The sequence below is a fragment of the Diceros bicornis genome, chromosome 7 (genome assembly GCF_020826845.1).
Source record: "Diceros bicornis minor isolate mBicDic1 chromosome 7, mDicBic1.mat.cur, whole genome shotgun sequence".
NCBI lineage: Eukaryota > Metazoa > Chordata > Mammalia > Perissodactyla > Rhinocerotidae > Diceros > Diceros bicornis.
This window is the reverse complement of record NC_080746.1, coordinates 25,995,348-26,067,436: the sequence shown is the minus strand read 5'-3', so window position 1 is coordinate 26,067,436 and position 72,089 is coordinate 25,995,348. Positions and strand designations below refer to the sequence as shown.

General features: G+C 39.0%; 2 pseudogenes; both read left to right on the top strand.

The window, feature by feature from the left end:
• The first annotated feature begins 30,186 nt into the window (after window positions 1-30,186).
• On the top strand, window positions 30,187-31,823 carry LOC131408209 (elongation factor 1-alpha 1-like; annotated as a pseudogene).
• Window positions 31,824-54,291: 22,468 nt separating this feature from the next.
• On the top strand, window positions 54,292-54,871 carry LOC131408470 (mitochondrial inner membrane protease subunit 1-like; annotated as a pseudogene).
• Window positions 54,872-72,089: the final 17,218 nt, after the last annotated feature.

Here is a 72,089-nt window from a genome sequence, read left to right as displayed (position 1 = left end):
AGAACTGTCTCAAGGCTCTTTTTCTGTAGTACGCTCTTATCAAAAGTGTAAACATCTTGCACATCCTTTAATGGTATTTTAAATTTAAAATAAAGATTGTGGTAAAAAGCACGTTAAAGCAATGGTAATTTTAAAATGTACTTTATCAAACTACAATAAAAAAATGATAGTCACCTCTTTTCCTCCCCCTCCCCCTCCCTGGGCCACCACCTGGAAAGGCCACTCTAAGGAAACAAAGAGCCTTTACCGGATGGAGTGAATTCCAAAATATCACTTTTGATATCAAAATATCATATTTTGATATTTTGCTGATGTCATGGCCCCCCCCCGAATAGCATGACAACCTATGTAAAGTACCCAGTTTAGCAGCAATAGCAAACGTGTGAAACTTCTGAAGATGACTAAAAGGTATTTGAGGACAGGAAGCCTCTGGCCAAAGAAACCATTGTGAAACAGGACTTCAGGAGTCAGTAGGGAGTTTGGGGGCCTCATTCAAGTGCTAGAAGTCATGACTGTCACTGCCTCCCCTATACCCCAGCACAATCCAGAGTCAAGGATTCTAAGACATGAGCTGAGATGGGCTGAGCTGGGCTGTAATTACCCTAACCAATTTTAACTTCTTCCTGATGCTTGAAATCTAATGGCCTTTAATTCCACGTTTAGAGAGCGGGTCTTAGAATTTATTTCCACTGGGAAAAGGAATCTACTGACTTAATTTCACAGAAAAATATAAGAGTTTACTATTAGATCACAGATCTTGATGAAGGCAATAGCACTGAATTCTTAATGTGTACGTGATGGGCTGTGCTCGGGAGAACTGGGAGGTTTTACAGCACAGGATAAAGAAGTGTGGAAACGGAGGCTGGGCCATCAAGGGCAAACGAGCATCTTAACGGTTTTGCATCTGGTTAACTGTATACCAGTCATAACCTAGATCCTCTCGTGGTGCCTGCGGAGGCTGGCTTGTTTTATAAAGCTTGAAAATACATTCACGCAAGTCAGATGCTGCTAGCTATGGCCGGAACTAAGAAAAGGGTCTATTTTCTTTAGTCTTAATTTCAGAATTACAAGATGCACTTTTGCTTCATTCGGCAGCACAGGCTGTGACCACTAGAGGGAGCTGCTCCATCAGATGTATGATAAATGGACTATAGGCCCCAGGTTTTCGTGGCTGTGACGATGGAACATCGTTTTATACCAATTCCCTCAGAAGCATATATAGATTATTAGTCTGATTATCTCTCCTTCATGATTTGCAAAATACACTCTCCTGGCCTCAGAGTTGTAAGGATGGAAACATACCTGTTCACTCGGGTGAGTTCTGAGACCCGGCTTCCTTGCAGCAGCCTGTCTGGTGTCTGTCTCCCAGGCAATGGAGACCGTTCCCCTACTTAGCGTGAGGGGTAAACTGAGAGAGTCCTTAACGGTAATTCCATCAGTAAGCAGGTCAAATGTATAGTCCCCCCTTGACCCTAAAAATACTCATTTCCAAAAACTCACTGGGTGCTAGATTACATAAAACAGGAACCTGGGGAGAATATTAGCCCACTAATTTACAGTGAGGTCAAACGGCTGCTTGTGCTCTGTGCCAACTCAGAGCCAGATATCAAGTAAGTGCAAAGTAGGAAAAAACTCATGAAACTGGTATCCCCAATGAATAAGGAAGAGCAGAATTGAATAACATTTCTTTGGAAAAGTAAAAAATTTCCAACTGACTTCTGTGAGAAGCTTGCTTGTGCTCTCAAGAACATTCTGATTCCAAGAATCCTTCAAAGATCTGTCCACAAACTTAGAAGAATGAACCAGTATTATGAGGGAGAGGGAAAGAGACTTTAGAACATCTGTAGATAATGGAAGAGAAAGAGTTTCTATCTCTCCTGGAAGTTTTAAGATTTACGAATCTTAAATAAATATCAAATAATTTATGAATCATTCCCTTGTTTCAAATTCATGTTTTATTCATTCATTCAACAAAATTAAGTGGCTTCTGTCTGCCAGGAACTGTTGATGGTATTAGAAAAGGTATGTGAGGCACACAGGTACTAAATACAGAGTCACTGTTGCTTTTTCTTTTCTTTTTACTTGTTTTTAAATTAAACGTTTTATTTTGAGATGATTATAGATTCATATTCAGTTGTAAGAAATAATACAGAGATCATATGGACCCTTTATCCAGTTTCCCCCAGTGGTAACATCTTGCAGAACTATAGTACAATATCACAACCAGGGTATGGACATTGATACAGACAAGATACAGATATTTCCATCACCACTAGGATCTCTCCTGGTGCCTTTTTATAGCCACACTCATCTCTCTTTGCCACCTCCTATTCTCCCCCCACCTCCCTTAGCCCATGACAACTACTAATCTGTTCTCCATTTTTGTAATTTTGAAGTTGTTATATAAATGGAATCATACAGTATGCAACTTTCTGAGATTGGCTCTTTTCACTCAGCGTAAGTCTCTGGAGATTCATCCAAGTTGTTGTGTCAATCAAGACTTCATTCCTTTTTATTGCTGAGTAATATTCTATGGTATGGATGTACCATAGTTTGTTTAACCATTCATCCATTGAAGGACATCTGGATTGTTTCCAGTTTTTGTGTATTACAAATAAAGCTGCTATGAACATTCATGGATAGGATTTTGTGTGTACGTAAGTTTTAATTTCTCTGGAGTAAACATCTAGGAGAGCAATTGCTGGGTTGTATGGTAGTTGCATGTTTGTTTGGTTTTTTAAGAAAATGCCAAACAGTTTTCCAGAAAGCCTGCACCATTTTTATTGCCACCAGCAGTGTATAAGTGATCCAGTTTCTCTGCATCCTCGACACCTTTTGGTGCTGTCACTATTTTTTTCACTTTAGTCATTCTGAAAGGTACATGGTGATATCTCATTGTAGTTTTTTATTGCATTTCCCTGGTGGCTAATGATGTTGAACATCTTTTCATGTGCTTATTTGCCAGCTGTATATCTTCTTCAGTGAAATGTTTCTTCATTTCTTTTACCCATTTTCTAATTGAGTGGTTTGATTTTTTTTGTCATTGAGTTTTCAGAGTTCTTTAGTTCTTTGTATATTCTAGATAGGAGTACTTTGTCAGATATGTGGTTTGCAAATGTCTTCTCTCAACCTGTAGCTTGTCTTTTCATCCTCTTAACAGGGTGTTTCTCAGGGCAAAAGTTCTTAATTTCAATGATGTCCAATTTATCAAATTTTTTTTATAGATCTTGATTTTAGTGTCAAGTCTAAGAACTCTTTGCCCAGCTCTAGATCCTGAAGATTTTCTACCTTTTATTGTTGTTTGTTTGCTTGTTTTTACAGAAAGTCTTATAGCTTTGCATTTTTCCTTGACTACATGATCATTTTGAGTTAATTTTTGTATAAGGTGTGAGGTTTAGGTTGAGATCTTTTTTTTTTCTTTTTTTCCCTATGAATGTTCAATTGCTTCAGCACCATTTGTTAAAAGGCTGTCTTTCCTCCATTGAATTGTTTTTGCACTTATGTCAAAAATCAGTTGGACGTATTTGTGCGGGTCTGTTTTTAGGATCTCTAATCTCTTCTGTTGAGCCTATCTCTCCACAAATTCCATACAATTTTGAATATAATAAGTCTTGAAATCTGGTAGACCAATTCTTCCCATTTGTTCTTCCTTTTCAAAATTGTTTTGACTATTTTAATTTTTTTCCATATAAATTTTAGAATAATCATGTCATTAACTACAAAAAAATCTTCCTAGGATTTTTTATAGGAATTGTATTAAAACTGTCTACCAATTTGGGAAGAATTAACATCTCTACTATGTTGAGTCTTCCAACCCTTGAACATAATATGTCTCTCCATTTACTTAGTCATCTTTGATTTCTTTCATCAATGTTTTGTAGTTTTCAGCATATACCTCCTGTATATGTTTTGTTAGATTTACACCTAAGTACTTCATTGTGTTTCCATGTATTTACAATCATTGAGCAATTGTAAATGGTATTTTATTTTTAATTTTGGTATCCATGTGTTCATTAATAGTAAACATATAGTATACAATTGATTTCCTAAGATTAATTTATATTGTATGACCTTGCTGAATTCACTCATTAGTTCTATAGTGTAAATTTTTTTTAGATTCCTTGGGATTTTCTATATAGACAATCAGGTCATTTGCAAATCGGGACAGTTTTATTTGTCCATTCTGATCTATATGCCTTTTATTTCCTTTTCTTATCTTATTACACTGGCTAGCACTTCCAGTACAATGTTAAATAAGAGTGGTGAGAGAGGACATCCTTGCCTTGTTCCTGATCTTAAAGGGAAAGCATTTAGTCTTTCACCATTATAATGTTAGCTGTCGGTTTTTTGTATATGTTTTTTATCAAATCGAGAAAGTTCTCTCTCTATTCCTATTTCTCTAAGAATTTTTTAACATGAATAAAAGTTGAATTTTGTCACATGATTTTTCCGCATCAATTGGTACAACCGTGTGATTTTTCTTCCTTAGCCTGATAACACGTTTACATTGATGGATTTCTGAATATTGAACTAGACTTGCATCCCTGGAATAAACCCCATTTAGTCATGATATAGAATTCTTTTTTGTGTAGCTGAATTCTACTTTTTTATATCTTTAGAGAATTTCTGCATCTATATTCATGAGCAATACTGGTCTGTAGTTTTCTTTTTTGTACTATCTTTGTCAGTTTGGGTATCAGGATAATAGTAGCTTCACAAAATGAATAGGAAGTTTTTTCTCCTCTTCTATATTCTGGAAGAAATTGTGTAAAATTGGTGTTAATTCTTCTTTAAATGTAGAAAACGTTATGAACAACTCTACACACATAAATTTGAAAATTTAGATGAAATAGATCAATTCCTCAAATAGCTCAAACTACACAACGCACCTAATATAAACTAGATAATTTAAATAGCCCTATAAATATTAAAGGATTTGAATTCATAATTTTAAAACTTCCAAAACATGTCTTCAGGTCTAGATGGTTTCATAGGAGAATTCTACCAAATGTTTAAAGAAGAATTAAGCCAATTCTACACAATCTCTTCAAGAAAAGAGGAGAGAAAACTTCCCAATTCATTTCATGAAGCTAGTATTACCTTGATACCAATTTTATTGATCTTTTCATCTACTCTTTGTTTCATTGATTTTTTTCTATTGATTTTCTATTTCCTTTTTTTTATTTTAATTAATTAATTTATTTCTTTTGTGAGGAAGATCAGCCCTGAGCTAACATCCATGCTAATACTCTTCTTTTTGCTGAGGAAGACCGGCTCTGAGCTAACATCTATTGCCCATCCTCCTCCTTTTTTTCCCCAAAGCCCCAGTAGATAGTTGTATGTTATAGTTGCACATCCATCTAGTTGCTTTAATGTGGGATGCCGCCTCAGCATGGCCGGAGAAGCGGTGCATCAGTGCGCGCCCGGGATCCGAACCAGGGCCGCCAGTAGCGGAGCGCATGCACATAACCGCTAAGCCATGGGGCTGGCCCCTCTATTTCCTTGATTTCTGCTCTTACCTTTATTTCTTTCCTTCTTGATTGGATTTATTTTGCTCTTCTCTTACTAAGTTCTTAAGATGAGAACTTACATTATTTATCTGCAATTTCTCTTCTAACATGTTCATGGTGCTATAAATTTCACTCTCAGCATTGCTTTAGCTATGTTCCACACATTTTGATGTGTTGTATTTTATTTTCATCCAGTTCATTATATTCTCTTAAAATTTTTCCTTAAGACATCCTCTTTGACCCAGGGATTATTTAGAAGTGTATTAATTAATGTCCAAATGTTTAGGGTTTTACCTGTTATTTTTTTCTGTCATTGATTTCTAGTTTGATTCTATTGTGTTCAGAGAACACACTTTGTATAATCTCAACTATTTTAAATTTGTTAAGATTTGGCTTAGGATACAGGGCATGATCTATCTTGGTATATGTTCTGTGGGCACTTGAAAAGAAGATGTATTCACTGTTGTCGAGTAGAGTATTCCGTGAAAATCAATTAGATACTGTTGATCAATGGTTCTGTTGAGTTCTTCTCTATCCTTGATGATTTTATGTCCATTGCTGAGATAGGGGTGTTGAAGTCTCCAACCATAATTGTGGTCTTATCTATTTCTCATTTCAGTTCTATCAGATTTTCCATGATACATTTTGCAGCTCTGTTTTTGGTGCATACCCATTCAGGATTGCTGTGTCTACTTGGTGTATTGACCTTTTTATCATTATGTAATGTCCCTTTCTGACTCTGGTAGTTTTCTTTACTTCAAAGTCTACATTATCCAATATTAACATAGCCATTCACAGGCCGGCCCCGTGGTTTAGCGGTTAAGTGCGCCCGGTCTGCTACTGGCGGCCCAGGTTTTGATCCCGGGCACGCACCGATGCACTGCTTCTCTGGCCATGCTGAGGCTGCGTCCCACATACAGCAACTAGAAGGATGTGCTACTATAACATAGAACTATCTACTGGGGCTTTGAGGGAAAAAAAAGGAGGAGGATTGGCAATAGATGTTAGCTCAGATCCGGTCTTCCTCAGCAAAAAGAGGAGGATTAGCATGGATGTTAGCTCAGGGCTGATCTTCCTCACACACACAAAAAAAATAGCCATTCATGCTTTCTTTTGATTAAGGTTTGCATGGTATATCTTTTTCCATCCTTTTACTTTTAACCTGCCTATATTACTATATTTGAAGTGAATTTCTTACAGACAGTGTATGTTTGGGTCATGTTTTTTAATCCATTCTGCCAATTTCTGTCTTAATTAGTAATAGACATAGATCATTTACATTTAATATAATTATTGATATGTTAAGACTTAATAATTCCATTTTGTTTTTCATTTCTCTACTTTCTCTTTGCTGACTTCCTATGGGTTACTTGAATATCCTTTAGAATTCTATTTTGATTTATCTCCTTGTATAGCTTTTTTAGCAGCTTCTCCAGGTATTACATTATATATACATAACTGATCACTGTCTACTGATATAGACATTTTACCAATTTGAGTGAAATGTAAAAATCTTACCTGTCTTTATATTCCTTTCGCTTCTTTGCTTTTAATTGTCTTAAATATTTTCTCTGCACATATAGAACCACATCAGACAGTGTTATACTTTTTGCTTCAACCATCAAACATAATTTAGAAGATTTGAGAGAATTAAAATGTATTTATCTATATTTTTACTCTTTCCATTGTTCTTTCTTCCCTTCCAAGATTCCTTTTTTATCATTTCCTTTTTGTTTAGAAAACTTCCTTTATCTATTCTTTTAGTGTATGTCTGTGGTGACAAACTCTCCTAATTTTCTTCATCTGAAAAGGTTATGATTTCCCCTTCATTCCTGAAGGATATTTTTACTGTATATAGAATTCTGGATTCACAGTTTTTTTCTTCCAGGACTTGGAAAATGTTGTGTCACTTTCGATTGACCTCCACGGTTTTTGATGAGAAATCTGTTGTCTTTTAAACTGGTTTTCCGCTATAGGTAAAGTGTGGGCTCTCTCTAACTGACTTCAAGATTTTTTCTTTAGTTTTCAGAAGTTTGAGTCTGATGTGTTTGGTATAAATTTCTTTACGTTTATCCTATTTGAAGTTTGCTCAGCTTCTTGAAGCTATAAGTTTATGCCTTTTTCCAAATTTGGGAAGTTTTCAGCCATTATTTCTTCTAATACTTTTTCAGCCATATCCTCTCTTTTCTCTCCTTCCAGGACTCCAATAACACAAATATTAGATCATTTGTTATACTCTCACAGGCCCCTGAGGTTCTGTTCATTTTTTTCATTCTATGTTCTCTCTGTTGCTTAGAATGGATAATTTTTATTTCCCTGTCTCCAGTTCACTGATTCTTTTTCTGTACCATCTATTCTGCTTTTGAGCCCATCCGTTGAGTTTTTTTATTTCAATTATTGTATTTTTTCATTTCTAAAATTTTCATTTTGTTCTTCTTTGTATCTTCTACTTCTTTGCTGAGAATTTATCTTTGCTCAGACTTTCTATTTTTTCATTTATTTCGTGTGTGTATCTAATTACTCCTTGAAGCATTTTTATTATGGTTGCCTTAAAATCTTTGTCAGATAATTAACCCTAACGTCTCTGTCATCTCGGCGTTTGCACCTATCGACATTTTTTCCCCATTCGGTTTGAGATCTTCCTGGTTCTTTATATGATGAGTGATTTTCTGTGTAAACCTGGACATTTTTGGTACTATATTATGAGACTTTGGATCTTATTCAAATCTTCTGGCTTTTCTGACATTGTTCTGGCAGGAAGAGAGTGGGTGCCACCTTGTTCCTACAAGGTGGAGGTAGAAGCCCTGGTTCCCCCCTTGGCCTCAGTTGACACCTCACGTGAAGAAGGGCTCTTGATTGCTGCTGAACGGACATCAGAGTTCTGGCTCCCCACTAAGCCTACACTGATACCACTCTGGCTGGGAGGGACAGGAATACCTAACTACTACTCTCCAGATAGCCTCCACTGATACTGTAGGGAGATGGCCTTGTTACCACTGGGAGTGGTGAAACTCCTAACTCTCCACTAGGCCCCCTCTGACACCACTGCAGCAGAGAGAGGGAGAGGCTCTTCATTGCTGTTGGGTGGAAGTTGAAGTTCGGGACCCCTCTGTAGTGTCTACTGACTGTGGGGTTGGGAGAGGCTTCAGGGATGAAAGTTTAGGCTCCTGATCAGGGCTTTGCTGGTGTAGATGTGGGTTGGGCACAGAATTTTCAGTGGTATTCGGCTGGAATAGATCAGTTATTGTTTAAAAGTTTTTTGTCTTGCTAAGCTGCCGCTTTCCTGGCCCCTTGGTTAGAAAGAGTGGGCTTTTGCTGTGGCCTTTTTGTTTGTCTGTCTTTATTGGCATCTCCAGATTGCCAGCTTCTTCGCTCCAGGTCTGGGATATATGAGGCAAAAAATAAATGAATAAATCCAGGGAAATCACTGCCGTGTTGTTCCCTGGGTCTCAAGGTCCCCAGCCAATCTTCCTTCTTCTCTCCACCTTTCAGTGTCTTCTTCTGTTTCTATATAATGACCAGGAGTTTAGTTGTTCTTAGGGGAGGAATGGGAAAAAGTATGTCTACTCCATCTTCCAGTAGCAGAACCCAGTGTCATTTAAAAATAATATTTTGAGATATTAACTGGTGTCATTTTTATTATTAATTCTTGCTACCCATTTGTCCTCTGCTCATAGAAGTCTTGGAACCTCTTCCCAAGAATCAAGGAAGAGGGTAGTCAGATTTCAGCTTCTAGCTTCTTAAATAAGTTGAGCACACACATTTTGAAGACAAGAAACCCAGAACTTTTATTTCTAATTGCAAGAGCCAAACTTTATTAAGGGGGAGAAAAATACTTTTGCAGACTTCAAAGCATTAAAGCTTAGAGGACTTCAATATAGAATATTTGGTATGAGACATAGAAAAGATATGTAATGTGATACGCATATGATATCCCACCAAAGGGAAAGCATTCCTCCCAGACAGCAGGGAGGCAGAAAAGAGAGACAGTTAGACATAGGCCAGTGTCCTCCCTCGCAGGATTGAGACTCTTGGTGCAAAATGGAAACCCCTAAGTAGGTTTGAGGATCTAAGGACAAGAGTCTGCTTTATACAAAAGAAAAAAAAGCAATCTCGCTGTGTGCCCTAAGCCATAGTTTAGATTTGGAGGAGTAGAAATGAAGTAATACCATACTCAGAGCCTTAGAATTCCTGACTCCTCATGGTCAGCTCCTATCCAGCAGAAGGGATAGAAAGCTGAGAAGGATGAGGGACAGGATGAGGAAGGCACAAAGTACAGGGACCTGAAGATCAGATGGCATAGCTACAACCAAGGGCACCAGCAGCAGATGCTGGTACATGTCAGAAGGATGAGCAGGGACTGGCAATGCAGAGAAGGAGCATGGACCAGCAGAAGAGACACTCAGGTGGAGGCCAACCCAGGCCAGAAACCCCATCTCTCCCACCAAGCTACTATCTAAGCTTCCCTTCGTACCCAGAAGCCATGGTAAGGCAAGAAGAACGAAATAGAGGAGGAGGAGGAGAAAAATATCAAGGAAGACAACATCAAGGAGTAAGAGGAGGGGGTAGAATCCTTGAAAGGACAAGATAACCCTAACTGAGAGCTTGAATTTCAAATCAACTAAATTTAAATTCTGAGTAATTATACCAAAAGACCAAATTCTAAACCAGAAGAAAAAAAGCACAGTAATGTGGCAAAATTAAAGCTGTTTGTTGTTTGTTTCCTTGGTTTGTTTAGCTTTTTTTTTTCTCTCCCTCCCTGCCATCATTGGAATAGGGGCTATGAACAATTGAGTTCGGCTATAAAGAGATAAAAAAGAATTACGTGTTTACACATAGGAGGTCTAGAGAAAATATTACTACTCTGCTTAAACTTCAGGTCAGGGAATGGACTTCGAAAGGTCTCTAGTCCAATTTACATTGCATTGAAAGGAAACAGACTGAGAAATGGGGAAGTAATTATCTCAGAGCTAGTTAGTAATAGAGCCAGGGCAAGATTCCACATCTCCGAGGCGGCCTGCTACACGAGTGTTTAAAATCAAGTGCCGCTTTCACCCACAGTAATTGATGGTGGAAATCACTGAGTTCACTAGATATTGCTGTTTCAGGTTTACAAGCACACACATGACTCCTCTACCACTGGGGCAAACCATTCAGCCATGAACGACTGCGTAAGGACTTGCCCTTAACTCTTGGATCTCATAGATAATGCCCTTTGTAGGTTACTTTCAGTTTTCTGCAATGCCAGCTGGTCGTGACTGGTTGTAGCATCTCTAACAAAACGTGTTGGATTTTATTTTACAGTCCCATGGTTGCATTTCAGAGCTAAAAATAAAATTATGTTGTATCATTTGATATTTTCACATGATCAGCTACACCACTCCCCTCCTTTCTGAAAAGAAGAGGTAAGTAGATTTTAAAATTCTGTTCTTTGAACAGCCCAATTAAGAGAAAAATAGAGTTGTATCATAGGCACACAACTTCAGAGAATTCAACCCAGCCCATTACCTTCAATCCCAGAATGAGAGAGAGAAAGATAGAAAGAGACAGACAGAGAGACAGAAAGAGAGACAAAGAGTTTCATTCTCTCCTCTTCCCTAATTGTTAAGAATAGTTAGACTTCGGCTGAGTAACTGACTTCCTTGATCTTCAAGAGATTCTCATCAGAGGTTATTTTCCCTCATTTCATAGGCTGCTAAGAAATATAGTACCAAATGTGTGTGACCCATCTCTACTGACCGTGTATGCCAATTAGCCTGAATGAGTGCTCGTGTGTGTTACAAAAATAGAGTGCATTTGAAGTGTGACCTCACACTTGGTTTCATTTTACTTTTCTCTAGCCATGTTTACTCTTTTTTTTTTTTTTTACTCGTTTTACTCATTAACTCTTCTACACGTATTTTTAAACTTTAATTTACATAATTATGTATTTTTGTAACTTAGCTTACAAAGACAACCAGGATATTAATCAATTAATTTGCTCACTCCCATCAGCTTCAGCCAAGCTTTTATTTACCTGTCTTGAAATTATTTACCCAAATTATATCGCCAAGGCAAAATGAAGTGAAGGGAAAACAAAGAAGGAATAAAAATCCTGCTATTGGAGATGAAAGGCATCTTTCATGTAATAACTAGTAAATTTTGCAGACTGACTGTGAACATGGATGACCACATCAAATAGATGTCTCAGTGGGGCATTTCCACTCTGTCCATGCAGATATAACTTCAGTTTAAAGTTGTAACAAAATGTGAGTGAAACAAAAGTAAGATTTAACCTCTTTAAGATCAGGGAGCACATCTTCTTTTAATATGTATTTCAACTTTCTTTTCATGTGGACTCACCCAGGTAAAACAACCACAATAACTATTTTTAAAGTAAAATACATTTATGTGTTACATACTCTACAAAAGCAAGTAAGAACCTAAATAATAATACTCACTTGAAATATGAACAGTTACTTGAAAACTTATAGCAATCCAAAGCCAAATTTACTATTAGAGCTGGGAAAGCCCTTTTGCTCTTGGTAAATTACAAAATAAATAGGCCCCCTTCCTTTGTGTCATACACACAGTTTGGGGGCTCACTAGGACAGTATTTGTACTAAGATAAATAAGATCATGTAGAATATAAGTCAGAGTGCTGAACAATTTCTTTCTTTTGTGATTCTTCACTTTAAAATTACAAGTTCCAATTCATTGTAGATTCCAACTGATTTGTTCTTTATTTCTTTTTTTTAAATGCCTATATTTTTTAGCTTTTTCTAATCAAGGAAGTGAACAGATATCTTAGCAAGTGAGGTCCTGAGGAAGACTGCAAGCATTATACTATGCTTTGTTGAGTGGATTCAGAATAGCTTATAATATATTATCATAAAAACAGATTGTCATCAATAGCATAATTGCTGCATGAATAATCTTAGAACAAGCGAGACCTTTCAAGGCTTTTTTTATTGTAAGCAATCATTATTCTCACCACATAAAACAAATGCCTTCTGGGAATTTTTTCTTTTTACAAGAGACAGCTTTCTTTAGTTTATATTTCTTGGTTTCAACATGAGCTATCTAAAAGATGAAAGAAGCTGGCTGTTCTGGCTACAGGGATAATACTGTATATAGCCATTGATGATTTATGCAGTAAATTAATGAAAAAAGGTGCACATGTAATGAAATATTGGTGAGCTAGTCCTCATTACCATCATAATATTTGGCACTGAAATTTAATAACTCTTTCTCCGTGTAGATGCCAAAAAGCAATTTAACATTAATTAAAACCTCGCAATAGTATGGGATGAAAGGGATACTGTTAACTCCATTTTACATATGAGAAACAGAGTTATAGAGATTAAGAAAGTGACCTGGACAGATTTTTTTAAATTATTCATAATGCTACAATATGTCACTGGTAAAAATGGAAACAGGCGTGGACTCCCATAATCACTGCTGTACTCAACATTGCCTTATAATGGAACAGAAGACTGGTAATTAGGGCTTCTGGTTTCTACAGATGTTCTCACTCACTCTTCAGCCCTGCATTCCCTCAGCACTAATGAATTCAGGATTAATTTGCAATAGATGATTGAAAAAATAAAAAGCTTTCTTCAACTCCTTTAGGGCAAACACCAGTTCTTTCATTTTCTCTGAATTTCTCCATATTTCTCTGGCTCAGCTTCCTGAAATACGCAAGTAAAAGAGTTCCTGGGCAAAGTTAAATAGGCTTCTTTATTTCAAGAATTCTCAGAGCCTTTACTATGCCGATGTACGTTACAAAGAAGGAAACACTATTTGCAGATTTATGTGACCACCAAATCTCTATTTCATGGGTGTGGTAGGCAGACTAACGGCCTCCCAAAGATGTCCATGTCCTAATCCCTGGAACCTTACATGCCAAAGAGAAATTAAAGTTGTAGATGGAATTAAGCTTGCTAATCAGCTGACCTTAAAACAGCAAGGTTATCCTGGATTATCTAGGTGGGACCAATGTAATCATGAAGGTCCTTAAAAACAGACCGGAAAGGCAGAAGAGAGGCAGCTTAAGAGCGATGCAGCATGAGAAATACCACTCGTCATGGCTGGCTTTGAAGATGGAAGGAGGCAAAGGAAGATGGGCAACCTGTAGAAGCCAGAAAAGGGAAGGAAACGGATTCTCCCCTAGAACCTCCAGGGGAACATAGCCCTGCTGACACCTTGATTGTAGCCCAAAGACCCATTTCAGACTTTTCACCGCCAGAACTGTAAGAGAATAAATTTGCGTTGTATTAAGGCATCAAGTTTGTGGTCATTTATTACAGCAGCCATAGGAAACTAATAGAACGAGACACCTATTAACATCCTACTAACATCTCCCAGAATTACAGTTCTGGGTTGTAATTTTGGGGAGAAATGCTATTCTACCTGGAACAGGGGCCCGCATCAGGCTGGCAATCAATAAATATTATAGATTGAAAATTCATTTTTATTGCGTGAAAATTGTTGTTCCTTGGTCAATGGGTCAATCGGTTTGCCTGTCTATCCCACTATCTGCCTATTTTTCATTTTATAATAATAATTCCTATCAACCACTTTGAATCATGAAGTAAAAATATGCTTACTTTAAATAATGTTATAATAAATAGTATGGAATAGATTAGTGCATCTCAAATTTTAATGTGCATGTAAACAACCTGAAGAACCCTCTTAAAATACAGATCTGATTCAGTGGTTTGGGGTAAAGATGGGTAGTCTGTATTTCTAACAAGTGTTCAGGTGATGCCAATGCTGGAGATCTCTGCACTACACTTTAAATAGCAAAGAAAAAGAGGACGACCCATATCAAATCTTGTGTGTTTCCCTGCTCTGGAAACCTCTCTCTTCTCACGGGTGGCATCAGCAGCAGATCCTCCTTGCCCATGCTTTTAGGACCGTTACTGATCTTAAGCAGAAGATAGTCAAGCAATTTCAGTTTAATGCTTAGAAGACTCAGCTTCTAATTAATATAGTACATTTTAAATTTTAAAATGTATATATTCTCATGAAAGACAATTTGTAAAATAGAGGAAGAAAGAATAATTTTAGTCACCCACAGTCCTAGCACCCAAAGATATACCCTATTAACTTTCAATGTCTTTCCTTCAAGACTTCTTTCTCTGCATAGATTCTATTTTACATATTTGAAATCATATTGCGTATCTCAATTTTTTATCTAACATTGCATGTATATACACATATACAGTGTGGCAGATTGAATTGTTGGTCCCAGTTCTTCACTCCCCTCTAATAGAATTATACGTCCACACTCTGGCCACTCTGATGAACAGAGTGTCCCATGCTTCACTCTCTTTTAATAGAAATATGCATTCGCTCTTGCCAAGCTGGTGGGCAAAGAGTACTTCCCCACACCTTGACTTTGAGCTTGGCCAAGTGACTTAAGTCGGTCAAGGGATATTAGCGGACAGGTGTTCTTAAATGTAGATTTTGTTATTTAGGTATGGCAAGGCCAACAGATCAAGAAATAATGGCCATTGAAAATAAATTTGTTATACTCACCGATCTCAAGAGAACGGGGCACGCCATACCACAGGCCACACAGGGAAGCACTGGGGTCAGCCAGGAGGCAGAGGGGATGAGGGGAAAATGTGGGCAAGAGCTTCATTGTGGTTTCTGTGAGAAGGAATGGGCAGGGCAGGATAAGTAGGATTGGCTAGTTTGAATACTTTCAAGCGGCTCTGTGGTATAGGGGCTGCCCTTAGTTGTCTGGTACCTGGCCCTGGGGTGATTAGGGCAGGGGAATGTTAGCCCAGAGTGTGAGAGCTTGATCGGTTTGCATATGAAAGGTGCACTCAAGGCTAGTTGTTTCCTATCTCTAGGAATTAACTAACTCTGGAAGGGGCATTCCCTCCAGAGTCAGCAAGGCCCCAAGATGTCAAATCATCAAAAATACAGGATAAAGTGGCAGGCCCAGTGGCGTAGTGGTTAAGTTCGAGCGCTCTGCTTCAGCGGCCCGGGGTTCGCAGCTTCAGATCCCAGGCGCGGACCTATGCACCGCTTATCAAGCCATGCTGTGGCAGCATCCCACGAAAGTAGAGGAAGATGGGCACAGAGGTTAGCCCAGGGCCAATCTTCCTCAGCAAAAAGAGGAGGATTGGCAACAGACATTAGCTCAGGGATCTTCCACACCAAAAAAAAAAAAAAAAAAAAAAACAGGATAAAAAGACATGATTAATACAACATGATGCAAGCAGAGGCTTGGATTGTGCTGATGTGGCTGGGCTTGTTTTTTTGCAATGTGGTTGTCCATAATGGGAAGAGCTCATAACAGCCACGGCTGCAGAATGACCACAAGAGGAGCAGACCTGAACCAACTCAAGGCCAAGAGCTAAACCCAGCTGGTGCTCAGCTGGAAGTGGGGACAAATCCTAGCCAAACCACATAAGTGAGAAACTAATTTTTATTGCTGCATGCCTCTGAGATTTTGAGGTTGTTTGTTACACAGCATTATTATGGCAATAGCTGACTAATACAGAAATTAGAACTAGAAATGGGGTGCTGCTGTAATAAATCCTAAAATATGTGCCATTGACTTTAGAAGCAGGGAGCAGGCTACAAGGAAATTGTTATAAGATGCTGGAAAAATGTTGATCTGTGTTATATAGTGGTGAAACATTTGTTGTAACTGTTACCAAAAGACAGAAAATGGACCTGATATAGTTGGGATGATGGGCAAGCAAGTTTCAAGGCACAATGTTGATAGGGTAAGTGTGTTGTTGCTCACTGAATTTGAAAAGGTACTGTAAGAGATGAGTTCAGAGAAAAACATGCCTCATTTGCAAACAGAATTGAGAGTGAACAGAGCCCACAAATCCTAGGATTTGCAGGGATGAAAAATTAAACTGTATTGAGAAAATTTCTGTCAGCTTGCACTAAAAGTGATTATGACTCTGAGATATAAAAATACCTCTGGACTCCTCCTCCCTCAACTTTCTTCAGGCAGGAAGCAGGCTGAGAAGTCTGCTGAGCCACCAAATTGGGCATATTCTTCAATGCCATCTTCAGACATGGCCAAGGAGGGATTCTGGCAGAGAAGGACCTCCCAAAGAGTGAAGCCAAGAGCCTGGGGAGAAGTGGGCTGGGGTCTGGAAAGCTACTTCCAGGGAGCAGTAATGGAATCTAATCCAAGAGCATTCTCTTCCCCTAAGGTAGGGAAACCTGACAACATTTGCCTACCAGGATTTCACAACTACTATAAACTCGTGACTGTTATGTGGTTCTCACTCTTCCCCTATTAGAATGGGGGTGTTTATTGTGGTCACTTTGTTCCTGTTCCACTTTTGTATGTTGGGTGTGGGAGGGGGGAGATGACTTGAAGAAGCTTTTTAGTTCAAAGGTCTCTAGACAAAGAGGAATCCCATCTGGAGTTGATGTAGATCCAGAGACGCTATCTTCCTAGCCTGATGTCATCATGAATGAGACTTCTAGGGATGTTGGGATGGGGGTGAGTATATGTGGGAGGGATATGAATGATAGTGATGGAGACGAGACTGTGATAGATTGAATTATTAGAGCCAATTCTGTATTCCCCTGATAACAGAATTATACATACACATTCTTACCACATTCTCATGGCAGGCTGAGGATACTTTCCTGCCCCATAACTTTAGGCTTGGTCATGTGACTTGCTTTGGCCAATGAGAAGTTAGCAAACATGAAGCAAGCAGGTGCTTAAAATACGCTGTGCTGTTACTCTTGACCTCTTGCTCTCTTCACTCCAGGAGTCTGCCTTGAGAAGAGCTTCCCCCTGGAGGCAGATTCCCCTTCAACCTGGGCTCCAAAATAAATACAGTGCATCACACCTGAGTCTGCAACCAAAGCCAGCTTAGCTGAAGCCCAAAGCAGAGCCACATCCCAGCTAACGTGCAAACATGTGCATGAGAAATAAATGCTTCCTGTTGTTTGCCACCCAGATTTAGTGCTTGTTTGTTATGCAGCTTTATTGCAGCAATAGCAGACTAAGACATGTATTTTTCCACGTCATTACATATTCTTAAGAACACTTGAGTAAAGACATCAATTCCATTGAGTAGTTTCACTTAAGTAACCATTCCCTGATTTTAAGACAAGTTTTTTCCTAGTTTTTCCTGGCTTCTATGTTTTGCTTCTTTTAATAATGCTATAACATATTAATGTATAAATTTTTTCCATACTTTGGTTTATTTTTATAGAGTTAAAACTAGATAGTAACAACTGCTTCATAGGGTTGTTGTGAGGAATGAAAGACTTAAAATATATGAAGTGCTAAGCATATTGTCTATTCTATAATAAACACTCAATAAACGATTGTTTTTACTGTTTTTTGTTGTAGAGTCTTAGAAGTTGCAAAAAAACAGTTCAAAACTCTTGATATGAAATGTAAAGCTATTTTCCAAAACAGTTGTACCAATTTGCATCACTAATAGCAGCATATGAGTTTTAGCACATCTTCAAACAACTGCAATTTTTAAAGATTTTTATTTATTTATTTTTTTCCCCAAAGCCCCAGTAGATAGTTGTATGTCATAGCTGCACATCCTTCTAGTTGCTGTATGTGGGACGTAGCCTCAGCATGGCCGAAGAAGCGGTGCGGCGGTTCCCCCCCCGGGATCCGAACCCAGGCCGCCAGCAGCGGAGTGCGCGCACTTAACCGCTAAGCCACGGGGCCGGCCCCAACTGCAATTTTTAAAACTGGCTATTTTGACAGGTAAGAAATAGTATCTCACTGATTTTTTTTTTTTTAAAGATTTATTTATTTATTTTCCCCCCAAAGCCCCAGTAAATAGTTGTCTGTCATAGCTGCACATCCTTCTAGTTGCTGTACGTGGGACATGGCCTCAGCATGGCTGGAGAAGCAGTGCATCGGTGTGCACCCAGGATCCAAACCCGGGCCGCCAGCAGCGGAGCGCACGCATTTAACCGCTAAGCCACGGGGCCAGCCCATCTCACTGATATTTTAATTTTTATAGCTTCAACTACAAGCGAGGTGAAAATTTTTTAATGAATTTTCTAATCACTTTTCTCTTCTGTGAATTGTCAATTAACATATTGATTTCCATCAGTCATCATGAGGCTAGTCTTCCTCTGGCCTGGTGGACTTCCCTGGGGCCGAAAGCCTGCCTGAGTTCTGTGCTGTCTGTGACCACATGTGGCTCCTGGGCACTTGAAGTACAGTTAGTGCCACATGTTGATAAGATAATATTCTGGATAGATCGGGTTCAATAGAAAATTTATTTTACCTGTTACTTTTTACTTTTTTTAAATGCAGCTACTAGAAAATTTTAAATTACATATTTCTATTGGGCAGCACTGGTTAGATCTTTGAATATCACTTGCTCTGAAATTTTCTGTGGTTAAAAATCTCATTGTCCTCACTCTCATTCTGGGTTCTCTTGATGCTGCCTATTGCACGGTCCAACACCTGCAGTCGGTTGTCATTACCTTCTAGATAATGCTGTGATGGGTCCAAATCCCTCACCTCCAAGTCTCTGCTCCATTAAATTCTCTAATTCAGTTTCCTCCTCCTGTGGTTAATCCTCCCACGTCTAGCAGCACATCTCAGATAGGATCTCTTACAAATTCCCGGGAGAAATGGCAAACTTGATAAGCATTTTCAGCCCTACAATGTATTTTAAACAGATTGTATTCTCTATTATCTATATATTCATATTCTATTTATTCTATTTCTATCATTGAAATATATGATTTTGCAAAGTCCTGTTTATATTTTGCCATTGAAAGGTCACAAACATACAAGGCTAATAAACAATTTCATATGTTTGCCGAATTCCCCTGCCTCTGCCCAACTTTCCAATACAACTTTCCATCAAACCACATTAGTGAAGACAACCGAAGGTTATGCCTGTAGCTGCTAGTGCTCAAAAGTTCCCCCAACACCAACTCCAACTAACCAAAATGTCACAGACATTTACTCATAATTCCTGGGGTTTTTTAGTCTAGAGGGCAGGGTGGGTATGTGTTAACTTACCTGGCTTTAGTAGGGGAATCTTAAAAAGCCCCTTATGAAAGATTTAATAAAAAGAAGTCCTTGCTAATATAAGGTAGAATTCTTAATGATTAAAAGTGGTTATCACATGTCACTTGGAAATTCAGCTTCATTTTTTAGATTCACAGCTCTTTCCTTGTTGTCTGAATTTTCACGATTGTGGGGCTTTTTCACCTTACGGAAATATCTGCAGCACATTTTTATTGCTGGACCGGCTTCCTCCGCTGCTCCTGCCCCTACCCAGTATGCTTCTTTCCCACCTCCCCTGACATGCCCATGGCTGCCCCACCCCCACCCCACGGGGAATTAAAACCACCTTGAATACGTAATCCTGTGGAATAAGAAGAACCTGTGCACTCTCTGGGCTCCTCTCCGGTTGCTTCTCAGCACCCTGCAACCAGTTTCCTAAGTGCCTTTGAGATATGCTGAGAACACCGTGTGGGCTCTTAACCTTTTAACGGTTTAGCCATTCTCTGCTCACACTGGCTACTAGCCCAGCTCCAAAGAAGGTACAGGAAGTGGGGCAAAGGAGGAGTTTCCTTCCTTCTAAGACTCACTGGGCACACTCCGCAGCCCGAGGGAGAGACTTGGGCAGGCTTTGAATCAATGTTTTTAGAGCATTCATTATTCTGACAATGGAGTTCCATGAAACTAGCTTTTATTCCTTTTATACAAGTCCCATAGAGATTTCCCAAAACATATTATAACATCAGGAAGTAAATAACTATTGCCTTGTTTTATGAATATGAGAAATTTCTGTGAAGATGCCTAAATATTTTGATTAATTTAAAAGTAGATGAGCTGATGTGTAGGTATTTACAACATCGAAGTACTTCTCTGATTGAATCAGTTTCAAAAATGCAACATAAAAGGCAGGACATTCATCTCAAACAGCGATTTTAAAAAACTGAGGCTTTCAGAATCTGATTTAACACCAGAGTGATCAGTTTGGAGGGAATGGCCTCACTCTGGATTCAGTAGTCAGACCAAAATGTAAAAGCACCTGCTCCTGTGCCTCTTGAATATATAATAATAACAAACAATACCAGTAAATATCTGAGCCGCAATCAGTATTCTTTCATCTATACAGTCTCATTGAATCTCCAAAGCATATGTCTGAGAGTTAGATATTCTTGGTCTTTATTGCTGATGTTACTGAGGTTGAGACTTCCTTCTCAGTTGCTTATAAAGGTCTAAGAATAAATCTTCTTTCTCAAGCACAACCACTCAGGTCAGAATTTCTGCAGATTGAGCTCAAACTATTTTCAGGTGGGGTTCCAAAAAGCAGCTGCAATTCAAGTGTCACAAGCGCACGTCTTTTTGACTCGGCAGCTGAGAGTTCTGGTTCACGCTCCTCTCCTTCCCCAAACTCCGGCAGCGATAGCATGAAGGATATTTGGGACATACTGGATTCTGCCATACCCCATCTCTCCAATGTGATTGTAAGCCTCTTGAGGTCTGCAATATGTGAAACCTTATCAAGGGGCTCTGAACAACCCACATCCATAAATGCTCATTGATAATGAGGTTCTATAAAATTTCAGAGGCTACCATGTCCTGCCTCCAGTGCAGAAGAGTGACGGCCACCAAGGACTAAGACGTGCTGTCAAGTCACAGTCAGAGGAGAAATTGGAGTTGAGGAATGGCCGGGCCTAGCCTGGCAGAGAAGTGAAAACCTCCATTTAATGGCTAGAGGTTTCAAGAGAGGAGGTTAAGTCAACAGTTAGGCATCAGATAAGAGTTTTCCATTTTGGTCACTATTATTTCTTAAGAATTTGTCAAGCACTCTCAAATCTCAAGACCAGAGCCCTATCTCTCAGTGTCTGACCTAATTCTATTGCCTGCCTCAAAAGCTGTCCATGGCTTTTCCCGTCCTTTCTGTCAGCACAAACCCCAACTGGCCTCACCTAACCCTGGTAGAATTATAGAATCTTAGATTTTGAAGGACCCTTTAACGCAAATATCTAAGACCCTACCTAATTTTCTAATTTTGTAGCTGCAAGAATAAAGAATTTAATGTGGGTCTGGTGGTATAGTTATTTTGGCACATTTTTCTCCTGCTATTTCCTCTTTTCCAAACATACGGGTAACCGTTAAGTTCATTGCCTCTGAGAAGAGATGCTGCTGATCAGACAGTAGAAATAGCCACTGGGCACTTTTTGTCTCTGTGTTTTAAAGGGGAGAAGTTAGAGTTTGGGGGATGATGTATAGACACAATATATGGGAGAAACAAGGGTCAGAGAGCCACAATTTCCTCCAGTCCTTGCCTAGAATAGAATTCTCTGTGGGCTGAGGGAGGGAGACTGAAGAAGAGGAGGCAATGAGAACAGATAGAATGATGGGTCCAGAAGCCAAGTTCCCTTCTTTCTAGGCAGTGCTCCTGGGGAGGCAGCTCTGGGGAGCAACACCCCACAGAGGAAATGGCTTTGTGCGGAGTCTAGGCACAATGGTCCATCACCTCTTACAGTTTCCCTGCCCTTAATTGACACAGCAAATCATCTGGGTGAGCATCCAATCCTAAAGGGCCATGCTACAGGCCAAATGCTGTCTCAGGGTATCTCAGTGTGAACAGATGACCCAGGACCAGAAGGCTCCTCACTCCTTCAATTTACTAGCCAAGGCACTGTATAAATCTCTCCAGGGCTTTGTCTCAACTCCACAGAAGGAGGGAGAAACCAAAAATTACCTGAGATTGTTACTCTCAGCCTGGCAGTAGGAGGATTAAACATAGAATTGAGCTGAGTTAGAAGAAAGGTTTAAGGTAATTTTCTAGATTAACTGAGTCTGTAGACTGAGATTCATATATCTACTATATATACAAAATGTCTATAACTACCTAACACATAATAAATGCTCAAAATGTCATCTATATTACTAATGTTATTATTATTAGTGAATTCAAAGTCAACTACAAAATCCAAAAGGTATTTTTCACTTGTATGACTGCCAATTGACCTCCACATAGTTCTTAAGTCCAGATGGAAAAATGTTGATTAGTTTATTGCTCTTTTAAAATCCATTCTTAAAAAAAGAAAAATGTTAATTAAAGATTTATCGTCACTTTAGGGGAAAGAGAAAAGGAGAAAGGGCGGAGTATACATCTCAGTTCATTCCACAGTAATTGCTCCTTGTCTCTGTTTCATTCCTTGGTGAAGTGGAGGAATGTACAGGCATCCCTATCAGATATTTCACTCTGCTACATTTGACTATGTGTTCCACCTGCTACTTCTGAGTCTCAATTATGTTAACCAATATTTTGGCTGCCTGCTCAATATCACATTATCTCTAATTTAAACACTATGTGAATCTATTTCTTCAATGGCTTCTTTCCCCTCCTTGTTTCTCCACTTTACCATCTCTGCAAACCTCTCATTCTTAGACCATTAAGCCCATCTCTGTTTTCTTTTCTTCTACTCTGAGGTGAGGGTGTGGTCCTCCTACAGCTGAGGGCTGCTGGACAAAAATCACACATCAGTACTGATTGGCATCATAACCAAAGCGTGTCTTTCAAATCCACCTGAGCCCTCAGCACTGTACAGGAGTTTGTCTCCTCCCTCAGCCAGGTAACACCACTGTCTTCTGGTTCTCCTTCCACCTCCTTGACATTTGTCTCTCAGTCTTCTTTGTAAGCTCCTTTTCTTCTTTTCTTAAATATTAGTGCTCTCTGCATTCTAGCCTTAGCTCTCTTCTCACTCAACACACACCTCTGAGAAATCTCATCCACGGTGAAAATTTTAACAATCATTCAAGCCAGCGATTCCCAGATCTGTGTCTCCAGTCCAGGGCCTTCTGAGCTCCATATCTGTATCTTAATAGACATCTCCACCTACATCATTAACATATTTTAAACACAAGTCCAGAAATTACCTTGTGTTTTATTACCCCATTCAGCAACTCTTATATTTCCAATTTTAGTAAAGATTACCACCTTTCTTTTTTGTATACCTGGTCAGATCTCTATCCTATTCCTTTCTAGAATGCTTGATTCTAACCTATGTTCATTACTAAATGAACATATTGCCTATTTTACTAAGAAAAATGTGACAGACAACATGCCTGCACCTAGTTAGTATTCAATAAATATTTGCTGAATGAGTGAATCATTTTAATGATCTACCAGCTTAATAATCTTACCAGAAAGGAAAGTGAATATACTGACAAAACTTACATTTAAGACCTGAAAACATAAAACTCCTAGAAGAAAACATAGGCAGTTGGCTCTTTGACATGGGTCTTAGCAATATTTTTATGAATCTGTCTCTTCAGGCAAAGGCAACAAAAGCAAAAATAAGCAAGTGGTACTACATCAAACTAAAAAGCTTTTGCAGAGCAAAGGGAACCATCAACAAAACAAAAAGGCAACCCACTGAATGGGAGAAGATACTTGCAAATCATACATTTGATAAGGGGTTAATATCCAAAATATATAAAGAACTTACCCAACTTAATATCAAAAAAAACCAACCCAATTAAAAAATGTGCAGAGGACTTGAATAGACATTTTTCCAAGAAGACATACAGATGACCAACAGACACATGATAAGATGCTCAACATCACTAATCATCAGGGAAATGCAAATCAAAACCACACTGAGATATCACCCCATACCTATTGAATGGCTATTATCAAAAAGATAAAAAATTACAAGTATTGACAAGGATGTGGAGAAAAAGAAACCTTCAAATGCTTGGTGGGAATGTAAATTGGTGCAGCCACTGTAGAAAACAACATGAAGATTCCTCAAAAAACTAAAAATAGAACTACTATATGATCCAGCGATTCTACGTCTGGGTATTTATCTGAAGAAAATGAAAACACTAATTCACAGAGATATGTGCACCCCTGTGTTGACTGCAGCATTGTTAACAACAGCCAAAGTATGGAAGCAACCCAAGTGCCCATCAATGGATGAATGGACAAAGAAGATATGGTATGTGGAATATTACTCAGCCATAAAAAAGAATGAAATCTTGTCATTTGTAACAACAGGCATGGACCTAGAGGGTATTATGCTAAGTGAAATAAGTCAGACAGGGAAAAACAAATACTATACAGTTTTCTCAATATGTGGAATCTAAAAAAATGAAACAAACAAGCAAAACAGAAACAGGCTTGTAGATACAGGAAACAAACTGGAGGTTACCAGAGGTGGGGGTTTGGGTGTGGGCAAAATAGGGGAAGGAGATTAAGAGGTATAAACTTTCAGTTATAAAATTAATAAACCATGAGGATGTAATGTACAGCATAGGGAATATAATCAATAATATTGTAATAACTTTGGTTACAGATGGTAACTAGCTTTATCGTGGTGATCATTTCATAATGTATATAAATATTGAATGTATATAAATAATTTATTATTATTATAATTATTATAACATAATAAATATGTCAATTATACTTCAGTAAATAAATAAACAAACCTCTACACAATCCCCATTTAAAAAAACTTACATTTAAGAACCAATGCCAACTCTTTATGATCATTCTTTTCCTTTCCTAAATGCTCACAAACAATCCATTTAATATCTTGCTTGGGGCAAACATCAAGCTTATTAGTTGTATTTCATGAAGTTATGAGAATGAACAGACTCTTCCTCATCTCCCTTTTGGAAATCAGGATAAAATCTGTCTCTGTGTCATTGTCTGGACACATACTCATGCTCTGTGATTCCTCATAGATTGCTGTTTGTGGTTTCACAATCTTACCTGCCCTTTTTCCAGTAGCCTATGACATGGTTAATATGAAATCATTCAGATAGCTCTCTTTCTGTCTCTAAGAATTTAGATTCCTCGTACCAATGTCTATTCTCTTTCTGATTGACCAAGAAGAAAAAAAATTAAAGCACTAGTTCAATAATTCTGGTTTTTTTCTGTTGTCTGTTAACATTATATAATTTTGCGTAAGCAGTCAATATTCCTTCCTTATTTTTCTTACTCTAAAAATAACTGAGGCTCTACTCAAACTTCTACCCATTCTGGGTTTTAACCTTCCTGATCCAGCTTTCCTGGTTCCTAACACTTTCCATTTCTATTTCATTTCTTTTCTTTCCTTCCAGCATACAGTTATATCATTTTAAAATCTGTATTAAAATGTCAACAATAACATTGACCGATAAGAGTTATTGAGCATTTATTGTGTACTGGTCACCTCACATTCATTCTTTTAATTTCACACTAACCCAATGTAGTAGGTATCATTAAAATCCCTATACTGTCATTGAGGAAATGAGGCTTAATGCGATTCAGAAGCTTTCCAAGGTCACAGAGCTGGTAACCAGCAGAGCTAGGAGCTCAAACCCAGGTCTGAATGACTGAAAGTAGGAATCTACTGCCCAAGTTTATTGGCAAATTCTCCTTGTGTGTGAAGTTACCGTGGAACTGAGCTCACAAACTTAAAAGCTTCAGAAATGCATATGAATGAAAGGGCCAAGTGTTTGCATGGTAAAACCTGTTGGAATATTCTTCACTTTCACAAAGATATAGATTTCTCCAATTTTTTTTTTTATTTTCCTACTTTCAGGAGAGATACGTAGGGAAAAATATTTCTCTAAATATACCAAAGGTAACAAGGGGAGCTTGATAATAAAGGGCAGTGGATACCCAGGTTAAGGAAATCGACAAGAAGTAGGACGACCATGATTAGCCGTAAAGCACATTTCCTACCTCAGTGGTTCTCCAAGTGCGGGCCCTTTCCCTGCAGCATCAGCGTCACCTGGGAGCTTGTTAGAAATGCATATTTTCAGACCAAGCCTACTGAATCAGAAACCCCAGCGTGGGCCACAAGCTCTTAACAAGCCCTCCAGGTGATTCTAATGCACACTCAGTTTTGAGAACCACTGCTCTCCCTAAAAGGAACCCCTGCCACTCCAGCTGCTTGTGGCCAGGAGGGGAATGTGAATCCCAGGTCATCAGAATCTCCCAGGTTTAAGGAAGCTAGAAGTCTCAATTATTTTCATTCTCCCGATTTTTAAATACTGCCTCAAATGTTTTTTTAATACTGCGTAGGCAAAACAAAACATGTTTATAGGCTGGTTCTGGCTTACAGACTCCCAATTAATGACCTCTCAATAGAATCTGAGTTATATTAAACATTATTCACTTTATTAATAACTGCTTATTGAAATGTCAATTAATCAGCCAAACGAATTAAGATCTCCTTTTCATTACAGCCACTTGTTGTTGGGGAAAGCGATCTGCCCACCTTATAATAGCATTGAATGGAGTTTAAATGTTTTGATCAGTTTCTTTACCCTGCTAGGAATTATCAAGATATGATTCATGTTTGAACTGTAATTTGAACTACTATGAAATAAAACATTAGCTCTAAGGATTAGATGGCAGCCCACAAACATTTACAAACTCACATATATTATAAAACTGGTTTTTTTTGTATTAATAGTGGTGTGTGTGTGTGTGTGTGTGTGTGTGTGTAGGATATGGTGAAGATTTTCAGGTCATATAAATTCAGTTTCACATTTTTTTTTTCCCTTTTTCTCCCCAAAGTCCCAGTAGATAGTTGTATGTCATAGCTGCACATCCTTCTAGTTGCATGGCCTGACAAGCAGTGCCTCAGTGCACGTCTGGGTCTGAACCCCGGGCCGCCAGTAGCGGAGCATGTGCACTTAACCGCCAAGCCATGGGGCCAGCCCCCTAGTTTTACATTTTAATCAGCCCTTGAAAGACCTCTCTCCAGTGTTTTATGATTCTGAGCTTTAATCATGGACTAAATACCTCTGAGAACCTACCAATGCAAGGATACTGACCCCAGATCAAGCAAAGAGTTTGAGGGAAGAGTATTTAAGGAAAAGGGAACATCATACTTGAAGGCCTCAACGTGAAAGGTTGGCATATTCAAGAAATGGAAGTAAATTGGTGTGACGAATTGCCCAACATGAGGTTGGAGAAGTAGAGAAAGCCCAGACAGTGGAGGGCCTGTTGACCTCATGGAGGATTTGGGGCTTTATTGTAAGGACAATGGGAAATCACTGACAGATTCAAATATAGCCATGATTCGCTAAAAACTGAGTCTAAAAGATCAGTTTGGTTGTATTATGGAGACTTGATGGGAAAGAGTAGATGTAGAGCAGATTGGTTTGAAAGTTATTCTTGGAGTCCTGGTGGGATACAGTATTGGGGTGGTGGTAATACAAATAAAGAGAATTATGCAGATTTAGTAAGTATTCAGGAAGTTAAACTGATATGGCTTTGTGGTTACTGGTCAGATATCAATAAATCAGAAGGCCCTGGTGCCAAGGGCCATCACTAGTACCAGCCTGCAGTATTCATGCTCCAGCCTGCTCTGACTGCCCACCCCAGTGATCCATACAAGCCCAATCTTCTTCCAGCTCCCCGCACTGCTGCCTCCCTCACCCCATGCCTACACCATACTCTGGATTCCTAGGCCTTATACTCCACATTTGGAAATGTATTTACCTCCCTGAGAAAGCAACCACTGCTTATAATTTCAATCCTATGTGAAATTTTGCTGAGTTCAAAAATGATCAACTTCTGGAAAATGGCCTATTTAAAAGTTAGGTATTCCTTGCCCTTTGTTTACAACAAGATTCCCAGATTTAGAGCCCCCAAACTATATTCACACTTAGTTATTAATTCTAATAAGGTTCTGAACCCCTGAAACTAACTTTTTCTATGTTTCATTTTCCTTTATTAGAGCAAGATATGTTAGCATAATTTGGTCATGCTGACCTGACGAAGGTTTTCCTGCTCATTGGTCAAAATCTAAGACATAGCGTTGACATTATACGTACACTAAAACGCTGAACCTCTCAGTTTAAGTTATATTTATAGTTTAGGGCATTGTGGGTTTCCAGGGCAAAATGAATTAAATCAGCACCAAATATCTTTGCACTTCATTACCATCCTAATGAAAACATGGTAGAGAAACTTCTAAATCTGCTCATTTCTTTTAGGAATTGAAAATTCAGGGTCATAAATACTTATCAAAGAAAGATTATGGACCATACAAATAAAAAGGAAATATTAGGTCAGAAATATAGGCAGCATATATTAACATAGTGGCTAGCAGAGCATCTTTTAAAATACAATAATCATTGGGAAATTCTTCATCAGCTAAGAACTATTTTTCAACCTAGAGGTGACTATAAAGTTTTTGGGTCAATACAGTATATATTTATCCCATTAAAATGAAAAGGTGAGCCAAAATTAAGAATAATATATTTGTAGGGTCCTGTACAATTGCACATGCTTTCTACCCATTCTCAGACCCACTCCCCTTATTCTAGCTTTCTTTGGTAGATAAGGCTCAGGTATACACTATGGGTGAAATGGAGACCATGAGGCCAACAGGAAATAGAAGGTTTAGGACAGAAAAAGTGGCCCATCAACACTTCTTAGGTACAGGGAAGAGCTCCCTTTCCCCTCTCAAGATACTGAGACCCTAGGGAGACAGAAAGTGTAGGCATCCAAGAAATATGGACAAAAAGAAGGCAGACAGACCTGTCCCCTCACTCTAGCTATTCTTCAACAACACTGCAGAAGCAATGCTTAGTGAGATGGAGTCCCGCCCAAGGCATCCTGATGATGGCTGGCTATTTAGTGAGAAGAAATGTTGGGACATGATCCGGATGAAGAGAGGAACTTCCCATTTGCATAGGAGAATTGAGGATTTCATACTTTCTTTGCTTGTGGGCTGCCTTTTGCTATAAACCTAAATGGAGCTACCTCGGGTTTAGTGGAATTAGAGTGAAGCCAATGACAGCTGCAGCCTCCAATTATTCTAAAGCAAAAAAAAAAAAAAAAAAGTGAGCAAGTGTTCCACCACCACTGTGTTTTCCAGGATTATCGAAACAAATAGATTTGGGATTTAGAATTGATGCTAGGAAAGTAATATCTTTATATTAATATAGAAACTGCATAGTAATAAAAGAATCTGTAGGCAAAATTTATCACCACCTCTGTGGATACTGTTCTTTAAATAGAGCTTTCTTGGTTAATACTTAGTACATTATACTCAGTAACCATAGCAGCGTATGGATTTGAATATTGCTGTTAAATTCTATATAATTGGCAAAATGCAAAGTTGAATTAATGTTGCTTCATGTTATTTCTTTTTCTGCTCAACAGAGGTAAATTAGCATCAAGTTGGACTACCCTACAAAACAGAACCAGGAATTTTTCTCTTGCAAGGTCATGGAGAAGGAAACTGAGCAAAGAAATTGAACTTAAATCTGAAAGAGACCAGTCTAATATTTATCAAGCATCTCTACCTAGGCTAAAATATTTAATCCTCTCAAAGCCATCTGAGGCATAGATGTTATTACTACTTTATAGATGAAGAAACTGAGGCTTAGGAATTTAAGCAGCTAACTCAAGGTCAAAGAGCCCGTGAGTGGCAGAAGCAGGATGCAAACAAAAATATATTTTATGTGGATATTTCTGATTCCAAATTCTGTGCTCTTTCCTAGGGCATCTTAGTTACCATCTGAGCCATTTTACAGATAAGAGAACCAATAATTTGTTTCTTCTGTCCTTTGACAGATAAGAAAACTGCAGCCCAGAGTAGTTAAGTGTCTTCACAAAGTCACACAATTATTTAATGCTGCAGAATTCAAAACCACTTTTCTGCAATGGATTTGCTGCCAGAACACAGGTATGATGAAAACCACCACTAAATCTAAGCAACAATGGGAAAGGGAAAGACTCATGTCAGTACTGTCTTCGCTGGACATGTAGATTAGGGCAAGTCTACTACCAGTGGCCATCCAATCTACAAATGTGGTGGAATCAACAAAAGAACCATAGAAAATTTTGAGAGGAAGGCTGCTGAGACGGGAAAAGTCTCCTCCAAGTTTGCCTGGGTCTTGGATAAACTGAAAGTTGAACGTGGGCATGGTATCACCATTGATATCTCCCTGGGGAAATTTGAGACCAGCAATGATGTGCCCATCATTGATGCCCCAGGACACAGAGACTTTATCAAAAACATGATTACAGGCACATCTCAGACTGACTGTGCTGTCCTGATTGTTGCTGCTGGTGTTGGTGAATTTGAAGCAGTTATCTCCAAGAATGGGCAGATCTGTGAGCATGCTCTTCTGGCTCACAAAATGGGTGTGAAACCACTAATTGTTGATCTTAACAAAGTGGATTCCACTGAGCTATCCTATAGCCAGAAGAGATACAAAGAACTTGCTAAGGAAGTCAGCACCTACATTAGGAAAATTGGCTATAACCCCAACACAGTAGCATTTGTGTCAATTTCTGGTTGGAATGGCGACAATGTGCTGGAGCCAAGTGCAAACACGCTCTGGTTAAAGGGATGGAAAGTCACCCACAAAGATGGCAATGCCAGTGAAACCACGCTGCTTGAAGCTCTAGATTACATCCTGCCATCAACTCGTCCAACTGACAACCCACTGCATCTGCCCCTCCAGACATCTACAAAATCAGTGGTGTTGGTACTGCCCCTACGGAGACTGGTATTCTCAAACCCAGCATAATTGTCACCTTTGCTCTAGTCAATATTACAACTGAAGTCAAGTCTGTTGCAATGCACTATAAAGCTTTGAGTGAAGCTCTTCCTAGGGACAATGTGGGCTTCAATGTCAAGAATGTGTCTGTCAAAGATGTTCATCCTAGCACGATGGTGCTGACAACAAAAATGACCCACCTGGGGCCGCCCCATGGCATAGCGGTTAAGTGCGCACGCTCCACTGCTGGTGGCCCAGGTTCAGATTCTGGGCACACACCGACACACCGCTTGTCAGGCCATGCTGTGGCAGCGTCTCACATAAAGTGGAGGAAGATAGGCACGGATGTTAGCCCAGGGCCAGTCTTCCTCAGCAAAAAGAGGAGGATTGGCATCAGATGTTAGCTCAAGGCTGATCTTCCTCACACACACACACACAAAAATGACCCACCAATGGAAGCAGGTGGCTTCACAGCTCAGGTGATTATCCTGAACCATCCAGGCCAAATCAGTTCTGGCTATGCACCTGTGCTGGGTTGTCACACAGCTCAAGTTGCTTACAGGTTTGCTGAGCTGAAGGGGAAGATTTATTGTCATTCTGGGAAAAAGCTGGAAGATGGCCCCAAATTCTTAAAATCTGGTGATGCTGCCATCGTTAATATGGTTCCTGGTAAGCCCATGTGTGTCGAGAGCTTCTTTGACTATCCTCCTCTGGGTCTTTTTTGCTGTTCGTGACATGAGACAGACAGTTGCTGTGGGTGCCGTCAAAGTGGTAGACAAATGCTTGCTGGAGCTGACAAGGTCACCCAGCCTGCCCAGAGAGCTCAGAAGGTAAATGAATATTATCCCTAATACTGGCCACTCCAGTTTTAGTGGCGGAAGAACAGTCTGAGGACTGTTTATCTCTATTGGCCATTTAAGTTTAATAGTAAAAGAGTGGTTAATGATAATGCATCATAAAACTTGCAGAAGGAAAGGAAAATGTTTTGTGGACCATTTGTTTTGTGTGTGTGTGTAAGTTTTAAGTTGTTAGTTTTTAAAATCAGTACTTTTTAATGGAAACAACTTGACCAAAAATCTGTCACAAAATTTCGAGATCCATTAAAACAAAGTTTAATGAGAAACCTGTGTCTTCTTTTGGTCAACACTGTTAAATTCCTATAGTACTACTTAGGTAAAAGAGTTGCCCATAATCTGTTTCTGGTATTCCATCTGCTGAAACTTCAAAATTTGATAATTCTGAGTTAAAATTTTTTTCTAGGTGGGAATTTTGTTTTTTTTCATCTTATCTAAGAGGAAGAATAATGTATATTTTCAAGGACATAGTGAAAAGCTATGGGAGGGGGTCTGTTAGGTGCAACTCTTCATAGGTTAGGACAGACAAGCAAAGAGTATCTTTGTTTATAGGTAAGCTACTTATATGGAGGCCAAATTCTGTAATATTAAAGTTCATGTGTTGCATGTAAAATTTTTTGTAGTTACATCATTATTGAGTACATTTATTGGTATAATTTCAAACCTTAGTTTCCCAGTTATTGGAATATGTATTCTCACATTTACAAATAATGAAGTCGTTTAAAGAACGTAAAGTGTGAGGCTTAAATAGCATTGAGGACTGCCCTGCTCGAGTTCATTGTATCTAGATTCTAGGGAAAATAAAGATACTGGAAGTTGAAGGAAAAAAAAAGAATTCAAACGTAGAACTTCTAATTTCCTCTCCAAGACTCTGTCCATTATGCAGATGACTGTAACAGTCTTCTAGGTCCAATGTTTATCATTCTTTAATATCATTTGTAACCTTTGTTGAGCATTTACTGCTTAATCTAGATGACGTCCAAGGTCATCCTGTCTCTGAAAATCTAGACAAGACTACTTCTGGTCTCCAACACACCTTGTGTTGAAAGTCCAATCCCCTGTCCAAGACTTCTGTGTATTCCTCAGGGGCTTACGTTCTCATGACCATCTCTCGCTTCAGCTGACTTCTTGTTCTCCACTTGGCATCTTGCAACTTTTTCTGTATTGCCACCTGCATTCTTGAACGACCTTCTTTAGTTTTACACGCAAACAACAACAAAAAAATTATTCACACAAAGCCTTTGTGTAGCAGATTTTACAGAAAGTTTAGAGAAATTAAGAAATAGATGGGGTTTGCACTGCCGACCCATAAGCAATTAGAATTGAATAATAGTCATCCTGTTCTATAAAGTCTTTCGGCTGATTTCCCATGTTGCTCAGACATTCTCTCTCCTTTCTGTCCCCTCCCACCACCACCAACGTTTTTCTAAATGCAAAGTAATTCTATCCTCCATTTGTTCTGCCCCCGACTTCTGAATCCTACTGTGGGCCTATGTTTTCCTACTCAAATGCTCCAAGGTATTTTCTTTTTTAAAACCATTTATTCCCAAAAGGAATCCTACTATTAACTATTTAAAAATATATATATTTTTTAACATCCACCCACTATACCACATGTTCTGTGGAGTGTACAAGAAGAAAACCTGCTCTGAAAGAGCAACTAATCTAATAGGGAAAAAAATGCACATAACTCAAATTCCTCTTGGGCCTCACAACTCCATGAAGACAATGAGATCACACAGTATTTAACGATTCAGCCTCTACAACATGCTCACCTCCCCCCAGGAGCCCCTGGCTTCATGTCTTGAATATAACGTGAAGATACGAGGAAGGCTGATACAGAAGAAACTCAGCCGATACAACTAGGAAAATGATATAACTTACAATTAGAGGAGGAAAGATGTCTGAAGGCTGAAGAAGGGAGTTACTAGAATGACCATGGGCGAAGAATGGCCCACCTGGGGTTTAAGTCAGCTATTTAGGTTTCTGAGCATGAGTCACTAGGCTCAATGGTAACAGCTTCTAAATGTTCGTTTGTTGAGTCTATTTTAGTTTTACCAACCCTCCCCCTCCAAAAATCTCGGTTTATCTGGGGTTTCCATTTCTGACCAAACAGAAAGTATTAACACTCAGAAAGCAACTGACAATGGAAATCCCTTTAACTTCTTATTACCACATTTCTGTTATAAGCAATGAGAAAAACTGGTCAAGTCAGTGCAAAGTCAGTTTTGCAAAACATGTTTTAAATAATGCTTCTACCACAAGTCCTCCATCCCTTATCCACAATTCCAAAATCCGAAGAGCTCTGAAATTCTAAAGTGTTTTATTCGTAAAGTTTCTAGCAATGTCATTTGGTGGCAAAACCTGCACTGCCCAGGTGTGAGGCTACTTGTAGTCTATCTTCATCCCGCTTCCTGGGGGTAACCGTGTGTTTCCTACAGAAATAATGAAAATGCTTGACTACAAGGTGCTCTTCCAGCCACACTGAGGGAGATACGTCAAGTATGGAGTGCAGGATCCACTTTTTCCAAAGTTTAAGACATTCGGAATTCCAAAACACATCTGGCCCCAAGGGTGTCAGATCAAGTGTTGTGTACGTGTATTGGCATTTGCTAGAGGAACCTGAGGGCAAAGTGGGGGGAAGTAATAACAAATGAGGGAAACTGGTATGGTTCCAGGGGCCCTATTTCCAGAAGGCCTAATTGGAATATGTGGTCTGTCAAAGGGAAAGAATACACACTAGATACAGGACTGTGGTGTACACATGTAGAGTCATGCAGAAGTTGTGGCGAGTGAGAATATTTGGGAAACCCTGTTAAGCGGTGCTTCAGCCACAGCCAGGCCCACCTGTTAGGGCCCCTGCCCAGCTACTCACCACCACATACTACGCAGGCTGATGGGGGCAGGACGATAAAATCATAAACATTCTGGTGGAAGTTTTCCAAGCTCCTCCTTTTTATTATAAGAAATCTGATCATTCGAGTTATTGTTTTTTCAGTGTTCATTTAATTTTCAGAATGGGGATTATTTTAAAAAGAAAAAAGACAGGAGTCTTTTACTCAAGTGGTTCTCAAACTTGGTAGCAGATCAGAAACACTTGGGAAGCTTTTTAAACTATGGATCCCACAGCCTGTCCCAGACCCACTGAATAAGGAGCTCCTCAAGAGGTTCCAAGGCACGTGGAGTTTTCAGAGTGCCCCCAGGTAATTTTGATGTGTAGAGAAGGTTGAGACCTACCGCCCCTTAGAATTTTTTTTTTTTTTAATTTTTGAAGAGAGAAAGAAAAAGACCTTTTCCTTATTTCTACATGAGGAATGAAAGTGTCTAAGATCCAGAAAAGCCCAAACAGGGTGGTGAGTACGCTCTACAGTTCTTGTTTTAATCACATGTGCTAACCACATAAAGGAAGTCTCATTTCTGCAAAAGCTATCAGTTTCTCTTTCATACTTATTGTTTGCAATCCCAGACAATATTAAACAATTTTGGGCCAATGATTTCATTTTCCCCACGCCTGAGGCCATGTATGTACCCTCCATTTATGTACCATCAAGGATTAAGGGAATGTCCGCTATACGTCTGAAGGAAAACCAGCATCCCAGAAATTCTCTGGTGTGTTGGATGGAATGTAGCAGAATCGGTGTCTTGACAGAAAGCCAACTTCTTTTCTCTTTCTTCTGCTGGAATATCTACACAATAAATTTCACATTCCTTATATGTATGCGCAAGCGATTTAGTTCTCTCTTTTTTTCTGAACCACCTCAAAATGAAGAAAATGTTGCAAGCTAGTCTCTCTCTTATCTTCTTGAAATATGACTCCACAAATGCTTCCCCTTTGATTGTATCATGTTTATCACCATGAGTGTTTGGTGTCTTTGTGATAGCTGACAATTCCTCCTCTTCATCCACTACTTGGGGGAAATGATCTGCCAAACAGGATTTATATTCATCATGTGTTGCTCAGTCAAATGTATCTTCCCAGCTATCATTTTTCTCTTTCCATTTGGATTTTTTTCTCCTTTCTCCTCCTTCAGGTCTCCTTCTCAGAGAGGCTGCCTTGATCCCTTGTTTAAACTGGGTTCCCTGTTAACAGTTTCTCAGAACACAATGTGCTTTTCTTTCATAGCACTCATCACAATTTAATTAAATGTTTGTCTCTGTGCTTATTTATTGAATGTTTATTTTTCTACTAGATGATAGGATATTTGAGGTCAGGAACCAAGTCTATTTTTTGTTGTTTAGTTCAGTTTGGTTTTTGTTATTATTTTTTGGTTTGGGGTGTTTGTTGGGGTTTGGGGTTTCTTTTTGGTGTTGGTGGGGGGAGTCCTTTCCTTTTATTTTTAAATCAGTGTCTAATGCTAAGACATAGTGGATGATAAATAAATATTTATTCAATCAATGAATTAAATACCCCAAAGACTCAAATAGGCTGGGGCCATTCGCTATAGTCACCAGAAGGTCACTGGAGGCTTTATGAAAAGCTGTCAGTAAAAGCAGAGATAACTGGAAACCAGAAAGCAGCAGATTAAGAAAGGCTGGGAGCCCAGGGAAAGGAGGCAGAGTGCACTCACATCTGCATAGCTGGACTTGCAGTTATCATGGTAAAACAAAAGTGTTCAAAATGCAACACTCTGACCAATGAGTTACGCCTAACGTGAACATTTATTTCTTTTCTTTTCTTTTTTTTTTTGTGAGGAAGATCAGCCCTGAGCTAACATCCATGCTAATCCTCCTCTTTTTGCTGAGGAAGACCGGCCCTGAGCTAACATCTATTGCCAATCCTCCTCCGTTTTTTTTCCCCAAAGCCCCAGTAAATAGTTGTATATCATCGTTGCACATCCTTCTAGTTGCTGTATGTGGGACGCGGCCTCAGCATGGCCGGACAAGCAGTGCGTCCGTGCGCGCCCAGGATCCGAACCCGGGCCGCCAGTAGCAGAGCACACGCACTTAACTGCTAAGCCACGGGGCCTGCCCGAACACTTATTTCAGAGTTGCACATACCATATTTATATAATTGTGATTCAGAACGAATACCTTGATGATGCTTTATTTGCTGTGGCAAAGGATTAATTGCGGCTTATTTTGTTGGCATTTATTTAAATGTCAGTAAAACTCTTTCCCACAGATATTAAATTTTATAATTAATCATTCATAAAGCCTTCTTTAATCAACTTATCCTTAAGTATTTCAAATTCTTGTCAGGCCCATTCATGTCCCTTGTGATGATGTAAGAATTGGTTTTAGGTGATAAGTTGACTATATCCTCCCGGAGTACATTTTTCTTAAGAGTTTGAAAACATTCATCTACATTAATCTGAGTTATCATGCAGTGGGGCCTAAGCCACAGTAAACACAGTATGATGAGTAGCGTCCGTCAACCCCAATGGCAAGTCATGTCAAGCATTCTCAAGTTCCTTGCATTTTTACGACAAGTAACACAAATTGATCCACACATTCAGTGCGTCGGTCAACCAATACTTGTGCGAGTGCCAACCATAAGTCACATCTGGGAATAAAATGATATATAACACTATGATATATAATATGATATAATATATAGCACTATGTCTGCCCTCATGGAGTTTATAGTCCAAGTGGAGAGACAGACATGAAAGCAAATAGGAGCAGTAAAGACTTACAGCAGCTATGATGGAGGCAAGTACAATTTATAGAGGAAAAAGGTGGAGTTTCGGGTGATAGGGGGGTCAGAACATCATCCTGACTTGAGCTGTATCTTAAAAACTGAGTAAATGAGGAGATGGGAGTGGGAGGAGCAATGGGGAGAAGGGGTGGTCCAGATATGACGAAGAAATGGATCAAAGACCCAGAGGCATGAAACAACATGGCGCCTTGAACATGCTAGTCATTAGGCGTCTTGCAGGTCATTAGGCACGGAGTGGGGCTCATTGAGAAATGAGACTGGAGAGGCAAGGAGAGACCAGATCATGGAGGGTCTTGTGTGCTATGCCGAGAAATTTAGATTATATTCTGTTGGTAATATAGTGCCTCCGGAGTGTTTTAAGCAGGGAGTGGCTTGGTGAGATAAATATTTTGGAGAGTTCACTCTGGCAGTTGTTTAGAGATTGAATTAGAAAGTTTCAGGCCTGGAGACATTTTATTCATTCATTCAAACATTTTTTTAAGTGCCTTTTAAGTGACAGATACTCATCTTAAGCTCTAGGACAACAGCAATGAACCAAAAAGACAAGATCTCTGCTCTCACGGATCATTCTAGCAGAGGCATATAGACAATAACCAGACAAATGACTAGATAAACAAGAAAAATAGAAGATAGCATTAAGCACTGTGCAAAAATGAAAATAGGCTGACATAAGAGAGAGTGTCCAATTGCTACTTTAAATTGTGTGGCTAAGAAAGACCTTCTGAGCAGAATCTGAATGACAAGAAAAAAAGTCACTCTATGATTGGAGGTAGAACATTCCAGGCAAAGGGTACAGCTGGTGCAAAATCCCTAAAATGGAAAAAGCTTAGACAGCTCAAGAAATGGAAAGAAGGCCAGTGTGCCCACTGAGTAGCAGCAAAGAGGTGAAGGGTAAGTGAGTAGGCTTAATAGGTAGACCCAAATGAGAATTCCAAGGTCATGTGACCCGGGACAATGTATTTGGATTTTATTTTAAGGGCCATGGGACGTCACTACATGGCTTTAGTTAGGCAAGTGGTATGGTCAGGTGTATATTTTAAAATGATCATTGGCTGCTTTGTGGAAGATGGACAGGAGTAGAAGTAGAGAGAAGTCAGAAAGCTATTGTAGTAGTCCTCGTGGGAGAGATCAGGGTGGACGAGTGATGGCAGTGGAAATGGACAGAAGCAGATGGAATTGGGATATGTCTGTATGTGGAGTTAAAAAGGACTTAGTGGTGGATTAAATATGGGGAACAAGAGAAAAAGTGGAATCAAAGAATACTGCCAAATGCTTGGCATGTGCAATGGATGGATGGTGGTAGTGTTTATTGGACCACATTAAACTTGAGATAACTATTGCATCCAAGTGGAGAGGACAAGTTGGCAAATGGGTGTACATGTCTGGAGTTCCAAAGAGAGGTCTGAGCTATAAATAATGAAGATTTGGAAGTCACCCCCATGCAGTGTTTCTAAAGCCCCGGGACTTGGTGGGACACCGGGGAGATGGTGTAACTGGAGGAGAGGAGGGTACCTAAGAACAAGCTCTGGGTGCTGAGAAGGAGTTGTAAATATAGTAGTCTCCCCTTATCCACAGGGGATACGTTCCAAGACCCCCAGGGGATGCCTGAAACCTCTGATATTACAAATCCTATATATACTGTTTTTGTTCCTATACATACATATTTGAGATGCAACAGCAAAACTACCACAAATTTCTTTTTCCTTCTTCACAATTCCAGGCATAGAAGATTTGTTCTTACCATAGATCTTAGCAACTTCAACATACTATTTTTTCTCTCCTTATTAAGTCAAGAACTTTTCACCTTTTCACTTAAAGGGAGCAGTTTTACAGCTTCTCTTTGGCATATATGAATTGCCAGCATCACTACTCTTGCGCTTTGGGACCATTATTAAGAAATATAAGGGTTACTTGAACACAAGCACTGAGACAGACATATCATGACAGTCGATCTGATAATAGAGAGGGCTACTAAGTGACTAACGGGTGGATAGCGCATACAGCATAGACAAGCTGGACAAAGGGATGATTCATGTCCCCGGCGGGATGGAGTGGGACAGCACAAGATTTCATCACCCTGCTCAGAACAGCACACAATTATAACTTATGAATTGTTTATTTCTGGGATTTTCCATTTAATATTTTTGGACCACAGTTGACCGCGGGTAACTGAAACCAAAGAAAGCAAAACTGCAGAGAAAGGGGGCTACTGTGTGGTTAAAAAAAGATACCGCGGCATCATAGAAGCCAAGAAAAGAATGGATGGCCTTAGAATATGATTGTAAGCAAAAAGTAAGATACCATGATAATAGGCAGAGCTTCTTGTACAAGAGCCTGGCTTGTCCATGTCTCTCTCGTTTGTCTCTGAAAACTTAGTGCTATCAGAGTATCCGGCAGAGAGTAGTAATAAAATAAATCTTTCTGAGCCTAAAGTTCAGGCAAGAGGTCTGGGTTGGAGGTTAATATAGATGTGGGAAACTTTGAAATTGAGGTCATGGTAGTGGGCAAGTGAGACTACCCAAGATTGCTGTAGAACAGGACAAAAGCCAAGGGCAGACAGAACCCAGAAAATAACATTTAAAGAATGTTTCGCAATGGAACATTTAGCAACATTTAGCAATGGAAACAGAGAAGGAACATTCAGAAAAACAGGATTGGAGCCAGGAGAGCATTATTATGGGGGAGCTGTGTGAAATGCTACAGACATACATAGAGTCCACTAGCAGACAGTGGAGAACAGTAGGGTAATATAAACAAAGAGAATCTTGGTTGTAGTGGGGGAAGAAGAGGGAAAAAGGTGAGGAAAGTAACTCTGGACTATTCTTCCAGGAAATGGGGAGTTATTGTTTAATGAGTATAGAATTTCAGTTTTGCAAGATGAAAAGAATTTTGGAGATTGGTTGCACAACAATGTGAATGTGCTTAACACTACTGAGCTGTACACATAAAAATGGTTAAGATGGTAAGTTTTATATGTATTTTACCACAATTAAAAATTTTTTTAAATGCAGGTGAACAGCAAAGGTAGAACCATCAAGAAACTGATGAAAAGAGACTCTTGTTCTGAGTTGGAGAAAAGGAGATGAATCGAATGCTGATAGGATAAGTTTGTAGATATCAGCACAGAAAATGGAGGGAAGGGAGTACAGTAACCTCACTTTTCTCTAAAAGTATAAGGTGAGGTCATCAGTGGGAACAGGAAGGCAGGCAGGAATTACTCCAATCTCAGTTATCCGTGATGTTTGAAAAAGAGAATAGTGAGATCATTTCACAGAGGAACCAAACCTTATTTTTGCCCTCTCCTCTCCTGCTAGACATTTTTCCCCCAGGTGTATAATGTGTTATTCTAGTCAGTTAATGAGAACAATGAGTCTCATTTCACAGATAAATACAAAATCTTGAATTTGAAATTATTCAGACTTATATCCAACTCAGCATCCAAATAGTTCTTTTGTTCTGGTTGAACAGTATCAATAAGATCGTGACTTCCACAGACAAGTCGTTTTGAAAATTTGTTTATTTGTTAACAGTTCAACTTGCAATCTCAGGATGATCTTAAACAAATCTAGAGGCATAAAAGAGGAATACTAGTCATTTTTATTTTAAATGTGAGTCGCTTATAATATCTGAGTTGCGTGCATTCATTTTATAATCTCATAAAAGAAGCACTCATCATATCAAAAAAAAAAAAACAACACCAAAAATACCTACAGTGAAATATCCTGGCACAATGTTACTCTGTGTTGCCCCCTTGATTATTAACGCCAGTGAGAACAGGAACAGAGCAGATGTGCCTGAACCTTGCCTGGCATTTAATTTATTAAATTAATTTATAAAATTAATTTATTAAATACTACCTGGCAGTAATATTTTACTTGCTTGTCAAATTTTCTGTGTATCTATATATACAGGCTTGAATTTTAAAAAGAGCAGTGTATAGCTACAATTATTTTATCAAAGAAATGTTTACAAACAATTTTTTTGTTTTATTTATAAATATTTCAGTATGTATTTCTAAAAGCTAGGAGCTCATTTTTTTTAACATAGCAGTACTATTATCACATCTAAAAAAATTAACAATTCCTTAATCTCATCACATCTCTACTCAGCATTTAAACATAACAATGTATTTTCCAGTAGTTCGAATGAGGGCCCAAATAAGCTCCATATATTGCAATCGGTTGATATGTCCTCTAAATCTCTTTCAATCTATAGGTTCCTTTTCCATCCTTCTTTTTTTTTCCAAGCCTCTTTTTTTTAGATTGAAATTGAACAACGGGTCAGAAACTATTCAAGATGCCTAATGGATATTACCCTATTTATTAATCACCAGAACCCCTTGCAAGTAGATGCTGTAATTACCTAGAAACAAGATCAAGAAATGAAGGCTTAGAAAAATGAATACACTGGCAGTGGCACAACTGTGTTTAAGTCTGCAGAGCTTCTTGACTCCAAAGCCACGTTCTTTCTGCTAACTACAGCCTCCCAAGTCACCAAGTCATTTGGGCCTCCAAAACCCAAGACGACCTCTGTTTAATTTTGAAATGCTATTTAAGCAAATTTGAGCCTAGGCATCCCAGACATCTGGGTTTCTGTAGGGAAAGCAGGAAAGAGCGTCAAACCTTGTAACCACTTAGATATTTCCAAATTTTCGGAACCTTTATGATTCCCACAAAAGCAACAGTGATTACTGAAACAGCAGCTGAGAGCCCATCTCCCCAGCCTTCCACTTTCAGTTTTAGCTTTTAAACTTTCAGGAGTGAGAAGGAAATGAAGAGGTTGTTGTGAGTGATCAGAGAGTGCCACAAGGATACTGAGATCCAAAATGGCATCTCTCATATTATTGAAAAGACAAGGTATAACAAGTGTTGGAGAGGATACGGAGAAAAGGGAACCCTCGTACACTGCTGCTGGGAATGTAAACTGGTGCAGCAACTATGGAAAACAGTATGGAGAGTCTCAAAAAATTAAAAATAAAACTACCATATGATCCAGCTATTCCACTTCTGGGTATTTATCCAAAGAACATGAAAACACGAATTTGAAAAGATAGATGCACTCCTATGTTCATTGCAACATTATTTACAATAGCCAAGACTTGGAAGCAACCTAAGTGCCTATTGAGAAGATGGGTATATACAATGAAATACTACTTAGCCATAAAAAAGACAAAATCTTTCCATTTGCAACAACACGGATGGCTCTTGAGGGTATTATGCTAAGCAAAATACATCAGATGGAGAAAGACAATTACCATATAATTTCACTCATATGTGGAAGACAAACAAACAAAAAAAGATATGGAGAACAGATGGGTGGTTTCCAGAGAGGAAGGGGGATGGGGAAAGGGGGAAAGGGGTAAGAGACATGTGCACATGGTGACGAACGGCAACTAGACTTTTGGTGATGAACACGATGTAGTCTATACGGAAGTTGAAATATAATGATGTACACCTGAAATTTACATAATGTTATAAACTAATGTTACCTCAGTTTAAAAAAATGGCATCTCTTATATTTGCCTCCTTGTTTTTAATTTTTGCAGAGCTGACTACCACTGAATGATAACTCTAAACATAGTGGAAGTCAGGCAGACTCCATTTTTCTCAAAAAAAATGAGTGCCTTATAATAAAACAAAACAAGTTTAAAGCAGTTGCAGTCTCTCAGACAGACAATATTATCATCAGGGATTGCATTTTTGATCCAAAAACCCATCTCAAAAAAAAAAAAGTGAAGGCATATCCAACAATACTTCAAAAAACTAAAAATACAACTAACAAATTTGCAATTACTTAAAATAATAAAATAATATTCCAAGTGCTATAAATGAGCATAAATTTACTCTGTATATCGATGTTTAAAGCAGCCCCAATTTACTATAGTTGCATGTAGAGCTTATAAAAATATAATCTTACTGAATCTCCATATTTACCATCGTTACACTTGGACTCGGTCTCCCAGACTTGGGTCTATCATTTTCATGATACTTTTTCAGATACGTGGTGAATGCCAGTTTTATGCCTGAGTAAAAGTTTGTTTTATTCCTGTATTCATTCAAAACATATTTAATGAGCCAATCTTAGGTGGAAGGTCCAGTGTGAGATACTAGATACTAGAGATACAATCATTAATAAGACAAGGTTACTGCCATGAAGGTGCTCAACCCTATAGAGAGCTGACATGGAAAGGAACAAAGAATACAGTGTGATGAGTGCTAGGTGTAAAAAATGCTACAGGGATGCCTGAAAAGGAATATATAATTCTGCCCAAAGTCTAGGAGGGCTTCACAGAGGAGACCGTATATGAATTGATGGTTGAAGGATGACAATGATGATGATGATGATGATGATGATGATGGTGTTGGTGGTGATGATGGTGGTGGTGGTAGCAGCTATCGTTACTGAGCACTAGCTAAGGACCTGTAACTATGCCATGTTTATGTACCGTCTCACTAAATCCTCACAAAAGTCCATCAAGATCAGCTTTATACACATTTTACAAAGGAAATAACTGAGATCCAGGAAGTTAAGAATTTTACCTAACGTCACACAAGAGGTAGGTGGAATCAAAACCACCTACCAAAATTTCTGGTTAAACCAAAACTTCTGGTTCCAACAATAGCTTCTTACACTAACACTCTCAGCCTCCCTGCCCAGGAGTTTGTCAGGTGGACAGATGGAAGAAGGATATCCCAGGCAGATGGGCGGATGTTTACAGAGGTTTTGAAGTGAGGCACAGCAGGATACATTCACATAAAGTAGGGAGGTCCTGGTGGAGAGTAGATAACGACTAGGGTCTCTGCTAAAAGCTTTTCATGTTATAGATAGGTACACTAAACCAGACCTCACACCTCTGCAACCTGACTCAAATTGAGAGTCATAGAAAAAAAGAGGCCCCCAAACACTAAACATACAAAAAAGATAATTCTGATAAAAGTCTTGGGTGTGGGATTGAAGTGGACAACCAATAGAGTTCCTTTACAGTGAAACTGAAAACTAAATAGATTACCTTTCTATCTTCTAAACTGCAAGCTACTTTCAGGCAGAAATTGATGACCAGGTTACATGGTTTATTACTTCACGTATTCGTTCATTTGACAAATATTTCTTGGGTGCCTCTGTGTGGTAGACACTGCGCTGGGCACTGCAGAGAAAGAGGTGAAGGAGGTATGAAGCCTCCCTGAACGGGTGTCATCTGGAGGAGGAGATTGACATCTCCACGTGTAGAGCCAACAGGGTGTGCACAGCAGGCAGACAACAAGCACAAGGTACAGCGTATGACCGAGTCCCCACCTCCCTTGGATGATCCACGGGTGGGAACAGGGGTGTTGCCTCCAGCATTACTTCAGCACAATGAGCAAAATGCACCTTGGTTTGAACTTAGAAGCTACTAAATTAAAGCTCAGATTCATAAGGATGTTGAGTCATCAGAATAACACCAGACAAGAGCCAGTGGGAGATGATTTTTCAGAATCTAATATCCTTTCTCTTTCATTAAGCCTCAGACAACTGTACTGTGGGGGCTATCGTGCCACAATTGGAATCCACCTTCGTGTGATATTACAGGTAATACTGAAATAAATGTGTTCACTTTGGAAAAAATAAAAGGAAAAAGAGAATTAAACCCTGTAATTATTAGTGTTTAAGGTTTCCACTTTTTGATTTTCTTAAGCTAAAATCTACCTCTCAGGGTCTTGATTTTTAGGTGCAATAACAAGAGGATTAAACAATTAACAATATAATATTTAGTTAAAGTAAATTAATGGATAATCTGACAGAAAAATTAGGAAATTGATAAACATCAAAAGTTCTAAATGGCAGGGCCGGCCCAGTGGCTTAGCAGTAAAGTGCGTGTGCTCTGCTACTGGCGGCCCGGGTTTGGACGCACCACTTCTCCGGCCATGCTGAGGCCGCGTCCCACATACAGCAACTAGAACGAGATGCAACTATGACATACAACTATCTACTGGGGCTTTGGGGGGGAAAAAAAAGGAGGAGGATTGGAAATAGATGTTAGCTCAGGGCTGATCTTCCTCACCAAAAAAAAAAAAAAAAGTTCTAAATGCCAAATAACTACAGTGAAGAACAGGGAACTGCTGGCTGAAGGCTCTACAGTGGTGCTTTAAATGGAAGATAGAAACTGTGGTCTCTCCTAATGACACACCATGTGCTTATCGATAGAGCAAGATAAACGCGTATGAAGGTGGGTGACACTGCCCATGTGCCATGAGAAATGGAACTCAATAGTCTCTAGGTATTAAAATTCAATGATGGCCCCCTCCTAGCCACCTCTCCCTGTCTGGATCCCTGGTAAATGGCATTCTCGGAGTTTGTTCTCTGAAGTCCCAGTACAGAGTGTTTCTGCATTGATGTAAACATAAGACTAAGAGTGGAGGTTCTTCTCTGTAGTGGTTTATAAGGACACATAACTCTTACAAAGATTTGGCAACGATGACCAACTAGGTATAAAAGCAGCCAAAAAAAGAAAAAAGAAAAAGAGTGGTGAATTAGAGTAAATCTCTCTGATTTAGAGCTCATGGTTGGATTGACATTTGTAATTAAACAGCCTTCACCTATTCAAACCCATCTCTCCAGGAATGTTCCTTTCTCTGTCCTACACCATCAGTTTTGCCTTGTCTATCGGTTGGGTCATTTCCAGCACATATAAACATAGTTTTATCTTTAACACTTTAGAAAAATGTCCTCTCTGGACTCCACTTCCCCCTTCAGTTACTGCCCATTTCTCTGTTCTCCTTTGCAGCAAAGCTTCTTGAAAGATTTGACTATTCACTGTTTCTTCCTCCAATTCTCCGTTATCATTCTCTAATTAGGTGTTTGCCACCATCACTCCCCAAAACTGCTTTTCCAAGGTCATTAATGATCTCCACGTTGCTGAATCCAATGATCAGTGCTCAGGCCTCATCCCACTTGACGTATCACCGGTATGTGATACCAGTGATCATATTCAACTTCTCGGAAAGACTGTCTTTACTTGGAATTCGTGGCAACACGTTGGCTGTCTCCTTTACTGGTTTATCATCTTCTCCAAGCCCAGCACTTGGCTTTTGGACCTCTCCTATTTTCCCACATTCTCTCGGGAGATCTCGTGGCTTTAAATACCATCTATGTGTTGACAACTGCCAGATTTATACTTCCACACTGGACCTCTTGGCTCATCCATCCAACCATCTACTCAGCAGCTCCACTTGGATGTCTAAAAAGTATCTCAAAATTAATATAACCGAAACTGAACTCCTGATCTTCCTGCCACCCTCAGATTTGGATCACCCATAATCTTTCCCATCTCAGTCAGTAGCATCCATCCTTCCACTTATTCAAGCCAAAAATCTCAGAATTAGTGTCTGATTCCCTCAAAATCAGCGTTTTTTTCTTTTTCCAAGTATACAGGGACGCTAGCAAATGCCATAAATCCCTTTGAGGAAGGACCCAATGCCACAAGTACCATAAATCTTCTTCCCAGTATTCCCCAGAGGGAATGTGGTCATTTACCAGGGTGACTGTGCACTGCAGAAATGGAAATACCCAAACTTTTCTGGGATTACTGAAGCCTGGTTCTGAGTTGACACTCATTCCTGAGAACCCAAAATGCCACTGTGGTCTACCAGACCAAATGGGGACCTATGGAAGTCATAGGTCATAGACAAATGTAATTTTGGCCTAAGTCTCTCATGGGCCCAGTGGTTCCAGAGACCCATCTGTGATTATTTCTCTAGTGCCTTAAGGTTTAGTTGGAACAGACATTCTCAGCAACTGGCAGAGTTCCCACATGAAGGGCAGAATGATGATGGTTAAGATCATAAACTCTGGAGCTAGCTTGCCTGGGTTCAAATCCTGTATACGACACTAGCTGTGTGACCTTGGGCAAATCTCTTAACTTCTCTGTGCTTTGGTTTCCTCATCTTAAAAATCACATAATAATATCCCTTAAGGGTGGTATGAGGATTAAATGAGTTAGTATGTGTCAAATGCTTAGAACAGCACGTAGTAAATGCTACATAAATGTTGCTTAAATAAATAAAATCCTTAATCCCTTTCTTTACCTCACACTGTTCATCAAATCAGTCAGGAAGTCCCTTTGGCTTTACCTTCAAACTATATCTAAAATTTGACTGCTTTATACTGCACCCCCACCACCCCCCGCGCCCCACTGCTACCACCACAGAGCTAGCAACCACTACCTCTTGCTTGGATTACTGCAGTACCCTCTTAACTGATCAGGCCCTCCATTACCTCTCTAACCTGATCTCTTAATACTCTCCTCCATATTCACTCCAGCCACACCAGCCACTTGCTGTTCCTCAAATATTACAGACTTGCTCTCACCTCAGTTCCTTTGCACTGGCTGTTCTCTCTGCCTAGGATGCTCTTGCCCCAGATATCCTCATGTCTCAACACTCTTTGATGTTTTGCTCAAGTGTCACCTTCCTAATAAAGCCAATTCTTATCATTCCTATTTAAACCACAGTTGTGCCCCCACACATACTCCAAATACATACCTTCATACTCCTTATCCTGCTCTATTTTAATAGCACTCATCGCCTTCTAAAACGTGTACAATTTACTATATTTACTAGATCCCACAGACGATCTTGAAAAGGTCCCAAAGGATTAAAGTTCTGCTAGATGGAAGGGACCTGGATCCCTGAGTCACAGAGCTGTTCAGAAGAACCTCCTGCCCAGCAACATATGTACTGAACTTGCCATGAGCAAGGACTTACTGCTTGTCAGGTGGTACATCACCAGTTCAAAGGAGCACAGGTTACTGCTTCCGCCTGGCTTCTCCATCACTCAAGAGCGTCCTCACCTCCTCAGCTAATCTCCCAAGGATGAACAGAGCCACGCACAGGAAAAAGAAAATAACAATTGCACCTACAGGACCCAGCAACCAGGGAGAGAAAAACAAGCAGAATGCCCGAAACTGGTTGCTTCTTGTAAACTAGAACTGCTCGAGAAGAAAGATGACAGCTTTAATTTTTTGAATGAGATAAACAAATGAAAATAACAATAGGACTCAAAGAAATTTAATTCCCAATGTGAAAAAAAAGACCCTGGAATTCAAAGAGTTTTTTCTTGGTTTTTTTTTTTGACTTTCCAGATTCCACAGATGAATTGAAGATGCTGTTATTCTCTGTCAGGGATTGAATTCGGGCCTTTATGATCAAGCAAAGGATATCTCAACACAAAAAGTAAAAACACAAAGAGATGAAAATCATGAGAAAAATTGTTTAAAAGGGGCTTGGAGGACAGATGCAGAGACCTAACATGTGAATAATAAAAGTTCCAAGAGAGGGAAAGAGAACAGATGTAGGAATGCATTAATTAAGCAAATAATAGAAGAAATTTTCTCTAATTGAAGAAAGACTCGAGTTTCCAAATTTAAAGTGATGGTGAGTTCTAGGCAGAACTTATGGGAGAAAATTAAAAAAACAGAACAAAACACTTGGGCATATCCTACAGAGTTCCTAAACTCAAGCATAAAAAAATTTACAGGCTAACAGACATAAAAACTACGTTACGTATAAAGGAAAGAGCCAACACGAATGGAACTGACGCACTAGACAGAAGAGGACAGAAGGATTACACCCACAGAATGCTGAGGAAAGAGGATTCCAACCCCAAATCCTACCCCCTGCTGAGAGAGCCACCTGTCGGGGTGAGAGAAGGGTGTGAGCAAATACGCAAGGATCCAGGGCTTCTGTCACCCACATATTCCATCTAAGGAAACACTTCAGGAAGGACTCTAAGGTAACAAAATGTGAATCAAAACAGAATCCCCAGTAGGGCACAAGGAGAGGAGGAAACAGCATGAGTATGAGTCTCGCCTCTGTGTGTGTGTGTGTGTGTGTGTGTGTGTGTGTGTGTGTGTGTGATTTTCCACTTAGATACACATATATTTAAATCTAAATTGGAAATGATAGAATGCCTGGGAATTTGTAATATAAGTGCTAAATAATGATCATACAAATAGAAGAAACATCCTACAGGGGAAAAACTAAAAATGTTTAAAAGTAGTAAAATATCTCATAAATCTTTGGGAAGGGAAGAAGGAGCAAGCAGAGAAGAGAAGTAAAAGTTTTCTTAAGTTTTCATCTGACATGAGAGTAGAGAAATGAAAACATGACAAAGAGGGAGGAGGAGAGTGAGAATATAAAACACTTTGATGGAGTGATAGTCTTCGTACATTGTTTTCATGACAAGAGCAGAGAAAGCAGTGATTCAAAAGAAGTGAAGGGAATGGGAGAGTAATTCCTAGAAGAGTGGGAAAATGTGATCCAACCTCTAAATTTAATAAAGAAAATGGAGAGGATTAATAGTACCTTGATCAACCCACCAAAATTAAGGGGAAAAAAAGAAAAAACAGTAACATAAATGACATGCATGAGGTAAGATGAAAGAAATAAAATCAAAGATATCTGATATTCAATTAAGCGTGAATGGACTGGATTCACCAGTCAAAGACAAAGATTGTCAGATTGGACTTTAAAAAGCAGATATATCTTATTTTCAAAACACACTTAAAGTGATTTTTTTAACATTGGAAAGAAAGAAATAGGCAAATACATATCAGGAAAATTCTGTTTTTTAGAAAGAAAGAAAGAAAAGGAGGAAAAGCAGCAATACAATTATAATTAGCAAAGTGGCATTTAAGATTAAAAGCACTAATCAGGACAAGGGGAAGGTTATAAACCATAAAGGTACCATTTATGAAAAAGATGTAACAGTCATAAATCTGTATGTACCAAATATCTAAAAAGCTAAATATATGAAGCAAACACCATTAGAAATCTTTTTTAAAAATAAGATGTAAATCTTGATTTTAGATGGGTTATTTTAATAACTGCTGTTACGATATAACTTTTATATTTTCATTTATGCCTGTGTTCAGCATAGTTGACCATGTTTACGTTTTGATATAGACCCTTAGGAGTGGTTACTCTTAGGAGAAGGGCACCTGTAAGTATTAAGTTTAATTATAAAGATTCCGGCCGGCTCTGCTTGTCTTCTTTTTTTTTTTTTTGTGAGGAAGATCAGTGCTGAGCAAACATCCATGCCAATCCTCCTCCTTTTTTTTTTTCCCCCTTTTTCTCCCCAAAGCCCCAGTAGATAGTTGTATGTCACAGTTGCACATCCTTCTAGTTGCTGTACGTGGGACGCGGCCTCAGCATGGCCGGACAAGCGGTACGTCAGTGAGAGCCCGGGATCCGAACCCGGGCCGCCAGCAGCGGAGCACGCACACTCAACCACTAAGCCACGGGGCCAGCCCAGGGTCTGCTTGTCTTGAAAGTTGGTGATCTCCTCACCACACTGCTGACCCCCTGGGGCCAAGGTGAACCCAGCAAGAGGATCACAGGGCCCACCGAGGCAGAGAGTGGCAGAAGGGCACTTGGGGACCTCTCTCAGGGAACGTTCAGTCACTGCTGATGCAGCATGGCCTCAGGCTGGTCTTCCAACATGGACCTCCAGTAGAGCCCATCTGGTTCCTAAGGAAAGGGCTTTTGACCCTCATACTGCAGCTCCCACCAATGCTTTGCACCAGTGGGGTAAACAGGTGTGGGCGTCCTAAAGGGAGACCTAGAGTAACTCTCTGTGCCCTCTGCAGGCCGCTCTCTAGATTCAATCCTGGCACTTGGCAAACATTCATCTCTCTTCAGCTTCAACAGTGAAGGTTTTTTTGAGCACACAATATATACAAGACCCTGTTCTGGGCTTCTTTTTATAAGGGCACTTTCTTCCAAGAGTTCCCTCAGGTCTCATGAGTGAGCTGAAGTTCTAAGACTCATGTTTCGCTTCCAAATGCTTTGCATTGAGAGATTGTCTGGCAATAGTCTACAGGCAGTGCTGATCCATGACTTAGTTTCCATCAGGCTGAGGTAAAAAGTAGAGATAAATGCAATAGAGTGAGTTTTTAGTGAAACTAAATCTATTCCATTTAGAAAGTTGTTCTTTATCCTGATATTACATCCTTCTTCTTTTTAGCTTTAAAGTGGCTTTTCTGTTATGAAATGATAGTAGATGACATAGTTTGTCTTTTTTTTCATGTTCTCATTTGAAAAATAAAAGGTTGACAACCCTATGACCCCCAAATAAATTAATGTATGTATGGATACAAAATATATTACTCTGTGAATTCAAATGTGTGGGCACCCCTGTTCCTATGGTTTCCCTTCTGTAGCTATAGGACTATTCATGCCAAAAGGATATAATATGATGTTTCTGCACTCACCTCTCACACTTTGCAAATGCATCTTGACCAGCAATGGAAATGGTCTAGTCATTCAAGGAGCCAGATTTACTCAGGAGGAATGGGGTTACATAATATAGAGTCTTGCCCTGGAAGGCTGAAAGAACATGCTACATTTGAAAGTGTTGCTGAGCCTGAGGAGTCCTAGCCCTTTTTAAATCCCTGATGGAGTCTGTCTCCTCATTGCCAACTGATGTCAGAAGCCTGAACACTTGGTCCCCCACATATTCTAATGGGGAAACTCATCATAATCCAATGTCATTTTAAAAGAAAAATTCTCAGATACATATGTAGCAGTCATCACAAATATGACAAAGTTGTCCCGAATCTGTCTTCAAAATTCAAAAGAAAAAAGAATGAAAATTGGAGGTTATAATTTTACCAATATCAAACCAAAGATAGACAAGTATCGTCTTCATTTACATCATGTTTTTATCTTCCAAAACTTCAAAATGATTTCTGATGTTATCTCCATCGGTTAGTGATTTAAATTTTAGGGAGTTTATTTTATTTTGTGTGTGTGTGTGAAGAAGACCAGCCCTGAGCTAACATCCGATGCCGATCCTCCTCTTTTTTGCTGAGGAAGACTGGCTCTGGGCTAACATCCGTGCCCATCTTCCTCTACTTTATATGGGAGGCCGCCACAGCATGGCTTGACAAGCGGTGTGTCGGTGTGCGCCCGGGATCCAAACTGGCGAACCCGGGGAAGCCGCAGCCGAGAGCGCACACTTAACCGCTTGCGCCACTGGGCCGGCCCCATAGCGGGTTTACTTTAAACCCAAGTTGAGTTTGGAAGTTTGGCTTATTTGACATGGCACATGCCTTCTTTCCACCACAGGAGATAGCACCGTGTAGGAAGCTTTGGTCTGTCTGACAGCAAGTATCTGAGTTTGAATCTTGAATGAAAATTGTTTATTAGCTGTGTTACTTTCAGCAAGCTTTTAACCTCACCAAGCCTCAGGTTCATCATTTGTAAAACAGGTATTAAAAGGCCAACAGCACATAGTTGTAATGTATCTAGTATAAAATACTCAAGAAATGTTAGCCCTTATTAAAAAAATCTAATTAGACTTCAGGTTTTAATTTCAAATGAACTTACAATGGATACCTTTTCTCAGTTTGTATTATTAACAAAAAACCGACAACTGGGAGGAAGAGTTTAAATTTGCTTCTCAAGTTTGTAAAGAATCACACAAATGAACCTGGGGTGAAAAGGGTCTTGTGCCAAATGTTTTGCCTACTCAGAATGCCAAATATTCACAAATAAGAACCACAAGTGGTCTCAGCTTTAATTTCACACCACTGTCTCTTTAACTAAACATCGTCCTTAGCACTGTGCCTCAGTGCTGAATCATTCCTGACTCAGAGGTTTATAAATACCGCGACTTGAATCACTCGGAGTTTTCTTCAGTGGTCCCCTACTTCCCTCTCTAAGTTTCAATTAGACCTGACCCTGCAAAGGGAGTGATATCTGACAAGTTTACTTCCCACATTAACGGGGCTGCTAAGTCTCTATGACGTACATGATACAATTATAAGAAGGACATTCTAAAAATAAACTCAATGTATTCTCATTCAATTCACTAAATAACCGATGCAACTTGAAGACAGTAAGCTACACTCATCAGTTTTCTCCCACAGCTTACTAAATGTCAGAAAGAAACGGAAATGTTCTAAATTAAGACACCACTCTTAATTCCTGACAAGAGAAATTAGAATGCATACGTTTTCACAGGTAAATGCTTTAAAAAATTATGTAAATATATAACATTCAAAATCTAAATCTCATTTGGTAGAAATGGTTAAAAGGTAACCCTCAGAAAGATAGCTAAGGTGCCGTGTTGAAAGCAGCTGAAATGTGACTGCTGGTTTGTGAAATCATTTCAGTAAGGGATTTACTTAAGGAACAGGAGACAAGGAATTATAGACATAATGCACAAGTCAACACTGGGAGGGTCACCTCATCATCTATGCCAATAACAATGTACAGCAGCAAAGATAATCCAAAAACCTTTTATGTTTGCTCTTGTATTATAACATATTATTATTTGCAGTAGATTTATCTTCCCAATTATATTTAAGATTTGTTTGCCTTTTTGGTTATTCACCACCTGGTAGATGGGGAAAGATACCCAATAGCACCCTCAAGGGCATAGGGAAGCCAGGGAGATAAAGTTTTGCCAGAGATAATCTACAAAATAAATTGTGTCTGTAAGTGAGCGGCAGGTATGGCCTGGAACACTGAGAGCACGAAGTGAGGCCAATCACAATACTTGATGGCTCTGCGGTCCATCAGCCACCCTACAGGCAGCTGAGGGATAGCATGGCTGCAAGCACACCTACTCACTGCAATCATTCTCTTTTCCCTCCAGAGATGATGTTAGAGCACTGTGGATGCAGCCGCAAAAAAGCAGCACCCCTTCTGTGGGGCCTAGGTGAGAAAGGGCCATCTGAGTCCTAGATGAGAGCCTCCTGGGCTTCTTTGGGGCCAGAGGAATTCTGAAACCACGGATCACTCATATATGCTTTGAGACATGCTATAGATGTTTTTTTCTAGAAGCCCTGCAACTACCCTAAAAATTGAACGTATTATAGAACAGACCTATGGCCAATGGTGGCAGAGTCTACACAGAACTCCGCCTTATGGTGTCTGGGAAAAAGCCTTCAACTTGTTGGCTGTACTATTCAGTACAGCTGTATAGCTCATTGTGCTTTTGAATACATTGGTGGTGGTGTCATGTATTCTGGACCATCAACGGAGATTATAATCCAAAATTCAGATACTGTCTTTGCAGAAAATCTTAGCCAACATTTTTATGGTATCCAAAGAGGTGACACTGTGATAGCAAAAAGCCCAAGTGATCCAAAATCAAATATTTGTAAAAGAGTAATTGGTCTAGAAGGAGATAAAATCCTCACCACTAGTCCACCAGATTTCTTTAAAAGCCAAAGAGTCATGTTTGGTTAGAAGGTGATAATCTACAGAACTCCACAGATTCCAGGTACAATGGACCTATTTCATATGGACTAATAAGAGGAGGTATCTTCTTTAAGATTCAGCTTCTGAGTGATATTGGATTTCTACGTGACAGCCCTAATGGCCACAGATGTTCTGATGATTAGCAAGCATTTATCCTTTTGACTTGATTATTGTCTCCTGTTCAAGTGAATTTATTATTGCCACTGAAAGCATATACTTACCAATAAAATATTTACTATTAAAGAAATGAGCACCCCCAAATTTGGGGGACAAGTCCAAAGAAAGCTAATATGAATCAACTGAGAACAAATGAGCTAAGCCACATGTTGAGAATGACCCAAAGAAAGAATCTGCAAAGGAACCTTTCCGATTCTCAGGAAGTAAATAAACTGCACAATTCTCTTTCATCTTTTTTGTTTTTAAGCTTCAGTACATGGTTGTGTATCCTAATTGTTAGTTTTAGTTCTCTATGTGAGCTGCCACCACACTATGACAACTGACAGACAGGTGGTATGGTTTCATGACGGGAAAACAAACCCAGGTCGCAGCAGTGAGAGCACCAAGGCTTAACCCCTAGACCACCAGGGCTGGCTCTCTACAATCTCTTAAATTCAAGGGAAGGTGACAGTGGAATAGCTAGTCTCAAATCCTCCTCTTAGAAACAGACAAAATCTTAAAAGTAAAATACCGGAAACAATTCCTCAGTGCTGAAAGTAAGGTCTGTTGAAGACAAACAGGGCAAGTTATCTGATCTATAAAGCAAAGGAGAAACAGGATCCGAAGATTTCACCAAAAGCCAGCTCAGGTTTCCCACCCCGGAAGTGGTGCAGTGCTGCAATAAGAAGTAAAGCAAAGCTTAGATTGACACATTTGACCAGCAATCCCTAATAACGAGGAGTGAGGGCGAGAAGTGAGGGTGGGCAAGGGAGCTGACAGGTCCACAGATTCAGGGGGTACGGGGGCAGGGTGGAAAAGGCAACCTGTGGGCACAGCAGAAAACCTTGTAGCAACTCAGCTTGCTGCCCACTCAGTTTTTCCATCACAGCACAGATTCATTCTGACACAGAAAAGCACTTTCCTAAAATAGGGAAGGAGACAGGACCCTCAACCACGCTCTGAAAGGGCAAGAAAGACCAGAGAAAGATGAGGACCTTTCCTCATGGAGGCACTTTTATTGGAACTAACTGTAGCATATATTGAAGAGAAGCCACCCGTGATACTCTGCTAGCTCCAAATTCTTCCTCATCCAAAATTTTCCCTACCTGGCCACTTCCTCCTGATATATTAAAATGCATTCCTGAATTAGAGAGAATTTGGGACATTGTAAAGGGACAGCCCTCCACAATAACAAGTCACTCTCCCAGGTTGGTGGGTAAAAGCCCCAAGGAAGATCCCAGAAAAAGCTGTACCCATCCTGTGTACTTGGAGTAGAGTATCAGGCTAAATAAAAAACCAAAGGTAAAAAAATCTGGTCTCTGGTGCCATAATTTCAGCATATTTCAGCATAATTTCAGGAAACACAACTTCTGGGGCTAACATATCGATTCCCCACCTTCCTGATCCACATGTGACCCCGGCTCCCTCCCTGCCCTGTTCTCGATGCTGAATGATTAGACTGATAACATTAGCCAACAACAGCCAGCACTCCAGGTTATCTATGAGAAATTTTTTTTAAAAAAACACACTGGAGTCAGACATCCTCTCTGCAACATTAAATGCCAAAAGAAAAGGGAATCACATTAATTTTTAAGGGAAATCGCCATGACTCATGAGTTCTATAACTCAGTAAAGTGTCCTTTTCATATAGAGATAACAGGAAGATCTTGTCAAATATGCAAATCTTCAGAACGTATACAACCCATGTACTCCACTTAGAAAAATGACTTGAGGCTATGTACCAGCGGCAAAGAGGATATGCAAATAAAAGAGTCACAGATGGAGATGCAGCAGTATGAAAGGCCCACATACATGAATTAAAAAACAACCAAATCTAAATGACTTGGCAAGTTAGGTTATAAAGCAAGATGCAAGTGTAATTCTTGAAAGAAAAGATAATAAATTTTAAAAGAATAGTATTTTAACAATTCAGCAATTATCTAGAAAAAACTCTCAGAATATACCAACAAAATCTTGGAAAATGGAAAGAAATATTCTATTCTTCATCTTAATAGGTGGCAGTTGTCAGATCCTATTTTATATTACTAACTTGAGAAAGTTTAGCACCTAAAGATTTAAAAGAAATCATTAGTGAAACTGACTATATTACGATAAAGAATATATTTATATTATATATATAGAATATTCCATATTCTTATATAGAACACGAACTGCAATTTATGCAAAATTCTCTTTAATCTTTCTTTTTTTGAAAGTTTCAGCACATGGTTGTATATCCTAGTTGTTAGTTTTAGTTCTCTATGTGAGCTGCCACCACAATATGACAACTGACAGACAGGTGGTATGGTTCCACGACTGCTTAGAGAATATAGAATATTATAGAATATTCTATATTAAGATAAAGAATAAATGAAACAGAGATAAGGCAGAAAACATGAAATGAGATAAGAGAAGTAATAAACATGTTATAAAAACAAATGTAAAGGGAATAATCTCATCTATTAAAAGGAAAGACTTTTAATTGAGTCAAAAAACAAAATCCAACTATACATTGCCCATAAAAGATATACTCAAAATAAAGTGACTCAGAAAAGTTAAAATAAAAGGTGGAATAAAGATAAGGTATGCCAATATTCGCTGCAAAAAAAAACACAAAGAACAAAAAACATGGGTTACAATACAAACATCAAAACAGAAATCAAGGAAAAAAGCATTAAATATAATAAACAGTCACTTTTGTTAAGAAGTGAAAATTCACGATGAATATTATCATAAATAGTTGTGCCAAACAACATGCCATAATATGTATAGTTTAAAAGTTTAAAAATAAATTACTATAGATATGAAGAGATTAACACAATTATTATATTCCTAAAAGATTAGGTAAATAAAAATAATAAATAATAAAATCATTTTAATATCTTTATAAATGCCAGATTTACAGAGAGTACACCTCCTTTTCAAGCTGCCATGGAATATTTATAAAATCTAATCACATATTAGGTAGCAACACAAGTCTCAATAATTTCAAACTGTTGAAATGATACAGACCATATCTGACCACAATGCAAAAAAAATAGAAATAATCATTAAAAAAAAAAGAATCTCCAATTAGTTAGAAATTTAAAAAAAAAAGGGAAGGAAGGGACGGAGAGAGGGGGTAAGGGAGAAAGAGAGAGGGACAGTATGGCAGAGAAAGAAAGAACACTTTTTTAAGTAACTCTTGGGTCAAAGAGAAAATAAAAACTACAATTGCAGACTACTTGGATATTAATTATAATGGAATATTATATATGAAAATTTATGAGATATAATTCTAAGTCAATTCTCAGAGAAAAATGCATAACCTTACTTGTTCTCCTTCCTTATCAGGCCGCTTCTCTTTTCATCATTTTCCCTTTTTATTCATCTTGAATGTCTTGCTGACTTTCCTCTGTTTGAAGGAATATGCCAAGAAAAGAAAAAGATAGAAAAATATGTAGCTCGAGTTAGATTCAAATTGCAGGAGGAATTTTTTAGCATGGAAAGAATTGATCATGTCAATCATTGCAGAAGGCTTTTTCATGGGCCTGCAGGTTGGTGATGAAATAAGATGAAGTTGTACGGTCCACATAGTTATAGCTCTGAAATTGCCCAGAACAAGCCTCAGTGTATACATAAGCTCCCCATTTCCTAATGAATAACTGACTTTGGAGACAGCCAGAGATTGTTTCAATCAATGTAATAACATGTAATAACTCTTATGGAATGTTCACTATATGAAGCACTTTTTGTGTGTGTGTGTGTGTGAGGAACATTAGCCCTGAGCTAACATCTGATGCCAATCCTCCTCTTTTTTTGCTGAGGAAGATTGGCCCTGGGCTAACACCTGTGCCCATCTTCCTCTACTTTATATGGGACGCCTCCACAGCATGAGTTGACAAGCAGTGCATTGGTCCACACCCGGGATCTGAGCCTGCGAACCCCGGACTGCCACACTGGAGCGCGTGCACTTAACCTCTATGCCACCAGGCCGGCCCCATGAAGCACTTTTTATGTATTAATTCGTTTAATCTTCACAGCAAGCTGATAATACAATACACTGCCCCAATGTTAGCTTCTTTTCAAGTGTTGAATTAATTTATTACTTAAAGATTTTATTCTCTGCCCTCCCCACTTATAGTTAATAAAAATGAGTGGTCATTTTCTAAGCTGGTAACCAAATAGTCACTGAGAGAAGCATGTCAGATAATCAGAAGGCCCTTTATTCTTCCAGAACATGTGTGCCCTCCATTTTTCTAATACGTCTACCATATGTCCCTCAGAGGACCATCACAGATCTGCTATTAGCGCCTGTCATCTAAAACTATTAGAAAGAACCAAGCTTATTGAAATTGTCTTCTTTGGACTTGAAGAATTCAGTGTCTCCCTTCCAGCTGATGTTCAGTGATATTTCTCCCACTTGTGATTATAGAGCATGAACTAGCGTCTTAATATATGTCCAAATAGTAGAACTTTTCCTTTTTAACTCTACATTTATGGGGAGCAGAACCAAATAAATAGAGCCAATTTATTAAAAATTGATGTTAAAAGTAGCCTCCAGCTCTGATACACAATTGCAGCTAACCAAGGAGCAGCTGCAATGATATTTTGAAATGAATCTAGTTTTAATATTTTACAGAAAATTATTAAAATTAACAATTAGATGAGTACAGCTTAGCAATCAAAAATCTTCCTATGAAGCTTCTACAAATTTATCCTGAGAGGTCATTGCAAATTCTCCTAGCTCTCTAAAGATAATTAGTTTCTTTTGAATAATGCTTAAAGGAAAATAGTCTTTCAGTTCTATGAGTGAGTTAATCTTCTGGGAATTTTTTTCCCCCAAACAGGAAATTCCTCTGAAACTGTCACAGCACAAATCTACAAAAAGAAAGGGAAAAAAAAATACTAGGCTAATGAACAGATAAGAAATCAAAATTGATTGGTTCCTTCAACTACATTATCCCTTATTATGTCTAAGAAGAGCTACCATGCTTTAATTTTTTATCAGCTAGAAATGAGGGGGGATGCTCCTAATAGAAGTTGGATATGCACATATTTAGGTGCTCAACAACCCCAGCACTAGCACATCTTGTCAGACAGTGGAGTGGATTCAATAAAAAGCACCCTCCGAGACTAGTGAAGGGACAATTAGAGACAGAAATAGGCATATCTTGTAGCAACAGTTATTTTATCATCCTTCATACTTCAGTATCCATTGAATATGAGGAATAAGATTTGTTGGTTAGTACATTAATTCAACATACATCCTTTGTGATTATTTCTATTTATTATTCCTGTTACTAGTAAACTGTTACGTTATACTACTGGTTATTCTTATTCTTATTATTATTCCTATTTATTGGGTCTTATTATTATTTCTATTAGTATTAGGAAAAGAGTCCTTTTCCACTGTCAAAAGGATTGCATCCACACTAGAAACTATCTTCAGGTTGCTGCCAAGGCTTTCTTTTCCTACAGTAATAACAATGAGGGATGTGCAGCATCGTGACTATGCTACGGGCAAATTCAAACTGAAACAGCATCTAAGCACAGCAAAACGTAAAAAGCATAATATCTTTTACTTAAAAAGAGCGATAGTAACCCTGGATTCAATGTAGACTATGAAATCATACCCCCAGAACCAAGAAACTTGCCACAAACCAGTGGATCTGGCCTACCTGTCCTCTGAGATGAACTCTGGAAATAAGACAGAGCCCACAAGTATGGTGGAAGGATTGACCATAAGATAGGCAGTGCTCATCAATTTGAATTGTATCTGGTTGGTTTTCTTCCACATCAGATACGTGGTATCTTTGTGGGGCCCATGATGAACAGGCTTTTTCCACAAAATTTTGCAAATATAATAATTGAAATGATTAAATTTATGTGTTGGCATGGGAGAGTGAGAATACTATGAAAGAAATTATGATGTGTTCTTAAGATTTTCTTAATAAAAACATTCTGGTTGAAACTTCCACTTTTGGCCATGAGATAGTAACAAGATTTGGAATTACCCTCCAACCATAAACAACTAGAAAAGTGAACCACAAAAATAACAACAGTTTCAGATATTGAACAATAGGTAGCACAGCACTGTGGTCTCTTAGAGAAGGGAAACAAATGAGGGGAGCCCTACAGTTACCTCAACTTTTAGATTGGAGAGAATTTCTAGAGAACACAGCATGGAGGGGGAACACAAGCAGGGCCAGAAGTATTGTTGAATGGAGGAGACAGATTGGAATTTGGGGAGAGCGAGATGGCTGAAGTTTATAGGGCAGAGTACTAGAGAAGAGAGAGATACATAGAGAAAGAGCACCAGAAATCTGCCTAGGGGTCTACTTGAATTATGGACTGAACACTTATCTTCATACGCATAGGATGAAACTCCATAAGGCCAGGGAAAATTAACTTCTGGGGAAAAAGTAATTATCAGGTAGCTCTGAAGCAGGACAAGTCTCAGTCTTATATATGACTGGGACTCTTTCAAGTTCCCGATAGCCAGAGTAAAGAGGTGCTGATGAACATACAGGTCATTCAGTCACGATCCCAGAGAGGTCACACCTTGTAGTGAGACAAAATTAACCATAGAAAAAAGGCTCCTCTAGACTTTTACCACTGAAGAGTTTAAAACAAGCCTTGATCTAACCTGCATGTAACTTAATTGCATGCTAGAACCAAATCCAACACTCTTTAAAGAAATATAACAAAATCCAGCACAATATAAAATCACTGTGTTCATCATCCAAAAAAATTACTAGAATAAACATAAGAAGATTCAGGAAAATGTGAGTCACAATGAGAAGAAAATAAGTCAATAGATATATACTCAGAAATGACAGAGATGATGGAAATAGCAGGCTAGGATGTTAAAACAGCTATTATAAATTTTTTGTGTGTGTGTATGAGGAAGATCAGCCCTGAGCTAACATCCAATGCCAATCTTCCTCTTTTTTGCTGAGGAAGATTGGCCCTGGGCTAACATGCCTATCTTCCTGTACTTTATATGGGACGCTGCCACAGCATGGCTTGACAAGCAGTGCATCGGTGTGTGCCCGGGATCTGAACCCGCGAACCCTGGGCCACCACAGCGGAGTGTGCACACTTAACCACTTGCGCCACCGGGCCAGCCCCTTATAAATATTTTTAATATGCTTAAAGATGTAAAGGAAAATATGAACATATGAGGAAAGAAATGGAAGATATGAAAAAGAACCCAATGGAACTCCTAGAGATGAAAAATAAAATATCTAAAATGAAAATTCCATTGGATAGGATTAACATCAAATTAGACACTGCAGAAGGAAAGATTAGTGAACTTGATGATGTAGCAAAAATCTATCCAAAATGAAACAAAGAAAAAAGACTGGGAAAAAAAGCAGACCTAGGGAAAAATATCAAGAAGTCTAATAGATACTTTGAATTTGAAGCAATAATAGTCAAAAATTTTCCAAATTTGTTGAAAACTATAAATGCATATATAAGAATTTCAACCAACAAACAGCAAGCAAGATCAACACACACACAAAAGAAAACACTAAGGCACAGCATAATCAAATTAATGAAAACCAATGACAAAGAGAAAGTACTAAAGGCACCTAAAGAATAAAAGGCACGGGCCAGCCCGGTGGCACAGCAGTTAGGTGCACACACTCCACTTCAGCCGCCCCAAGCGTTCGCAGGTTCAGATCCCGGGCGCGCACCGATGCGCCGCTTGTCAAGCCATGCCATGGCAGTGTCCCATAAAGAGTAGAGGAAGATGGGCACAGATGTTAGCCCAGGGCCAATCTTCCTCGGGGAAAAAAAGAGGAGGAATGGCATCAGATGTTAGCTCAGGGCTGATCTTCCTCACAAAAAATAAAATAAAATAAAATAAAGAACAAAAGGCACATTGCATAGGGTGGAACAAAGTTAAGGATGACTGTACTCTTCTCATCAAAAACTACGCAAGCCAGAAGAAAATCGTGTTCGCTATTTACTGCCGAACAACAAATCACCCCAAAACTAGTGGCTTTAAACCACAGTAGTAACATATTGTCTCTCACAATTTTTGTGTGTCAGGAATTTGGGGCTGGCACATTTAAGCAGCTCTGGTTAGGTGTCTTTCAAGAGGTTTGCACACTGGGGCTGGAGGATCCATTTTCATGGTGTATCACTCTCATGTTTAACAAGTTGATGCTGAGAAGTTTGTTTCTCTCCAAGTGGACCGCTTCATGAGACTGCTTGAGCATCCTGAAGTGACTCACAGTCGTCCCGCACAGGCGACTGGCTATGTCCAGAGGGAGTATTCCATGAGATCATGGGGCAAGCTACAATGGCTTCATGAGACAGTCTTAGAAGTCACATAATGTAATTTTAATCATATTCTATTGATCACATGGGTTAGCCCTGATTCAGTGTGACAGGACTACACATAGACATAGATAACCAGGACGTGAGGATCATTGATGGCCATCTTGGAGGCTGGCTGCCACAACAATAGAACAACATTTCTTGAGAGCTTGGGGAAAAATACCTGTCAACCCAACATTCAATATGTTGCAAAAATATCTTTTATTCACAGATGAAAGCAAAATAAGAATTTATCTAACAAAAACTGAAAGAAGTACTACCAGTGGATCTGAACTACAAGAAATATTAAAGTAAGGGCTTCTGACATAAGAAAAATTATACCAGATGAAAACTTGAGTCTACTCAAAGAAATAAGAGTGCTAAAAATGATAAATATATATGGGGCCGGCGCCATGGCTTAGCGGTTAAGTGCGTGTGCTCTGATGCTGGCGGCCCGGGTTCGATCCTGGGCGTGCACCAACGCACCGCTTCTCCGGCCACGCTGAGGCCACATCCCACATACAGCAACTAGAAGGATGTGCAGCTATGATGTACAACTATCTACTGGGGCTTTGGGGGAAAATATAAATAAATAAAATTAAAAAAAAAAGATTTAAAAAAAAGATAAATATATAGGTAAATGTAGATACATTTTTTCTCAATTTTAAATTTATGTAAAAGAAAATTGACCCTTTAAAACAAAAATAATAGGGGCCAGCCCGGTGGTGTAGTGGTTAAGTTCACGCACTTCGCTGTGGCAGCCTAGGGTTCATGGGTTCGGATCCCAGCACAGACCTATACGCCACTTGTCAAGCCATGCTGTGGCAGTGTCCCACATACAAAAAATAGAGTAAGATTGGCACAGATGTTAGTTTCAGAGCCAATCTTCCTCACCAAATAAATAAAAAAATAAATAAAACAAAAATAATAACAAGGTATTGGGGTTTATATTTAGATATATTTAGATTATAGGACAATAAGCACAAAGAATGGGAGGAGAAAATGAAAATATACTGTTGTCCAGTTTTTATATGATATGTGAAATGGTATAATATTATGTGAAGTTGGATGGTGATAAGTTAAAGATATATCTTGGAAACATTAGAGCAACTACTAAAAAAAAGAATCATGGCCGGCCCCGTGGCTTAGCGGTTAAGTGCTCGCGCTCCGCTGCTGGCGGCCTGGGTTCTGATCCCAGGCGCGCACGGACGCACCGCTTCTCTGGCCACGCTGAGGTCGCATCCCACATGCAGCGACTGGAGGGATGTGCAACTATGACATACAACAATCTGCTGGGGCTTTGGGGGGAAAAAATAAATAAATAAAATCTTAAAAAAAAAGAATCAGACAAAATAAATTTCAGAAGAAGGAATATTGCCTGAGATAAAAAGGGTCATTTCATAATGAAAAAGAAGTCAGTTCATCAATAAGACACAACAATCTGGAATATGTATGTATCTGATAACAAAACTTCAAAACAGGAGAAGCGAAAATCTACAGAATGTAAAGGAGAAATAGACAAATCCCTAATGTCTAAAGTTTAAAAGACTAACCATACAAAGTGTTGGTGAGGATGTGAAGCAACTGGAATTGTCACACACCGCCAGTAAGAATGTAATAAGGTACAACTACTTTGGAAAGCAGTTTGACAGTTTCTTAAAAACTTAACTATATATCTACCATATACTTACCATTCCTTGGTAAACATACACTTACCACTCCTAGATAACTACTCTCAGAGAAATTAAAACATATGTCCATAAAAAGACTTGGATATGAATGTTCTTAGTGGTTTTATCCATGATAGCCACAATGCAAACAATCCAAGTGCCCATCACCAGGTAAATAGATAAACAAATTGTGGCATAACCATACAATGAAATTCTAGTCAGCAATAGAAAGATGAATTTTCAAAAACTCAAAATTTTCAAAATATTTTGCAAAATAAGGCATACACAAAAGAGCACAGACTGTATGAATCTATCTATATGATGTTGGGAGATAATTCTGGCATTTCTGCATATCTTCTGAGCAGAAGGCATTGACAGCTTTGTTCAAGGATGTTTGCAAAGATACTCCATAGCATGAATCAGATTTGCTTACATCCTAAGGTAATAAAATTATAGTTTTCTCTTCTCCCCAGAGACATTTCGGTGTTATAAAGATATATGCTTCCTCTGAGTCGGTAGCCAGATTTGTTTCTTGACCAGGAGAATAAAGATAATGTCTCTCTCCACAGGGGAGGATGGACAGGTTTGTTAGCAGTCCTTTTATAACATTAGGGTTTTCCAGCTGTGACACAGATCCACTGTATGCATAAGTATTCACCTGGGCCCTCCTCCACATAACCCCGTAGGTCTTGGGGGGCAAGGAGAATCAACGCAAATGCAAAGATCATGCTACCTACTGTCCTGTGAGTAATAAACTGTCTGAATCCATTTGGGTTGACGTCTCCTCACTGGCCAAGTCTATGGAGGAGTAGTCAGCCAGACTAGCCCCTGCAGTAGACATTGTTGCTTAGGAACTGCTTGACATATGAAACTCTGGAGAAGACAAATCTAATCCGTAGTGATCAAAAGTAGATCAATGCTTGCTTGGGATTGGGGTGGTGAGGACTGCCTGGGAAGGAGCATGAGGGAACCACTTGAGGTGGTGACTATGTTTGTCAAAGTTCATCCTACTATAAACTTAAAACATATGGCTTGTACTGTATGCAAAGTATATTTTAATAAAATTTATTTTAAAAATACTTTGGCCTCATCATACGACTAGTATATGTCTGAGAGAATGTGTGAGTGGTAAGTGAAAATAATTCACAAGTCAAAGGCAATATGTCATCATGGAAAGAGTATTCAACTAAAATTAGTTTGTCACCTTGAATAAGTCAAATAACTTCTCTCTGTCCAAATTATTTAGAAAGGTGAAGTAAAAGCTACATACTTCCTAAGTTTTGACTAAACTAAAAAGCTGAGATTTGACATACCTACATTGAGCTCTTTGAAAAAGAGTTTCATTTTAAAACATATAGTTGTATATACTTTTTACTTGTGAGTTTGCTTTCAAATAAAGGTGTTTCTGCTATAAAGTACTTGAAAATCCTTCCTTATAAAATCTTAAAGGAAAATTAAATTTGGGACAAACAACTCAAAATCTGTGCAATATTCTAATCTGAGCAACAAAAAAACCCAATAATAATCCCAACAGAAAAATATTAGTCCCATTAAAAAGACATTGCATTCCTAATAAACAAAGAAATGCTATTATAAATATGAGAATCTCCCCAAAATGTAAAGTTTTTATGATAAAGGAGGTGAAGAAGGACTGAAGTTTCCAATTTCTATAGAGAGACAAGGGTAAATGCTGAAAGATCAAAAAAAAAAAAAAAACAATAAATACTCCTAAGATAGAGCAAGTGTCCAAACTGGGGGAGGAATAACAGGATGAATGGGCAACATGCACAGTACTGTACTCTCCCACACTTTGCTGTATTCAACTCTGTGAGTGGATTTTGCCTTCAACTGCATTACTTGGTTGCAGTTAATATGCTGGAAAACATCGACATTGTCAAAGAATGTGCCTTTCATTCTATACTGACGCTATTCTCCAATTTACCAATCACACGCAAGCCAATTTGACCTAGAGAAATATGTGTCAGAGTAGCAGAATAGACTGTACTTTTGCTTAATCTTTGAACACAAAAGTCAATTCCTCAGGAAAACTTTCCCTGACCTCTTGTCCCAGACCAGAGCAGACTCCACCAGGCACACATTCTCAGAGCTGTCTGTACTTTTCCTTTATAACATGTACCACAGTTCATATCCTTGTGAATTTATTTTCTTGTTGTCTGACTCCCCCATGGACTGTAAGATGTGTTTTCACTCACCACTGTATCCTCAGCATAGTGCCTAGGCCCAAGAAATATTGGTTGACTAAAGGAATTATTTAATTAATTAATTTAATAATTTAATAATTCACTTGTTATGTCATTAAAGTAAAACTCAGCTATGGCATTTATAAAATTAAAATTTACAATACTATTCTTTTTCCCTATGCCCTTGGTTTTTTTTATTTTTAAAATAAGAAACAGAAAGCTTGGATTATGTGTGGATCTACTCTGTTGGTGACAGCAACAGAACACAGTGGGAGAAGAGAAGACATGGGAAGAAAGACAATAAGCTTGATGAGTAAAAAGTAATTCTCTCCGTGGCTACCAGATCTCTATTATAAAAGATTATAAGTGAGGCTGCTTACATCAATATAATATGCCCCCCCTTCAACTTCTCCTGTCTAATCTATCTCCAGAACTGAATTAAGAAGGTCATTGGAAATATTATTACAATTATTTGTTTCCATAAAATTCATTCAGTGATTTACCATCTACTTTATTTCCCATTGTAAATGGCACTACAGGGTAATTTGTCTCACATTGGTTAGACAATAGCACATATACATGTAAAAAAAGGGATCAGTATAATAAATACTGCTTTATTTTTTTCCCCTCCAGAATGCTATGCCATTACCTTTCCTCAAAATTCTACAGATTATTGAGGTTGAAATTATCATAGAAGTCACTGATGAACAAACTAAAGCCCAGAGAAATGAAATATTTTCTTGCCCAAAGTCATACAATGAATTTATGGAAGATGAGGGATTAGAATTCAGATTGTCTAACTCCCACTTCAGTAGTATTGAATGAGTTTTAGCTGATCCTGAATCTTCTCTCTTTCTAGGGATTTCTACCTGTCTTCCTTCTTTTTCGAATAGAGTTTTGCTTTAATCTGCTATAAATCATGATTTCCTGATACAAAAATCTAATGCTTTTATCCTGCTATATTGCAATTTGCCAGTTTATTCCATCTGTGTATGAAAGGTGAAACACAGGAAACTCATACACAAATGCACACACCAAAAAATAAGAGTTACAGCCAGGAAAAAAAAAAAAAGAAGTTGATTTGAATATACAATTTAAAGTAAAAATATACCTAAGGCAAAGTCATGTTTCCAAATCTAAAATCTTCTATTCTTAGAGATCTGTTGACCTTGTCAACTAGGGATCAATTTTATTGCCTTCAAATGCGGCTTAAGGCTTGGGAATCTGTCCTAAGTGTTTTGCCAGGTGATCTGCAAATTGCATCCAAGGAACCACTGAGAGTTCAGGTGGGCTCCAGTGTAATGCTCCGAATTAAAAGTCTCAAAGTAACATAAACTCAGAACCACACAATGGAAGGGCTCTTTTCAAAAGCAAGATAGATGGGTCCTCAGCCCCAGAGTAACTTAGGACCTTCCTTTCAGAGATTTATGCTCCAAAAGGTCCTCACAATCGGGTGATAGAAGCAAAGAATACATTTTAAGATGAGCACTTACTGAGGAGGCCGGATGGCTGGTGGTTATGAGCGCAAACCTGGAGACACAAACTCTACCTGTGTTCAAATTCCAACTCTGTTTCTCATTAGCCTCTCTCCTAGGGCAAGTCATTTAACTTTCCTGTACCTCAATTGCCACACCTATAAAAAGGGGCTATTGAGAGTATTTAAATCAAGCACTTTACTTAAGTCATAGAGTAGTTGTAAGGATTAAATTAGTTACATCTTTAAGGCACTTAGAGAAATACCCGGGACCTCTCATTACTGTATCCGTGTTTGTTAAATGAATAAAATGATCACCCTGACAGCACTTAGGGAACTTCTTTTAAGGAAGTTCTTTCTTCATAGTTCCTAAAAGTGCAGCCTGTGATCCTGTTTACTCACACTGGTGTGATGGTTTGGAAAGAGTGGTCCTTTTTCCATCTCTACATACAAATAAGCAGAGGCTTAACATTTAAAACTGAGAGGCTAGGGCCGACCCCGTGGCTTGGCGGTTGGGTGCACCGCTTCTCTGGCCGTGCTGAGGCCGCGTCCCACATGCAGCAACTAGAAGGATGTGCAACTATGACATACAACTATCTACTGGGGCTTTGGGGAAGGGAAAAAAGGGAGAAGGATTGGCAATAGATGTTAGCTCAGAGCCAGTCTTCCTCAGCAAAAAGAGGAGGATTAGCACAGATGTTAGCTCAGGGCTGATCTCCCTCACCAAAAAAATAAATTAAAAAAAATAAAACTGAGAGGCTGCTGCATTGCAGTTAACCTCCAGGGCCAAAGGTAATCTCTTAAGGAAAAATAAAATAATAAAATATCTTAAAAAAATAAAAATCAGAAACAATGAAGTCTGCACACAAGACACGAGCTAAGTCCTTGATCACAGCACCGTCACTGATTAGTAATCAGGGCATTAGTTAGTGTCTCCCAAGTCCCTCAGATGTACTTTCAATAAATGGTAAATTGTAATCGTTGTCTCACAGACAACCGGGCTAATTCAGAGAAGGTAATCTGAATGCTCCTACAAGATAGGTCAATGGGACTGGCATATAGTTGACACTCAATGAGTAAATAAAAAATAGCAAATATACACTGTGCAAGCATTTTATGCTTATATACTTATATACAATATATACTGTGTCAAGCATTTTTCTAGGTGCTTTACAATAATTCTATCCAGTTATTACTGATTTTATCTCCACTTTTAAAGATGAGGAGTAGGAGGCACAGAGAGGTTTAAAGTCTTTTCTAAGGTCACATATGAGCAAATGTTGGAGCTGGGATTCAAACCTACACTGGCTGGCTCTGGAGTTGGTGCACAGAGCATTTATGCCAAGAATGAACTTAAGACACGATGCAGACAGACAATATGACAGCCATGGGAGCACACTGCTCAGATCTCCACTCAGTTGCAGGGAGTTCAATAACTGCAGCCTCCAGCTATTTTAGGACCCACAGATTTTGAACCAAGGCTACGCTCTTCCTGGGCAGTCCTCCACCAAAGACCACAAGAAGAGGATACCAGGGCCTGGCTGCTTTTCCCTAAAGCAGGACTCCTCTAACAGGCAAGGCTTGCTCTGGAACTCCCTGTTGGGTTGGCAGAAACTGTCAGATCTGCGCTCCCTGCTCAGTCCTGCCCCCTCTCCTTTTTTGCTTTCATAGGTGTTACCTCCAGTAACCTTCTTGCGCTACTAACTCCGTCTCAGCATCTACTTCCCAGGGGAAATATCTGGTATTCCCAGTCAAATATCCAGCTGAGATCTCACCAGTAGGGAAGGAGTATGAAACTTCAGTAACAAAAATCCGAACTGAAGGAGATGAGCGCAGATCCAACACGCGCAAGTCGTCTGGTTGGATGTGTGTCAAGGACAAACGAGATGTTGAGCTGCTGGCAGTCTCACTGTAGAACAAAAGCGTTGGCCTCACGTTGCTCTGCCACTTCATTGACAAAGATTTCATCTTCACACAAGTACTGATTTTAATCGTGTGCTAGGATACCTGCTTTCCTGCTGTCATTTCAACACCAGTGAGAGGACAAAATCTGACTTCACTGCAGCATACTGACATTTTGGCAGATGCAAATGCTTCCTACTCCCCCAGTTTTACACGGAAGAGAACACAATGCCTCGTGCCTCACGCAACTCCACGACTGAGCTGCCTTCTTCCCATATAAGGCAGACATGTTGCCTTTTCAAAAGGCCACTAATCTCTTATGTTCAGTCAAAATTTGATGCTTTATCAATTAACTTCCTAGTAAAAATTATAGAGTCATATGGTAGGAAGGAGAGGAAGAGGGGAACACATTCAGATTTCTCTACCACGAATTCAGCCTCCTGGAAATAAAGATAGATAGCACATTATGGTAAAAATTAAAAGGCAGGAGATTACTTATAATTTTTTAAATTGTATGATTGTGTATTAAGGAACCTTTAGGGATAGATGTTGTAGAAGTATTTATATGGTGTATAGGCATATTGCCATGTACAATGGTAGTATTAATTAGAGTTCTTCAGTTGTAAGCAATAGATAGCAACTGTAGCTAACGTAAGCCAAAGGGACGTATGAGGAGAATGTGAGGTTCTCAGAAAGAATGGAAGGCTACAAAGCAGAAACTGAGACAGTGGAACTACATACAAAGAACAATAAGATCAAGGTGCCCTGCTGGGGTGGGATGGAAATCCAACTCCTTTCAACATCATTGTCCTTCTGTTCAAGATTCAAATTCCAGGCAGAAAAGAGCAGACTGGCCTAGCCTGCATCATTACCCAGTCCTTGAGGAGGAGTAAACAGGACCCCAGAGTACAATCCCGACAGACAATATACTTTGGGGAAGAGATAATTCCTAAAAAGGAAATAACATTGCTTTTTAGAAAAAAAAGAGCGAGAGAGAAAGAAAGAGAATGCTAACAGCCAAATAACTTTGTTTAATAGCTTATGTCACATTTCCCAATTTGTACTAGTGAACAAATTCAGTAAGTTGGAGATGACTTCTATCTGCCCCTTTTGAGGCTGACCAGCCTTCAATGGAAGGCATACAACATGAATAAGGAGAAGACTCTTCCTATTATTGGATCAGTTCTTTGAGAGTGACATAGATAAATGAGTATCTTTTGAGGAGGAGACCAGGATGGTGAGAGAACCATCCTGATAACACCATATGATAAAAATCATATGAAGAAATGTTGAAGGAACTAGGAATATCTAATGAGGAGAAAAAGGTCTCAGGAAGTATAGGTTAGCTGCCATCACATATTTGTCATGTGTTGATGATCTTCGAGTCACTATCTTCCCAAGGATTAGATTTGGAAACAATGGGGTTTGGAACCAAGAGATGGATTCAGAATAAATGAGGGGAGATTGGGTCTGCCTTCACTGGAAGTCAAATGCTAAAAGAATTCCTATTGTAAAGACACAAAACAAGGAAAAAATTAGAGGTGGGGTTAGGAAATTATATAAAAAAAGAATTGAGCTTGGTATAATAATAGTAAAAATAAAAATAGCTATTATTTTTAGCACATACTATTTACTAGGCACTATGTTA